Genomic DNA, 72089 nt, shown 5'->3' with positions numbered 1-72089 from the left:
CGCTTAATTGCATTTCTTCATCTTATTGTATTGCACTGAGGACTATAAGGTCATAGTTACACTGCTGCCATCAGTAACAGGCATCGACCCACAGTTTCCACAGTAGAATATGAAGCCTTTGCTAAAAACACTTATTTATGTGACTTGTTGTTAATGTCCCTCGGAAATAAAATAAACATTGAGAACAGTGAAGGTTCTGCTAAAGAAGAACCCAGTAAAGCACTGATACCATATAGAGCCTCTACGCTTACTCAGCTTCAAAGTTTGATGGGGAAACTGTTGACTGATGTTCATGATTAAAGGCTCTGGGAAACCATAATGAACAAATTAAAATGATTACCATCATCTAGCTCAGGTTCTTAGGGAAGTAAAACCATAGATATCATGTACCGGTCAGTCCGAATAACCTCTTATAGTGACTAAGTCTGACCCAGGCCATCTTTAATAATTCTTTTAAAGTTGATGTAATGAATGTAAAGTGCACAAACGAGCCTTCCAGGTCTTTGTTTGTTTGATCATAGTTTACAAGTGCAGAGTGAAGAGTGAGCAGAGTAGTGATCACCTCACTCACTACTAATAAAAGTGACCTGCTCGGTCATTTATTTTAGTCAGAATTCATTCTTTGATGCTTCTTGAGTCAAATATTGCCTACATCCTTTATTTTGTTCAACTGCAAGAATCAGCAGTGTTGGAAGGGTGAAGCTGTCATGTCTACCAGAACATCAGGAAATATCAAGGCAGCAGTGACTCTCATACTACTGACAGGTAAACTTTTACATTTTTATATTCATTTGTCAGAATTGAAAGCAGGACTAGATTGTTTGCACACAATATTTGAAAGAAATGTTACAGCAGCTGCAGAAGCGAGTGATTGATAACTGCATCATTTTATTATTTGTGTGGGCGCGAGTGGCGGCGCTAGTCGCCTAAATGTATTTAAAAAAGCTTACTTATTGAACTTTGGAGTCATCTGAGAACAGGTTTCAAGTCTTTACACCGGGAACAGCATCATCCAAGGCCTTTACTGGCCTCCCACTAGCTCAAATATAAAATTCATTAACAAATGATCAGACAGTACTGTTACTGAACACTTACTACTGTAGCTGTTGTATGTTTATAAAATTGTTTCCAAATGTATTCAGTTCTGGTCCTAAAGGATCAGCGTCCAGCTTCCCTGCTCAAATACACCTACAAAACCTGGCAGTTAACTGCCAAAAACCTCTGGAGTTCAACATTGCAGATCTAGCTGATGCCAGATTCACTTGAAGTTTATAAAATGTTCTGAAACGAAGCCTTTACTTTGTTTTAGAACGTTCTGGTTTTCTAGACTTGCTGAAGGGCTTTTCTAAAAAGATATATAAATGTAATAAGAACGCACACTGACAGAGAAGATCTCTATAAAAAAGCTTTAACAGATGTAACGGGTAGGAGCTAAGAGGACTAGGAGAGTTTAAACTATGGGGCACTAGGACCCAGCAGCCGTAGCTAATACAACGACAGTATTACCTGGCAGCACTATGGCCAACTGAGGGACAGTAGGACCCAGCGGCATGGTAGCTCTTACAAACTAACGCCGTTTCATTGCTTCTTTATTAAGCTCAACTGTGGCTCACTTGAGTCCGTAGCTCGTGGTGTGTGCGTGTGTGTACATGGGAAAACGTGGGGAGTTTGGCGTCCTTGTTTTAAACCAAATTGGTTTGTTGGATAGGACAGATTTATGAATCTCTCTCAAGCTAAAACTGGGTGCTACATTTGTTTAGTTCCCCTGTCCTGTGAGACTGGTGTGCCAGGAAAAGGAAAATATCCTGTCTTGAAGGTTGCAGTTGCCTTCTGCCGTCAAGGTGGTTGAAGCTTGAGTTTGGTAAGCAAGCACTGAACACTGAATGTACTTTTATGATGTATCACTGTTACTTGTCTAGTTTATTTTTAGCATAATGAGACGTTTCGTGCTATTTTTGCTAACTAGAGTTAGAGATCTCTATCAGTGTTCTGAACTGTACAAATCTCCATCTAAACTACTTCAAACTATTTTTAAGCTGAGGTCTGTTTCTTTAAGTTTTGTATATTTAAACTGGAGATACTCATTATCAGTCATTATCAAACTGAGTTCAGTTCCACTGTGGTTTTTAACACCACCACCTTCACACGCCCTTGTGTTGCTCATAGCAACAGCAGCAGTGGTTCACACTGTGGTCACACTGTCAGTTAGAGCACGAGAGTTTCCCCCTCACTTTTGAACTTTTGAACGCGCGCGCGTGTGTGTGTGTGTCATATGAGAGGCCGTTTAGGCCAAAATCCTAACTAACCTCTCACACTGACCATCAAACTCTCTCACACACTATCAAACTCTCTCACTCACTATCAAACTCTCTCACACTATCAAACCTCACACACTATCAAACCCTCTCACACTCACTATTTAACTCTCTCACACTATCACACGTTTTCTGATTGGCCTAGAGAGTTATCATTTAGCAGTTTCTGATTCGCTCATAGTCAAATATGCCCGCCCCCCATGTGCGGTAGTTCACTCTTAAAAACGAGACAGTTCTTCAAAGGTCCTTTAGTAAAGACAGTGGTTCTATATAGAACTAGGAACACAAAAAGAACCATTTGCGTGATTAAAGAGCTCTTTGTATGGTGAAATGGTTCTTCAGATTGATAGACACTGTGCTGTAGATGGTATGACTGAAGTCATTTTGGTGCTATAGCGGTCCGTGTATTCTCGGCTTTTATTCTGTTATTGTCAGTGGAAAATTTACAAAACAGCGTTTAGAGTTTGATGGTGAGTGTGAGAGGGTTTGATGGTGAGTGTCTCCATGGTGTTTTCTCGCTGAAGATGAGTTCTGCCCTCTCTGCCTCGGCAACAACTGCTTAAAGGCTGTCGGGTGCAGTGAGTGTGTCTGTCCAACCATTGTACTCAGCTCCACCTGTAGCAAGCTTATCTGCTCTCCCTTAGCCTCCACCTAAATCAGCTTCCAATCAGCTCTATTCAGTTCCAAGTTCAGTGGGTGAGTTTGAGCAGGGAAATGACCAAATTGCCAGACATTGGCCTCCAGGACTGTAATGAAATACTCTGGACTAGATTATTTGCAAACAAGCTTTAGAAAAAACACACAAGCTACAGTAGCAAGTGAGTAATAACTGCACTGTTTTATGATCTGTTCAAGCTTCTTATTTTTTATGATATTTTCTCCTTTAATGTTTGTGTTATAAACTACACAAATCTTCACAAACTACTTTACACTGTTTTAAAACTGAGTTCTGTTTCTTTAATGGTTTGTATAATTTATCTACAGATCTTTATCAGTGCTTGTTTGTGTGTTTTAAATTGAGCTCTCTTCCTCTGTGGTTTTCACATAACCAGCCAACTTTATACGCTCTTGTGTTTCCTGTAGCAACAGCAGCAGCATTAACACCCCTGCTGAACGGTCCAGTTAAGATCAGTAAGATGATGGTCAATGCGGTTGACAAGCTTAATATCCAGCTGGACTCACCAAAAAAAAAAGGGTTAGGTTTCAGCTTAATAGTCAACCAAACTTGGCACGTTTAAACAGCTTCAGCTGATCAAGCTGTTTTTCAGACATTCTCACACTATGACAACCTAGTAAAACAAATACTTCTACAGTGTCCCAACATTTAAAAACACAGGCTAATGACATTAAAAGAAAAAGAAAAGTTCTTACTGACAGCCATGACTGAAACAAAGGGCTTGATATAGGTTACAAACAATAGTGAACACCTGAGAGAGGGAGGAGACAGGAACTACAAGCATGTAAGAATCCTAATAGGGAAGGAGGGGAAAAGTGTGGAGCAGACAAAACAAAAACAAAAACACATGGCAAAAAGGAACATGGTCACAACACAGGGAAAGAAACAGGCACAACCAGATGGGGAAACTAACAGTGTGTCTTCTTAAATAATGGAAGAGACTTTAATCTGAAACAGGGAGGTGCCACAAACACGTCTTCTGGGTCTCTGCTGCTCATTACAGCTTATAAGTGTGAGGAGAGCAGTGAGTCTCTTACCTCTCAGAGCTAAAACAGTGAGACATTTACTTCAGTCAGGATTCATTCCCTCACACTTTCCTGGTAAAGTTTTGCCTTATTCTTTATTCTGTTATCTTCTAGACCTGCTGCCATGACTTGCTTAACATCAGGAAATACCACAGCAGCAGTGACCCTCATATTACTGACAGGTAAACTTTTACATTCTTATATCCATTTGTGTGAACATAAAGCTGTAGATACAAACTCTTCATAAAATTCATATTATAAACATGAATAGACTGAAGCAGCGGTAGATCAGCGCTGTTCAGTTCCAAGTTCTGGTCCTACAGGACTGTAGTAAAACACTCTGGACTAGATTTTTTGCAAAAACAAGCTTTTGAAAAAACACACAACAATGACAGTAGCAAGTGAGTAATAACTGCACTGGTTTATGATCTGTTACAGCTTGTTATATTCATATTATATATTTTCTCCTGTAATGTTTGTGTTTTAAACTAAACAAATCTCCACATAAACTACTTTAATCTATTTTAAAACTGAGTTCAGAGGTTTGTATATTTATCTACAGATCTTTATCATGAGTGCTTGTTTGTGTGTTTGAAACTGAGGTCACTTCCTGTTCTTTTTTTTTTACATAACCGGTCAACTTGTGTGTATATATACACGCCCTTGTGTTTCCTGTAGCAGCAGCAGCAGAATTAACACCCCTGCTGACCTGTCCAGCTCTGATCTGCTTTTGCTGCTAGCTGGTTTCAGATGGTCTAAGCTGGTCTTTGTTGCTCAGTGTGGCTGACAAGCTGAACATCCAAATGGATATAAATAAAAACAAAGAAAAAGCTTGATGGTTCACAAAGATATCAAAAGGCTCTAAGTATTTACATGACATTCCTTTTTCAGGGAACAAATAATTGGTTAACAACTTACAGCTGTTCAGTAGAAGTAAATTAGGCTTTGAAAGTTCATGCAAACAGTTGCTACAGGTGTCCCAGCCTCTGTTGATTACTTACAAACCTTCTGTCTGGACAACAGCAGTGCTGGAACAGACTGAATTATTACACCCTCTAGGGCAGTATTTGGACACTGTTATAACCCTTTAAGGTGCAGGTCTTTCCTGACAGAGAAAGCCAGAGTGACAGTGAGTACAGTTTCCTGCACCATCAAAAGGCACTTAAAACTGGAGGAAACTCTGACAGGAAGCAGTGTGACAGCTCAAAGCCCCAACAGAGTCAGAAGACAAGTTTCAGTTTAAACTGTGAATCGAAGACTTTAAACTGCAGGTTTGACTGGTTGAGTAACAGCAAAGGCCAGAATAATTAAGCTCTGAAACACAATGAGGCTCATTTACTAATATCTTCTTAAGTTTTATCTTAAATGTGTTCTTGAGAAAAGTCCCAAGAGAAAGTCTACGTCAGATTCATGATATGAACTGTTCACACCTTTGTGCTCTTGAGTGTGTGTAGATTCTGTTCTTACCTAAGAACAAATCCCAATAAAGAAAACACTGGTGAATGTCAGAATCTGACAAACTACATAAGAACGGTTGGTGAATGAGGCCCATTGTTATTGTAACAGACATGCAGTGTTTTAATCTAGAATAGCTGTTCAGACAAACACTATCTAAAATCCATATGAGGATGATGTGGTCAGCATGGTCTTTTTTCAGACACCTCTGGTTGCAAATGTTCTTAATAGATGGAACATAAATTGGGCTTTTTTCAGTACTAACCAAAGTCTGTCGGTGACCACAGCCAAATGGTGCTGCCTACCTAGAGGACAACCCCTCTGGCACAGTGAGCTAGACTATTAGAAAGGTGGACAGTAAAAGGCAAAGTTAAAGACAAAGCATGGAAGTTGGCTGTTCATGATAAATTCAAAGCAAAATCGGGTCAGTTTCCATCACTCACCCAGCCTGTACTGTGTTTAAAGTGAGCAAATAAAAGCAGAGTTTTACTTCAAGAAAAATGGTGCTTCATTTTGACTAATTCAATCTTTATTTTTTCTTTTAGTCCATCCCAGAAAATGGCCGCCTTCAGCCTCAGCAGGTTGCGCTTTCAGAGCTGCTTTATATTATTACTGTCGATAACCTTCATTGTGCCTGTCATGATCTATGTGTTTGGCATCCGCTCTGAGCCGTCCACAGTGTGGTTCCACAATTTCGCCAAGTTAATCAGGTTCCAAAGAGTCAGAAAGCACACACTAATAAATATGACTTGTCTCACAAGACACAACATGACAGACAGGCTCAGTATGGAGTCCATGACAGCTGTTCCAGTCAGAGAAGCATCATCAATCTGTTACCATGAAGCGCATCCACACAACTACCGCTTCATCATAGACGAGCCCCATAAGTATGAACAAGAGAACCTATTTCTGGTCCTCATGGTTCCAGTGGCTCCACACGAACTGGAGGCTCGCAACGCCATCCGGAGCACATGGGGTAATGAGAGCGTGGTCCAAAACAAAACCATCATGGTGATCTTCTCGCTGGGTCTGCCTGGGATCGAGGCTGAGAAACAACAGGAGGAACTAAGGCTGGAAAGCCAGCAGTACCATGACCTCGTCCAGAGCGACTTCATAGACTCGTACCTCAACTTGACAATAAAGACCATGGTAATCATGGACTGGCTGGCCACACACTGCCCACAGGCATCCTACGCTATGAAGATAGACTCTGACATGTTCTTGAATCTGGAGAACTTGATGAGCTTGTTGCTGAGACCTGATACGCCTAAAGAAAACTACATGACGGGAAAGGTTATGTGGAACATACCGGTCATCCGGGACAAGAACTCCAAGTGGTACGTGCCGAAGGAATTATATGCTGAAGACTACTACCCAACATACCTGCTGGGGATGGGTTATGTCTTCTCCAATGACCTTTCAGAGAAGATTGTTGAGGTTTCGAAAGAAATAAAGCCGTTTAACATAGAGGATGCATACGTGGGTGCCTGTCTGAAACGAATAGGAATTTCACCTTCAACTCCTCCCAATCCCTCCCAGTTTAAGGACTATTTTAGCGGTAAGTATAAACGAGAAGAGTTTGCCAGTGTGATCACCACCATCCTTAATTCCCCACAGCAGCTGATCACATTCTGGCAGGACCTGAAAAGGCCTACATGAAGGACTTGAAGGAAAAAGACTTATAATGGATTATTTTTGGGATATATTTGGCTGACATTTTCTTACAATGCTTTTGCATTAATTGTACGGGAAAACTCCTGTATCTTCTTTCAATTTAATCAGAACTGAAAAATGCTGTTAAGTATTTAATAGAGTTTAATAGTGATTATGAGGGGGTTTGATAGCGAGTGTGAGAGGGTTTGGTAGCGAGTGTGAGAGGTTTGATGGTGAGTGTGAGAGTACATTAATAGTACATTAATAACTGCTCATTAATACATTAATAACTGCTCATCTCATGTTTTCCATTTATACGCCCTGATCACACGTTACATTTAAGGACACATGCAGGTTTATTCAGTAACTACAGACGAAGATTCAGATCTGTATAAACAGCATATTAGAGCATTTGGTGATTTAAGGAACATTGTTGAAGTGAAAGAGTCTTCAGATCAACTCTGGATCATTATGTGTATTGATTATTGATCAGAGCTGTTTACTGAGCTTAAGGATGATGAGTTTATCTCATACTCCAACAGGGTCAGTTTTCTGGAGCTGTCCAGAGTGCTGAACTTCTTCACTTCTTCTTCACAACTTCATTATGGTAATATCTTTAAGCTTTCTTCTGGATCACTAACCTCCATCAGATCCTGCTCCTTCCTGTCAGTCTTCTTCAGGTTCTCTCTCTCCCTCTTTTCCTGTGTTGAGTAATACGTTAATTTTAAACTCAGATTTACTAGAATTCAGGGAAATAATGAGAGATCAATCAATTCATGTTTTCTGTTTGTTTTAACTGGTAAAAATCTTCTGATCTGACTGGAGCTACAGCCTCTTAATTTATTAATCATTTCTTAACAATATATCTAAAATCTTTACACTGACTTTACCATACTGTAAACAACAACAGATGACAAATATTGGTGTCACTGATTCTAATTACTGAGAAGAAATATAAAAAACAAAGAATATAAAGAGCTGTCAATAATGTTATATCTGTCTCTGTCGCTCACACTCTCACTATGAAGTGAAGTTATTAGTGTTAACTGCTTTTCTTTGCCTCGCATAAACACAAAGTGAGTTAGCTAGCAAATAAGCCATCGAGTAAAAACCTGATGTCCAGCTTTACTGACCATAGTTTGCCACAAATCCATATTGTAGGTGGATATTCACTCTGTTTAACACTGTTTCACTCTGTATATTACAGATTTAGAATAAAGTCTGTTTATGTTAATGAGCCTTTAGCCATAACTCTGTCACATCGGTTGCCCAGCAGTCAAATCAGAAACCCTCCTCCAGGTCTGATATGACTGGCTTATAGTAAATCTGGTAGCAGAGCTCTGTCATAGCACAGCAGAGGCAGCACTGCATTAGAGCAACAGCAGTGCCTCCCTCAGGTCACTCCCTGCAATCACAGTATATTGTAAACTTGGAGAGGTGATGGCAATGATAGAATAATGAAGAATGAATGAAAATTAACTAAAGATGATTTGAACTACTTATGTAGGTTTTTTTTTAAAAGGGGGGGGGGCAAATAACATTTAGAGCTAAAGGACCCCTAAAACTGGCCAAGCTACGCCTATGAATTTGGTATAGAGCTGCTGTCTGTGTTTTCCATTTCAGACAACCCATTGATTAGGCCCAGAGTCCATTTTTCTTCTCTCAGAATTGATCCCACCCATTGTAAATCAAAATGTGATTGGCTGATTCCACTGGCACTTTGTTATTATGCTTGCTATTAGGGATTTTCTTGAAGTTGTAACCAATAGCTTGCTTAGCTATATCTACGTATATACAGGATTAGGATAGCTACTGAAAAATTAGTAGTTAGCTACTTTTTAGCTACTTTCAAAGCGCGATTGTCAGAATGTTTGTGAATCTCCACCTGACACACCAAACAAGCCCAACTGACAGTGTGAAAAAGACACTGCATTTAATCATGAGCCAGAAAGAAACATACAATTGAAAAACTGCAAATATACAAAAAGATCACCAAAAACTGAGTTTAAGTGTAACCAACAATCAAACTTACACAACCAAGTCAGTCATTCCAGGTTTTCTAACAAAAATCAACAAACATAACTGAATACAAACCAGATAATTCTGTGCAAAGAATTGTCAACTGTTGCAATAAAACTGCTCTAATTTAAACATTTCAGCAGGATCTGTACAGTCATGACATTCAGAGTCTTTATTAAACTTCAGCAACACTTCAGCCTCAAAATCCTCATCAGTGACTCTGACTCTGTTTGGGGTGAGAATCAGGCCTGAATTATCTCTCCACTGCTGCAGAGCTGCTGCGGCTCCACAGCAGAACTAGATATTTAGCTAAAATAACATAACATGATCCTCCTTTACTGTAAAATCATTATAACACACAGTTCTAACAGTTTTCACAATAAATGGTCTTAAACGCTGGAGTTAACGCATAACTGCTAATTCACCCTTTAATGCTGAAGACTGACTCACAGACTGCTGGTCACCACAGCAACACAGACAACGAAAAGGCAAATAGAAAGATTTAAGACGAACATCGATAATTTGGAGATGAATGGACTTATTTGCAGTTATAATCACTCCAGCTGGTTTCCTGATACGTTTAATCTGCAACAACTAGTGAAGCTGAAGTCACTTCTTATTCTGCAGCTTCTCTTTCGAATTCTCCCGTTCCACCTTAAATGACACAGCAGTACATTCTGGCGCCTCAGGCAGCATTTAAGGTGGAACGGAAGAATTCGTAAAAAGTCAAACATTGAGAGACATTTTACACGAAACTTGCGGAAAAGTTTCCTGCCTGAGGTGCGAGAAAAGCGGCTACAGCTGAGCTAAAACTTAAAGCAGAGCAAAGTTGGTCTGCGTTTTTGTTTATATTACATTTTTAGCCTGTACTAGGAAATCAGCACATACTGACACATACTTACAGCCAAGATGGTAAAATGGACATAAAATGTTGTGGCTCCCAATGTGGTTTTATTTTTATTGAAAGGACAAAATGTCTCTTGTTAACATTTCGGCTTTCGACCCCAGAGCTAACATGATTTTATTGAATAACGAACTAAAATTACAGACATATTTTAATTCTGAAAGACTAGAAGGCCCTGAGTGTTCCTCTCTGATATATGGTCCCACTCAACGCCGCAGTGACTGTCTTGATGTACAAAGTGGTATTACACACACAGGATGGGCCTAGCTGGTTAGCATGCTAACTTCAGTAAATATCTCTCCAAACAGGTACATAGATGTCTTTGGTATAACATCATTTCTTCGCATTACGTTGATAATTTTACAAATTGCACTTTTAAGGCAGACTCCACTGTTCACTGCTGCTTATCTTACCACAGACTGCAGGCTATTACCAGCATGGATTATGTTCCACGGTTAAATAAATGGGATGCACCGTTGGCTACCTGCACTTTTATGTACCCCTTTCGTTAATGTTACAACAATAAATCCTTTGGAGCAAGATACAGTCAATGAATTAAAAAAAAGAAAGCCTGTAAAGTTTACAGGGTCCTGTCTGGAAAAGTCACTCAGAAGTTTTGTTTAAACCATTTAGTAGAACGTTTGCTGACAGGATTACCAGGATACCAGGCAGATTTTCTTGAAGCACCATTTTGACAGCCGCCTGTTAACTGTTGTGCTTCCTTCTATACGTTTTCTCAGTTTATTCTTCTGCACCATGAACATTAAATCGTAAACTTAGTAACAACAGAAAAAAATTCTAACTGAGCAAACTCCAACACAAGCAAGGCTAACGTTAATAACCTGTGGCCATGATATACTTTCATGTTAATATGGCTGTTAGTCTGCTGTAGAGGTTGGATCTTCATAGTTGGTTTAGTTTCTTCCTCTCATGTTCTGTTGACTGTGCTGTAGATTGGGGTTTCATCATTCCTGCAAAATGTTTGTTGAACTGTCTGTTACTGAGTTGCTCAGTATTTTAACTGATTTATAATATCCAATAGAATGTTTACATACACTGAATTGCCATTTTATCATGTCTATCTCTGCTTCCATGCACTGATTTTTCAGTCTCACTGGAAACAAACCATTGTTTATGAAGCTGGCTGGCAGCGAGTAATTGCCATATCTGCACACCAACTAGCAATAAGACTTTCAGAGTGAGATATATTCACTGAACTCATTCATTCATTTTGAAGCTGTTTGTAGCAAGTCAACTAGATCCTCTTGCCTGTTTCCCCACTGTTGTTACTTTCTTTATGCAAATAGTTTGTGGTAGGTCACATGGCCCTTATCTGTTAAAGCAGATGCTTCTTCAAATCTACATGGCCTCAGTTACAAGACTGTATTTCAGTCTTATATAGTCTGCAGTGGAACTGGTTTCATCTAATGTAGCATTTCCACACTAAAAAGTACTCTGGATAGCAAATTTTGCTGCCTGTTCACTAGAATGTTTCTGCAGCATGTTACGACCCTCTGTTGTAATAGCCTTTCTTTGTATCATTGTCATTTTGGTGTTTTTTCCATTGTTATATTATGTGCAGGTACACAATTGGCCACTCGAGGGCGCCTGGCTTTATAAAAGGTCACCAAGCTTCCATCTCAAGAGACGTTCAGGGCTCTATCCCCTCTGACCTGACCTGGAAGAACACCTGTCCAGACCAGCCCGGCACTCTTCACGCTACTCTTCGCTCCATTTTGTGTGTAAAGTTTGTGAAAGCTTTGCTAGATTTTGTGAAAGTCTTGTGAACAGTTTGAAAGTAGGGAACGAGTGCCATTTTGTTTTGGTTACCGTTTCCCCTGGTTTTAAAGTGGGGAGATAGGGTAAGTCTTTGTATTTTGCTTTGCTTTCAGGTTCAGTTAGTTTTTGTCATCATTAGTAGTTTTGTTTGTTATTTTGGCGAATGCTCATCCCTGAAGCCATCATTTTCATTCAGTTTAGCCGACTACAAACTTGCATACTTCTAGCAAAGTTTAAATAAAGCTGCAGTTTGCTAATTTAAATGGTGTCCAGTGTCTGGTCTGGCAGCTGGTCTGGGGAGAGAGCCCACTCTCATTTCTCTTACAGCCTGACCCTAGACCGGGTCGTAACAGGCAGCATTTCATTATTAAACTGAGGCACTGTCTTTGACTAGTCAACAGCTACCACAGTGCCAACTAGTGGACATATTAAGTGTCTAGCCTATGCAACCCCTAGTGCCAGGATCATCAAGTACTGGCCTGTGAGCAAGTTTTTCCCATGCCGCAACCCACTCTCCAAAACTGTTTTTTCAGTTCTATTAAAATGATACCACTGGGAAAAGCAAAAGGGATGAACATTCTATTTTTGATATTCGAGCATCTATAAGTGATAATGAAGACATATTTGGTTAACTGAAGGGAAAGAAAAACTCCTATGGCCAAAATGAATGTAGGGCTGCATGCTTATTATTTTAGATTATGGGCCTGGTAGAGCTTTAATCAGGCTTGAAATTTTGGTCCAAACCTGAATACAGCCTGAGAATTTTCTGTTCTGGTCTGATCCAACCTGACATACAGCATCGCATTTTGAGTCCTAACTTGACCTGAGACTGACAAAATTCTGACACAAAACAACGCAGATGTGAGCACTTTGGATGGATATTTCAAGCTCTAAGTACTGGTGTAGGCTAAATTAATCAGTAGCACACAAATTTGGCAGCACACTATGTATTATGTATTATCCATAAGTAGCCAAAGGGAATTTTACTAGCATAATTACTAGCATAATCTAATTACTTACTAGCATAATGACTATATTATTATATAATTACTTACTAATGGTCATTTCATGCTCCACTAAACTCACTGTGTTTATACTTTTTGCAAGTGAAAGTAAACTTTGCGCATGCTGCTACTGCTAGCCACTCACACCTGATAGAAAACAACACAGGAGGGTTCGCATGCAACACTTTGTATTGGCTGCGTTTTAGAGAGGCACTGTATGTTGTGTAAAGAGAAATCAGTAAAGGGGCAGATCTTTGGCAATTTGCAGTAGATCTGGCTCATAAAAATCTATTTTTACATTTTCAAAGATGTAAAATCTAAACTATATCCATTCTTCTACAATATAATGGAAGAACTCAGGGTGAATATGATTAGCAGCAGGTGATTGCAAAGGGAATTAAGGGGTGTTTATGAAAGTTTAATGTTACTTTGGCAAAAGATAAAGATGTGTGATTTTTAGTCTCAAGTCAGGTTTTGCTTAAAGCTCAGAGAAGGCTAAGACCAACACTCACTATATGCTCCCAATATTTTGACAATATATTCCCAATATTTTGATATTTTCTTGATTATATATGCTCTCAATACTATGCAGTGTCAGTACTGAGGTACTCAGGTGTTGATGACATGCTAAGTAATCTTTAACTAATTAATTTCTACCTACCAGTCAGCGCTTGATGTGGAGAGGTTCACTGTGCTGTACTCTACTTCCTCTTCTTGCTTCAAAACACTTGACCATTGGGCAGAAGAGTAGAGAGGACTATCCTGTGCACGAGAGCGTGTGAAATGAACACTGGAGAAGTGAACTGCATCCTGATCATCTGAGGCTGCTGTCCTTGTGGGGTCAGAGATCATGACCACTGCTGAGATGTTATCATACACAGAAGCAGAAGCATGCTGAATCAGAGAGAGAGAGAGAGAGAGAGAGAGAGAGAGATTGATTAACTATAGTAACATAATGTTACGTGTATTAACATTGATTACACAGCCCCATAGAACATTATTTCCATAAAGAAAAATGTTTGTCATTTTAATTTGAATTGAATTCTCACTTCTCTGTTGACTCTCCCATTTAAAACTCACATTTGTGCTGTTCTCTTCACTCCCACTGCTGGCAGCTGCTGCTCGTCTCCTGAGTTTGCACAGAATCTTCACATTAACAACTCCAATCACACACACACACAGAAAACATTCTGCTAGACAGAATTTAACTCTGTTCGCATTACTGCATAGTCCTATATTGACCCTACAAATACCAGAGCAAAGAACCTCAGCAGATACAGAGTTCAGAGTATGTGTGAAATGATAAATATAGTTACTGCTTCTCACCTCATCCACAAAAAGACAGCAATTAATGTCAGAAGCAGAACCGCACCGACTGCTGAAGCTGCATATTTCACTGCTGCGCTGTCTGTATCAGTGAGGAGACATCAACGTTTAACAAAGGTGTGTGGAGGCAAGAAGAGATGCTGATCAAAATGAAAACTAATCCAAAATCTCAACAAACTGACCGAAAACCGGCAGGACTTCAGATAGTCTTTCTGTTTTAATCCACTCCAAACAGCAAGAACGTGATGAATTTGGAGAATGACATACCTACTGTAAATGACCAGTCTGATGAGTTGTATGATCCAAACGGATTCTCTGCTTTACAAAAGAAAAGTCCAACTTCATCAGCTGGTACAGTTAAATTGGTGCCATTTCCAATCAGTATGACATCACTGCCTGTTTTATTGTACCAGGTGTAAGAGCTGGCAGGGTTGGACTCACTGACACACACCAGCGTGACCAAGTCTCCAGATATATGCTTATTTACAGATGGGGGTCTGGGAGGGTCTGAACAAAACAGAGATTCAACTGTTAAATTAAGTAAATTAAGTTCCGACCAAATATGGTCATACAGAACAAATCACACCTACATAACACATCCAGACCGACAGGTGTTGAGTTGTGCTGTCCTAGCTGGTTGTGAGCGGTGCAGTAGTAGAGTCCACTGTGCTGGGAGCTGATGTTGGTGATGGTGTAATTCTGGCCTGTTGTCAGTGGTGCGTCTGCAGCTGATCTCTGCTTAAACCAGGAGTAAATGAGAACAGGAGGGTTTGCATCACTGCTGCAGCTCAGAGTCACTGAATCCCCCTCCACTCTCTCTCCAGAGGAAACTATCACTGCTCTGGTGTTTCTAGGGGCATCTAAAAAAAAAACACACACTGAACTCTCTTCAGGGGTGTGAACAGTGGTATCATATCAGTATCTTTATGATTTTGGTCATTTTGTGCCCTGCGCAACTTTGGACAGCAAGGTCAGGTAACCTGGGCATCAGCACATCCATACATAACTTTTCATGCAATTCTGCAGTTATTTCCAGAACAACCACCCTACTGACACTATACATATCACTGCTGTAGGAACAAAACCTCATGTCTCCAAAATGGTAACTTTACAGGAGAAGAAAAAAAACATACTTTACAGCGATATATACATACTAGTGTAATATACGCTACTGTTTGTTCATACATCTACATGCCTTTTTAAATATACTGCTATATTTATGGTGAGAGTAAAAGTACTCAGACATTTTTGTTTGTGTTATGTAAAATATTTCCCGTACAGTCCACTTCAGACATTTCTGACACACTGTCAGATTCCGCAGTGTTCCCCCTGTGTGTGCCTGATTCTGCCCCTCTGTCATAGCCATGTGCTTTTCTGCCATGTGCATTCGTTTTGTTTTTGTTCTGGCCCTTGCTTCCACCATATTCCCACCTTCCCATAAGTATTCCTACCTGTGTGTAGTTTTGGTCCCCTCCCTCTTCCAGGTGTGCCCCCATTGTGTGTAGTGTATATCCTGCCCTGTGTTTCAGCCTTTTTTTAACTAGTCTTCTGTCTACCTTGCGTTTGGGCTCCCATTCGAGATTCTTGTTCAAAGTCATGTAGTACGGTCTTTTGTATCATTCTGTGTTTGTTTTAGTTCTTTGTCATTAATAAAAACTGGCTTGCACTTACACCTGACCTCAACACTGACCAAATGTGACACACATAATGTCTTTTAATTTTGTACCTATAAATATGAACAAAAAAGTATTAAACAACTAAATTAAAACAACTTTGTTTTAAACATTACATTGATAAGGAAAAAATAACCAGACATCACAAATTACTATTATTAGTACATTGTGAGAAAATGTTTTGATTCACGGTGGAAACTTTACTAGTGGCACAGCGAAAAAATAAACCTATTTTTCATTGTGTTATGACTGATCAAAATCCTGGCATTTCACGTTTTTCCTAAACGTCCACCCTGGTCAGGCTGCCAGTCCATCACAGGGCAGACACACATATACATTCACACCTATGAGGCAATTTAGCATAATTATGGCATAATTAGTCCTGTTAAATTATATAGTGGAGCACAGTATTTAAAATTTTAATATAAATTTTTGTATTTATAGTTTTTGATTTTGAATTTAATTTTAAATATGGCATTGTTTTGTATTTTCCAACTTATCAGATGTCAGGAAAAAAATGGCCCCAAGTTAATACAAAATATATAATAAAAACAGCTATTGTTTGTCATTGTAGTAATTATTTCCAGTAATTCAAGGAAGACTCACCCCCTGGTCATGGTTATAATGGACGATTCCATGTTGTTACATGATGACACAACTGTGTAAAGACAGACAGGGATAAACAAGGCACTTAAGTCCTCAAATAAAGCCACTGAAGTGCATTAGAGAAACGCAAAGAGTTTGAGGCTACACTCTCAAAGCTAACTTTGTTTTTTCAGCCTGAACAGAGAGCTACAGGCTCAGCAGACTTACATAATGATAACTCCAGTGATGGCATAATTACTCAAAAAAGTAATTCCTTCTACTTACTACTCTTAAAATATAACAGCATTATGTTATTTATTATTTCCTAGAAAAAGTAATCTCATTACTCGTAAGCTGCGTTCCAAAGCCTAGGCTGCAGCTGAGGCAGGCTGCATTTCTCGGCCGCTATGTCATAGCATGTTGGCTGCTATGTCGTAGCATGTTATTTCACATGCTGTGCATGCTACTGTTTATGTTAAGCTAACATTGTCTATATTTACTCGTCAATACTATGTTTAGTTTTCACGGTGGATTTGGAGAAAAGCCTTCAAATAAACCAGTAGCAAGAGAACCACTTGTGTCTGCCTGTGCTATGAGGAAATTACAAAATTAGAAAAGCAGATAAATGAAAGATACAGGTAGAAAATTTCACCATAAAATCTTTTGTCATAGTTAAAAGGAAACATTATCCAAAACACAGGTTTTTGTTTACTTTTAGTTTGCTTTATAGCACAGAGTCATCATGCTTGATGTAATTAAATAACTATTCTAGTAATAGTTCTATTATTAGTTAAATTCAGGTGTACAGCAGATCATACACTTGCAGTTAACCACAGAGCCACCAAGATCACTTGCATGTGACAATGAAAGTAACCACTCATGGTGTATTTTCATTGGACGTGACCACTTTATAGTGAATAAACATCACTCTGGAATGACAAGATAATCAAAATTACATTGAAAAGATAAAGAGTCAGCCCCCAGTAGACTCCATAGATGATTCTTTTTTGACAGATGTTGGAAAGCAAAGCTGAAAAATGAAGCTCTAGTGCTCCATAAAGTTATCATAGTTTAAGTATATTTGTTTTCTCTGTAGATCAGTTAATATGTAACAAGGTAATGATTAAAATGAAAAATAAGAAAAATTTGCTTAACACAACACATTTTGTAACATGCATAGTTGCCTTCTAGCTTTCACAACTTCTGAATGGTTTAAGCTACAGACATGGTGCACATATCAGAACACTCAGCAGACCCTCACTCGCCAGCATGAGATCACTGAGCTATGACGTCAGCATCAGTGAGTAATCTGGCCGAAAAACCAACCGAAATCCTGATATTAGCGCACTAATTTTAGCTTTCATATTACAACAAAGGGTTAAAACGACGACATGATTCACACATCAAAGCACTCAGCAGACTCTGCCCTCACTGTCCAGCATAATTGCATCCAGCCGTGACCATCTATCAGCCAGAAATCCAGCTCCAAAATCACCCAAAACCCACCCACTACCGTTATATTACATCTCTGCTTTTAGCCTTTTTATTACAAACAAAAGGTTAGTGATTCACACATCAGAGCACCCATGACAGTAACCATGCAACTCAATCTGAAATTAAAATATAAAGCCTGTCCTGCTGTGTATCAGAGTTTTAGCACTCAGCATGAATCCCAGAGGACAGAAAATCAATAAAACATGGCTGCCTTCTGCTATTTAATTATATTCTCAAGTAATAAGCAATAAAACTGAACCACCATCAAAATTAACAAAAAAGTAACATTTTCAGCTCAAAGACACTCTAGTCAAACTATTTCAGAAAAAGTAACTGAGATAACATTTGTTTTTCAAGATCTGTATAAGCAAAATTTTACAATATTCAGAAAGTGCTGAGTATCTTTTGGTCAAAAATTAGTCAAGAGTCAAGAGGCTTTTATTGTTATTCCATATATGTAGAAGTACACAGTGGAGTGAAATAACATTCCTCCAGGAACAACACGGTGCAACAAGGAACAAAAGTACAACATTACAAAATTACAGAGTGCGAACTTGCAGACAGTGTGCAAACAAAAATGAAGCTAGAAAACAATACAATAAATACAATAAATCAAACAGACATTAGACACAGTAAACAGACCGGACAGTGTAGCACCGACACAACACAGGTTTCTGGATATGAGGTAGTGGAATAAGGTGCAGACATATTTAACGTGATGTGATCTGTAAGTTAAGTCATATAACATACATAAACACAGCAGTTACTGAGGTAGTAAAACAATTATAATTACTGAGATAGTAAAACAGTTACTGAGGTTGTAAACAGTGTAAACACAGTATTGGCAGCAATGTTCCAGATAGATAGTGCAAGTAGAGCATCAAAAGGGGTGTGTATGAGGGGGGGGGTTAGTTCAGTCCTTTAAAACCTGATCGCTTGAGGGACAAAGCTGTTGCAGAGTCTGGCAGTGATGGCACGGATGCTCCGGTAGTGAAAAAAGTCTGTGTGAGGGATGGATGGGGTCATTCACGATGTTGGTGGCTTTCCGGATGCAGTGTGTGGTGTAGATGTCCATGATGGAGGGGAGAGAGACCCCGATGATCTTCTCAGCTGTCCTCACTATGCGCTATAGGGTCTTGCGGTCGGAGGCGGTGCAATTCCCAAACCAGGCGATGATGCAGCTGCTCAAGATGCTCTCCACAGTCCCCCTGTAGAACATGGTGAGGATGGGAGGGGGGAGATGAGCTTTCTTCAGTCTTCGTAGGAAGTAGAGGCGCTGCTGGGCTCTCTTGGCTATGGAGTTGGTGTTGAGGGACCAGGTGAGGTTCTCTGTGATGTGGACGCCAAGGAACTTGGTGCTCTGGACGATTTCCACAGCAGAGCTAGTGATGGTCAGTGGGGCATGGTCACCCCGCACTCTTCGGAAGTCAACAACCATCTCCTTAGTTTTGTCTACATTCAGAGACAGGTTGTTGGTTCCGCACCAATCTGTTAGCCGCTGCACCTCCTCTCTGTACACTGACTCATCATTCTTGATGATCAGACCCACCACAGTCGTGTCATCAGCAAACTTGATGATGTGATTTGAGCTGTACTTTGCAGTACAGTCATGAGTCAGCAGGGTATACAGACTAAGCACACAGCCCTGAGGAGTGATAGTGCTCAGTATGGTGGTGCTGGAGATGTTGTTACCTATCCTGACTAACTGAGGTCTCTCTCTCCAGTTACAGAGGGAGGTGTACAGGCCCAGCAGGCTCAGTTTTCCAATCAGCTGCTGAGGGATGATGGTGTTGAATGCTGAACTGAAGTCTATGAACAGCATTCTGACATAGGTGTCTTTATTGTCCAGGTGGGTGAGAGCCAGGTAGAGTGTGGTGGAGATGGCGTCCTCTGTTGAGCAGTTGGGGTGATATGCAAATTGCAGTGGGTCCAGTGAAGGAGGAAGCTGGTCTTTAATGTGCCTCATGACAAGCCTCTCAAAGCACTTCATGATGCTTGGAGTGAGTGCAATGGGACGGTAGTCATTGAGGCAGGACACTGGAGACTTCTTCGGCACAGGGATGATGATGGTGGACTTTGGAACGACTGCAGTGTTCAGAGAGATGTTGAAAATGTCCGTGAGGACATCAGCCAGCTGTTCAGCGCATTCTCTGAGCACTCTGCCCGGTATGCTGTCAGATCCTGGGGCTTTTCGTGGGTTGACTCTGTGTAGAGTTCTCCGCACATCAGCTGTGGACAGACACAGTACTTGTTCACTTGGAGGAGGAGTGGTTTTCCTCGCCGTTGTGCCATTCTGTGCTTCATACCGAGCACAGAATTTGTTTAGCGTGTCTGGAAGGGAGGCATCACTGTCACAAGCAGGTGGAGGTGACTTGTAATTGGTGATGGCCTGGATGCCCTGCCACATGCGCTATGTGTCAGCAGTGTTTTGAAAATGTTCATGGATTTTCTTTGAGTAGGCACGCTTAGCCTCTTTGATGGCCCGGGAAAGCTTGGCTCTTGCTATCCTGAGGCTTGCTCTGTCCCTTGACTTGAAAGCCTTGTCACGGGTTCTCAGTAGCATCCGCACCTCTGCAGTCATCCAAGGTTTCTGGTTGGGGTGAGTTGTGATGAGTTTGGAGACAGTAACATCATCAATACACTTGCTGATGTAGCCAGTCACTGATTCTGTGTACTCCTCCAGATTAATGGAGTCACCAGAGGTTGCTGCTTCTCTGAACATCTCCCAGTCAGTGTGCTCAAAACAGTCCTGAAGAGCGGAGATAGCTCCTGGTGGCCAGGTTCTCACTTGCTTCTGGTCTGGTTTGGCACGTCTGATGAGCGGTCTGTATGTTGGAATGAGCATCACAGAGATGTGGTCTGAGTAGCCGTAGTGGGGGTCGGGCTCAGCCCTGTACGTGCCAGGGATGTTTATGTAAACAAGATCCAGCACGTTAGCCCCCCGGGTTGCAAAGTCCACATACTGGTGAAATTTGGGGAGTACTGACTTTTGCAGATCGCTGATAGTGCTGTACAGCTCGTTGAGTGCGGCGTTAGCATTAGCACTGGGAGCTATGTACACCGCTACTATGAACAGCATATTTAGCTCTCTTGGCAAGTAAAATGGCCTCTGACAATCACAAACTCCACCAGTGGTGAGCAGTGACTAGAGACTAGCGCCGCGTTTCTACACCATTCAGTGTTGATGTAAACACACAGTCCCCCACCTCGAGTCTTACCGTACAGCTCAGCGTCTCTGTCCGCACGGAAGCACAACAGGTCGTCGAGCTGAACGGCTAAATCCGGAGTTGAGCTCGTCATCCATGTCTACGTAAAAACAAAAACACAGCAGTCTCTGAACTCATGCTGGGTAGCCCGCTGAATCCGGAGGTAGTCCAGTTTATTCTCCAAGGAACAAATGTTCGATAGAAGAAGCGATGGAACGGCTGGTTGTCTGGGGTTAGCCATTAGCCTAGCACACACCCCGCCTTGCTTGCCTTGCTTCTGCCTTCTCATGCATCGCTTTCATCCAGCAGGCTCACGCAGCGCTGTGGATCTTAGCAGGCCTAGCTCGCGCAGCTCTTCCCGCAGTTCGATTGGAAGTAGAGATTGAGATTGTGGCTGATTTCTCAGCTGTAGCAGACTCTGGCGATGGTAGACGCTGGTGCTGGTTGACGCAGTCATGATATATAGTTTGGTCGGGTTACACGACAGATAGTAGACAAAAAACAGCAAAAAAAGCACCGTTTTGCTGTTCCCGAAGTGGCCGCTGCAGCTACCCGCCATGCCGCTGGAACAAAAGCAGTTCCATTTGCTTATGATGTTGTGTCTCTAGCTAGCTTGTTTTGCTTGTGTTATTGATTTTACTGAAGATGTTAAAAGAGCATGCGCTAGAGGAATTTGGGGTGGATTTCTGAGGCGGCGTACCCTTCTTAGCAACATATTTCACAGCAATAATCCCTTTTCTCAGGAAATGGAATATGTAAACAGTGGGTAAAACAAATTCCAGTATTGCCTTTCAGATGATTATTAATCTCAGAAACACTGGCATTAGTATCACTTCAGCTCAGCATGGAAAAGTGTGTCACTTTATTTTTATCATAGTTGTCAAGACTCAAATTTGAGGATGTGTCCAGAATTGTTGAAGCCCACCAAAAACACAACAGTGTGGGAGTCCAAGCTGAATAAAATTCATTAGTTCTTTGTTGAAGAATTCCTTCACAGCTATCAGAGTACAATAATGTCTGCTAACGTGTACAGAGCGATAAATCGATGAATAGGTGAAAACAACTATAGCCAAAAGCTAGATTAGCCATGTCAGCTGGAGATGTTGAAACAGTTTGCTAACAATAAACTAGTTGTCAAAAAAGTAAACACGCAAAAAACAAGGTGGCATGAGGTCATATCCAAGCAGGTGGACAGTGAAAAATGTTGACCTTAACTTACTTAGCTAGCAATCGTTTGTAGCTTGTTGACTGTCATGATTATGTCACACTGAAGATAAAAAGCTTTCACCACTTTTTATTTCATCATTATCTGGCCTCTTTGTTTATCTCAGTGTAGCATATAAATAATCCATAAGAATAAGAAATGAAGAAGATCAAAACGCATAGATTTTAGAAAAAGTTATTTAGCATGAAGGCAGTGCTGTCTGCATATTAGAGTTTGGTGTGGACTGGTCTGCGTCATGTGACTTGCAGTCTGAATGTCCTGCTCACAAATAATACATTATACCTCTATAGGAAGCTGTGTGCCTGCAACACTCTGACTGGAACACAAATGACTCTAGTTTGTAGTTTGTATTTGCAGTGTCAAATTCACCTGATGATGAAAAGCTAAGTCGCCTGATCCTTTTGTGAACTAAACATTCACTCACTCACCCTTCAGTGAGACGAGAGACCATAATTATGACTTATGTGTGCAATACAACACATAGCTTCCTGCACCTTGTTGTCTCACTGTCAGCACTTTTTTTCGCCCCTGATGTGTGATGGTGCTTCAGAGTCATCCAGTCAGGTCTGCCACAGCTACTACAGACATTTGGATAACAGAAAAATGATCTAGCACTTTGTTAGGCTTGACATGACCAGTCACACATTCATGTGAATGTCACAGATTGTTTAGGCCTATTGGGACATCTTGTGATTTTATGGAATGTATAACAAGTTTTTCTGATAAATAACTATAAAATGTATGCTGACATGCTTACCATGGAGCTATAGTTTGCATATAGGAATAACCAGCACTGACCTGGGAGTGGAAATAGTTTTTAAAATGTTTTTATTATCTACTGTGGAAGGTTGTTTGGAAATGCTATTTACTATAAATATCTGAAATGTTTGGTGTTTTTATGTTTTTTCCTTAAAACCTATTTTTAATTACAACGTCAAATTACCCAACACCAACAACACAATGAAAAAAGAAGAGTCCAATGTTTGGTGACAGAGTAATTTTGGATTGAGTAATTGTGTGGGTTTACGTGTGCGATGTCACAACTACAGGAAGCCACACTATAGGAGAAATGCTGCTTGACACACTCAGAGGACTAAAAGTACAGACTGCGCACAACAGCACATTAATAAGATCCTATATAAGAACATTTATAGTGACTGTTAATGTGAACTGTGAGTGCACAGAAAAAGGGAAGGAAAAAACACTGCATGAAACACTGAACACTCATTCCATCCTCACACACTCTGCACTGTCCACTCAGTTACACAGCTCTGAGAAGACTCTACAGAAGAAAGTAAGTAGTAAAGATTTTCATCTTAAATGTTTGACTGTTAAGTTTTACCATCAGACTGTAAAAGTTGAGATGATGTATCTATAAACCTATAATGAGTGTTTCAGTTTCCTCAGTAAGAAACATCACATTCATGTACTGAACTACACAAAGACATTATTCTGTGTCTATTTTACAGTAAAGGTGGAATCATGAGCTCTGAATGTGGGATGTTATCACTCATCATCCTGCTGTGTGTTTCAGGTAGGATTATTCTGTCTCTACTGAATTTCTGTGCTTACACTAAAGCACTGATTCACCATCTTTAATAGCTCATGGTGGATTTTGAAGTATGTTTTTGATCACTGCCCTGTTGTAGTCAGCATCTTTTCTGCTTCAATTTCTGTCTGTAAAAGTTGGACTGGTGCCTCAATACTATCATACTGTGCCAAATGATATCAACTGTAAGACTGCAAAACTCCAACATCCAAAGTGCTACTTGATTGTCTGTTATGAGCTTCAACAGTGCATGTTTAAGCTAGACAATGCTAAAATGTGAATACACTTAAAACCAGGTGCAGTCTAAAGTAGAGCTCTACTACTTCAGAATGCTGTCCAGCACACTCTCAGTTGCATAACCTTAGAGAATAAATGACTACGCGCTGACTAGCAGGCTATCTGTAACTGTAATTCATAAATGAATTTAGACAGCATTAAGCAAATTTAAACAGTGTTTAAACACTGTATTTATTACAGCTGTTGTTTCTCCTTACAGTGAAAATAAAGTAAGCAGTTAAGTTCATTTATGAAAACTGTGTTCAAAATGAATGAAGTTTTTTTAAGGAGATACAATGGTTTCTAGCCTTAGTGGGCTTGTTAGGAACAACAATGGTGAATTGACCACTGTAATTTATTATAAAGTTAATATAAACATGTAAAAACTTCATAGTAATTCATTTTATAATGCTTATCAATATTTACCAAGTTTGGTTACCAGATGTCTTCTTTCGTGGACCCTTCATAGAAGTTTAGTGGTGACTTCTAAAATGGCTGCTGCACAGTGACACCACAGGGTCATGTATAACTCCAAAACAAAACACTTGATTGGCTCCAAAAATAAATAATAGGAGAGTAACAATGTGTTACATCTGCATCTTGTCTTTAATACTTCCTGCCTGTTTGTATTTCACAAATTGGTTAAATTGGATCAATTCCCCTGTTATTCCTCCCCCAAATCCCACTGATCCTCAGTCTCATATCTGACACAACTGGAGTTTAAGGAGGGTTACAGAAATACCACTCATTACACATAATGTAGCAGAACCTGAAACCCATCTCCATCTAACGTAGATAGGAAAGTGAATAATTAATACTAATATCACAATAATGTAATTCATAATGTAATACAAAAAAAGCTTTCTCCAATAATGCTCTGTTTCAGGTTGTCTGAGTGAGAGTTTCAGTCTGCCCTGCAGTCCTCAGGCTATCTGTGCTCTACGGGGGTCAGAGGTCGAGCTGATATGCTCTTACTCAAAAAACATGAAAACTGTCTTCTGGTTCAGCTTCAAACAGAAAGATAAATGGAGGAATGAAGAACATCCAGAGGATTTAGCTTCAGACTCAGACTACACAGGACGAGTGAACACTGAGAGCACAGACTCCAAATCAACTCTTACAATCAGAGAGCTGAGAGAGAGAGACTCAGGAGAATATCAGCTCATGATCATCACAGAACAAGGCCAGCGATACTCCAGTCCTGCAGTTACAGTAACAGTAGGAGGTATTAAAACAGTTAAATTATAACACCAAAATTAGACTTTAAATATTTAGATAATCTTGTAATGAATTGTCTTGATTATCTTGATTCAGATCTGCAGCTAAAGATGAGCCAGAGTGGACAGGAAGTGACTCTCACCTGTAGCACTTCCTGCAGTCTGACCTTTGAACCTGATTTCTACTACTGGTACAAAAATTCAGAATATATAAACAGATTCACACCTTACAATAATCCTCCACCTCTCGTTTTATCCAGCAGAGCTGATGCTGGCAGTTACTCCTGCTCTGTTAGCAGCCATGAGCAACTCAGATCCTCTGCAGTCGGTGAGTGAAGTGCAGCTCAATACAAAGATTTTCTCTCCTGATTATTCATAAACTGATCACATATAACAGCAGTGATTTGTGTTTCTTACAGATGTTTTTAAAGAGGACTCTGAGATGAATGTGAGTTACTCAGAAAGACAGATCGATGCTGTGGAGGGTTTATCAGTGGATTTTCTCTGCACTTACTCACATTCCAAAGCTGAGAGAGTTAATAAAGCTTTCTGGTTTTACTTTCGGCCTGAAGTGGAGTCAGAGGAGCTGAGTGAGGAAGAGCAGTTTGCTGGTCGAGTGGAGTTTATTGGAGATAAGGAGAGAAACTGCACTCTGAGAATGAGACGTGTGAGAGAGAGAGACTCTGGAGAATATCGCTTTCAGTTCAGCACTCAGTCTGGAGAGACATTTACTGGATCACCTGGAGTCACTCTGAAAGTTACAGGTAACTGTGCACACTTCAGTTTTTTTTTTTTTCTTGTATTCTTTGTTTCTACTGTATATGTTTACACCTAACTGGGCTAGTTATAAGAGAAAATGGGAGAAATGATTGAGTTCTAGTGTTTTAGCCACACTCATTACTAACAGGTGTATAAAATCAAGCACATATCCATGCAATCCCTATAGACAGCATTGGCAGTAGAAAGGGCCGTACTAGAGCTCAGCGACTTTTAATGTGGTACAGTCAAAGGATGCCAACTTTGCCAAAAGTCAATTCATAATATTTCTGCCCTGTTAAATCGATCACGCAAACTTGCAGAGTGGTGCCACTGAGTGCTAAAGCACATAGTGCATAGAAATTCCTCTATTGCATAATTCACCACAGAGTTCTAAAGTCCAACATCAGCAGAAGACCTGTGCATCAGGAGCTCCATGAAATGGATTTCTGTGGTCAGGCAGCTGCTCACAAGTCTAAGATCACCAGTGGACTCTTGAGCGGTGGAAACATGTTCTCTTGAGTGATGAATCACCCTTCAGTATCTGGCAGTCTGATAGATGAATCAGGGTGTGGTAGATGCCAGGAGAACGTTACCTATCAAGAAAGCTTAGTGCCAGCAGTAAAGTTTGGTGAAGGAGGGATGGTCTGGGGCTGTTAGGGCCCCTTAACTCCAGTGAAGGGTGATGTTAATGCTACAGCATACAAAGGCATTTTAGACAATAATATGCTTCTAACTTTGTGGCAACAGTTTTGGGAAGACCCTTTTCTGGTCCAGCATGACCGTGCACCTGTACACAGAGCCCTGACCTCAATCCCACTGGACACCTTTGGGATGAATTGGAACATCAGTTGCAAGCCAGGCCTTCTCGTCCAACATTAGTGCCTGAACTCACAAATGCTCTTTTGACTGAATGGGCACAAATTCTGACAGACACACTCCAAAATCTTGTGGAAAACCTTTCTGTTTTAACCACAAAAATGGGGCCCACTCCATTTTGATGCCCATGGTTTTGGAATGGGATCAAAACAAGCCCATAAGGATGTTATGATCAGGTGTCAGGTGATCACATAGTTTTGGCCATAAAGTGTATTTATGTTAAAAATGTCATTGCAGCATTTATTTTGTAATATTTATTTTCACAATTAAGTAACAATGAAGACTTCTGTATATTTGAGACTGATTTATTTGACTTAAGCTGTGTTAGAAACATCTCTCACATTCACGTCCTTCATTCCTGAAGCACTTATGGCATAAATCATGGTTATTTCCTCCACTGTCAGACAGAGTGAGAGAGAATCATTTTCACATTTCTCATCTTTCCTGCAGTAATTTAACTCATGATTTATTTCTGAAGGTCTTCTGGTTCCAGAGGAGAGTTCAGTGTTAAAGCTGGTCACAGTGGGAGTGGTGGTCTTTCTGGCTCTAATACTCATCACAGCAGCTCTGTGGAGGTTCTATGTGATCAGAAGGAAGAGAGGAGCAGAGAGAGACACAGATATTCAGGTACTGAGAGAGGATTTCACTCTTTCTCTGTCTACATACTCCTATAAAGCTGCTACTGAATAAAGACTGAAGTTGTTCTCCTCATCTCTCTAAAAGACTCCAGATCCTGCAGACCACACATACACAGCTCTGAATCCCACCACCATGACCTCAGATTATGACACTCTACATGTAAGTCTAGTGTGTGTGTGTGTGTGTGTGTGTTTGTTCTCCTGGTTAGTGTTTTTAGTTCTAGAAGCTTTTTTAATGTTTTTTTTCTCTTCCACCATCTTACAGACTCTCCCAGTGACACAGCCTTAAACCCTGAAACCATGAGCTCTGATTACGACACTCTGACAGTAAGTCTTCAGTACCTACACTGAGTGTGTGTTTATGTGTGTGAGTTGAGTGTGTTTAAATGTTGTTCTCCGCTGTGTGTTTTTCAGGGTGTGAAGGCTTCACAGTGAGCATCAGAGACGAGCTCCAGCCACAGATTATGAAAATTTACAGAGACCCTCACCATAGAAACCCCCTCAATTACACTCAGATTAGCCTCCATTATAACTGAAATCAGTCCTTACATACATAAAAACCCTGTTAGGCTTAGATTAGTTTATCAGGGGGACGTCTGTAATACTATTTCTATACGTCTCCTCAGTGATGAAACTCTTGCATCTGGACAGCAAAAAAATAAATAAATAAATAAAAATACAGCAGGAGTTTATAGTGAGTTGTATTTTCTACTAACCTGGATGTTTGTGTCACACATGATCAAATGATCACAGAAAACTGAAAGATCATTCATCTTATCATTTTCTCAGTGGAGTAGTAGAGAAAACCATACATTGCCAGTCTGGATAGAAATAAAATCAGACAGTAGCTGTAAGAGAGGAAATTACTCCAAAACCTCATGTACATTTAATCCCATCTGAATCAGGCTAAAGATCAGATTTTATACACACTGCTCTGAGTTCATTTAAATGTTTGGAATGGTTTGTTTTTGTCTTATATCATTTCGCTGTTTTATGTCTGAAGCAATATGAATATGATATGATATTTTGTTTCTAAGTTTTAAATCTGTTTATGGTTATTATAATGTTTATTCATCCCCATCATACTTGATTGTATTTAGAATAACTTTAAATGTAATTTTACAAATGACTAAAATGTTCATTCTCATTAACTGTTTAGTGTATATTTACATGTTTTTATATAACCTGTTTTCCTTTGCTTTTGGATCCTGAACAGAATTTTGTGAATAAAAGTTTGTCTCACTGAATTTGTTTTTAAGCCTCTTGTAACGTAGGAGGCATTGAGGCAGGATGCAAGTGTGAGTTGCTTTTATTTAAAGGAGATTCAAAGTCCAAAAACACAGAGCCAGAGATGAGTGGAACAGATAAATCCTTAAACAAAGTAAACCAGAACTACACAAGAGACCACAACAGGGTATATAGACACAGAGGGGAAACGAGAAACACCTGGGACTAATGAGGGGCAGAGCACAGACAGGTGGAACAGATAACAAGGGGGCAGGACCAGGGAGGAGATAGAGAACAACAACAAAAGCACATGGCACAAGAAAACAAAAAGGCACCTGGCTACAACAGAGGGGAAGAAAGACACTCGCAGAGGGACAAAAGGAATCTGTGACACCTCTTTGTTCAGTTTTGGTCCACAGAAGAGTTTCTGCACTTTTATCATTTGTTGATAGCACTGAGGTGAAGGATAACTTTACTGCCCCACTTACCTCAAATGTAATTGACCAGCCAAGAAATGTTTGCTGCAGTGGTGGTTCTTGGACCGTATAAATGGGGTTGCCAGGTGACCATTTTAGGGAGTCCAATGTCCAGAACCTAGAAGATTTTTTGACCCAGACCCAGAAAAGAGGCCTGTTATATTTATTGTTTTTTGAGTGAAGAAAATGATAACGTTGACATGAGATACACAGGGAACTCTAGAAGCAAACACATCTTAAACAACATGTTTAAACAACGCTCAACCCATCATTAATACACACCTCTACACACATAAAGCGCACACAACACACGACCTCATAGAGCTGAAGTTAACTTCCTCTTCACCAGCTTCTCATTCATATTTTCCATTCCTCTTTAAATGGCACAGCAGTCACATACGAAAGCCTTGTGGGCAACAGAACATAACTGTGGTGCCATTTAAGGTGGGATGGAAAATTAAAAAAAAAAGCTTACATCATCTAAATTAAAACGTTTGTGTTGTGACAGGATTTATTTACATGAATTATTTACTCATTTATTTAACATCACTTAAGCACACTATTGATGTAACTAGGATCTTGTGGGCCCCACTGCAAAAAAACAATTAATGGGCCACCAACATTTCAGTTAATAAAAAACATGTAATTTGCATGTTTATTAATTCATAAGTTAAATGAAGACCATCAGAGGAACACAGGTTTGTTTCCTGACTTCTCTCTGCAGCACCTCTTTAATTTATTGAAGGACTGATTAGATAAACTATGTATTGGATGGTGACTGTAAATACTAGACTTCATCCAGCAGAGATTTAGAAAGGGGATTAGTGAACACACATCAAGTCACAGTGGATTTTCTCTTTGTTCATTTGTGTTGATTGTAATGTTAGTGTTTCTGGAACAAATAAACATTTACTGCCTAGATAAACAACTTGACATATCATTTGGATAAGATGCTTATTACTGTTTGCTTACAATAAAAAGTGAGTCCAGACTTGAAGTGTATATCATGTGATAGTAAATAACCTATTTAGTATGACACTCATGAAGTATGATATGAAATTAGTAGAATAATCAGCTCATTCACTTAAACATTTGAGGGTAAATAATGATCCATTCCATATGATATTTTAAACACTTGGACACAAAGTTCAAGCTCAGTGATACCTTTAATTCTTTGAAATGTTTGGTGCAGTGTCTGTGTTCCTAAGTGCTCTGTGATGTCTCTTAAAATATTAATGTAAAAATAAAAGTTGAATGGTCCTGGACAGAGACTACAAATGTAAGAAAAGAGTTCTACATGACTGAAGACGGATCTGTTAGTTTCTGTTTGTGTCAAATCAGTTATATAATTATAACTATAGCAGTGATATAATTATGCTATTAAATCGATCAGACGGACAATAGAAGTCTCAGTCGGTGAATTGATGTGATATTTGCTGACAGAGGGAATCAATCTACAGCAGTAACAGTGCTGAGGTGAGTAGAGGAGGCTAAAGACTGACCGACCTTCTCCTCTCAGCTCCACCTTTCTGTCCTCCTCTTATCCACTTTGTGAAGTCATGAACACAAACTGTGATGCTGTTAACTAACGAAGCTAGATAGTCAGCTAGTTCTACTGCAGGTCTCTGAGTTAGTACCGTTTATTGTACATAGACCATGTATGTGCTTTAAATAGACCAATCATGTGAGAGATTGGGGGGCAGTGGGGTGTGTGTGTGTGTGGGGCGGGGATTAAATTTACCAATATCACATTTAACCTCTCCCTCCCAAAACCCCACCTATCACAGGAACAGATGTAAAAGAGACATTAATTACAGACTGTCTACTGACTCTTTACACTGATAGGTTTGGCCCATTTTTCAGCTTATATACTGAGGATTTTATTGAATTATATTGTATATTCTTAAGTATTAGTACAGTAGTATAAATTAATAATATTGTTGATCAGAGACCCTCCCTGACATGGTGTTTCACTCAGAAATATGTCATGTTACAGGAGGACAATGTGTGTGATTTACGATTCACACCAACTTTAAGATCAGAGACAAAAACACTTCTAATTTTAGCTGATACAGTGTTTGCATATTTTTTGTCATCAACTTTGTGATGAAAGTATAGCAAAGTTGACAAGAATTGTGTCTGTTGTGTGTCTGGTCACATGTGTAAATGATTGTGTAATTGTGTGGGTTTACGTGTCTGATGTCACAGCTAAATGAAGTAACACTATAGGAGAAATGTGTGTGTGTGTGTGTCAGCAATTTTTATGTCAGTTCTCCCATTGCGGCAACTCGCTGGCCACTTTATAAGCTACTCCTACCTTGTTTCTACACTCATTGTTATTTTTATCAGCTCCACTGACCATATAGGAGCACTTTGTAGTTCTACAGTTACAGACTGTAGTCCATCTGTTTCTCTGTATACTTTGTTAGCCCCCTTTACCCTGTTTATTAATGGTCATGACCTTACTCTGTATGTGGTAGACAGGTCATTTCTGAATAGCACATTTCATTCCAGACTGTGCTGGTGATAAAGTGTGCTGCAGCTCTGGCTAAGAAAATCAGAGATAGTAGCCTAAAGCTAACAAAACTGGCTCTGGGCTCAGAGAAACAAGGCTGATGTTAGCCAGCTTCTGTGATAGCTGGTGCTGTATAGCTAACAGGCTGTGTCGATATCCATTCATGTGATTTTAATTGTGAGAATTGTTTAGCTAGCACTAGCGTTCAGGTGTTCATACCTAATCAGCCCGTGTTGTTTATGTGTTTTGAGGGCAAGGCTTTGAAGGGGTGTACACTTGTGGTTTGTGGTTTTAGTGTACACCAATGCAGTGTATTTCTGAATTTACCAAAATGTGCGTCATCCGGGGGGCCTGCATGGTTTCATGCATTCCTGTTATCCACTGCACAAGAAGCCGATGAGGAAGTGAAAGAATTGATCTGCTGCCCTTTGAAAACAACAGGATGACAGAGTCCGGTTTGTACTTACTGTCAAACGTACTGGTAGTAGATGTAACATTAAGCTCTTCACTTTACAGAAGAACGTAAGTAATGAAGATTTTCTCTCTCTCATCTATAATTACATCATTGTGACTGAGTTTTAGCACAGCTGAAATGATGAATATGATTAAAGCCATAAAGGAATGTATCAGTTTTGTCAGTAAAAAAAGCAAACAGAGTGTCTGATAGTTGGATTTATACATTCATGTGTTAAACTACACAAATATATTATTCTGTGTGTTTATTTTACAGTAAAAGTGGAATCATGAGCTCTGAATGTGGGATATTATCACTCATCATCCTGCTGTGTGTTTCAGGTAGGATTATTCTGTCTTTAATGAGTTTCTGTGTTTAGACTAAAACACTGATTCACCATCTTTAATAACCACTTAAACACTGATCATTAAAGGCACAATCAGGGATTTCAGTCCAGCAAAATAGAAGCAGCAGAATTGAATTAAATTAGGATTTCATCTGTAAAGAGTGGAGTAATTAACCGCTATTTCAGCTCACACAGAAGTAGAACGTTTCGGAAATTTATATAGACAATACTTTACTGTTAATTAGTATTTTTTCAAGGAATTTAAGGTTATTCAGTGATGGACAAAGTACTCCTGCATTTGGCTGTAAATACAGATACCTTTTGTAAAATATTACACAAGCAAAAATAAAAGTGGGTGCTATGGCCAAAAATTGATATCATAGCATAAATAAAATTTCTGCTGGTGCTTTAAGTAAACTTATTTTTGTAGGTATATAGTGGCTTATTATTCTAGGATGTCCTCTCACTTTTTAATTACAAACATTTTTAACAACCAATGTGAACCTGAAATATTTTATTGTGTGAAAAGTTAAAAACTTAACTGATCATTATGTAGATGAACCTCATACCCAGCAAAAACAATGCTGTTTTTTTCCATCTGAAGAATGTGGTCTCTTATTTATATATATTTGGCAGCTTTTTGTTAAATTTTCCAATCCACCTTAAATGGAAAGGCTGGTACATTCTAACACCTTCACAGGTGCCTAAATGTAACTGCTGCACCATTTGAATGGAATGGAAATTCTGAAAAAGAAGCCAACTTAAGCTTTGTTGAATTTCTCAAGTATTTTTTCTTGTGTGCCACTCAGCTAAACTGGAAAACACTGTGTGGTTTGCACTGTTTCTGTGTCATGTTATCTACACTTATTTGTGGTATACTGTATAATGGTTATGACTAAACTCATATTTAAGGAAGAGTTTCTACCAGAACACCACCCTACTACTACCTCCGGCTACTACTAATATCTATATCTATATTTATATAATATAATATAATATAATATAATATAATATAATATAATATATACATTTATATACAAAAGTTTTTGCTTAAACTTACTGAAGTATCAGAGATAAAAGCACTATGAGTTATTGAAGCTATAATAGATTAACCTTAGTATTATGCAAAGGCAACACAGTGTCACAGACATGTTTCTGACACAAAGTGGTTGCTGTATGTGAGGCGACAGCTAACCATCTCAGTTGCTGTTGCTGTGTCTAACAACTACATGGTGTCTAACTAGCACCATGTCAACTACAGGCCTCAGGCTGCAACTGAAGCACACAAAACATCAGTTCTTTATACACATCTGGGCAGAGGAGGGGCTCACCTGTCTCCTCCTTTGCCCTTCCCATTTTATTCATCTCTACATAATTTGGGAACACTTTATTCTCAAATTACATGATTTTACTGGCTACCAAAATAACCTATTCAACATATTAGTTCTGGGCCATGTGCAGCTTTGTCTAAAAAAGCTCTGTATCATTTTTCTTGGCCATGTTCCACACCACTGGCTCATCTAAAACTCCACTTGACAAAACTGTTCATTGAAGGTCACACTTGTAGAAAGCTTACATGGCTTTGGCTTTTTTCTCATAGACTGAAAACACAGGACACACAGAGTTCATTCTAATATGAATACAGATGTTAAAAAATCCTCCACAACAGTATAAGAAATGTTTATATAAACAGAAAACAGTGTTTCATAAATTCTGTTTGACCTGTAATAAATTGAAAACCTCACAAAAACGTGGCTTTTATTTTTTCCCTTTTTGAAACGGGTTCTATATAGCACCAAAAGGTTCTATTATTGTTACAAGCTTCAAAATAGTAGAAGAACTGGTAACTCTTTACATTAAGGGTACATGATCTGCCAGTAATTAAGGTATTTACTAATGAATAACTAATCAGAAAGTAATGAGTCATTAATCAGGAACAAATGAATAAATCATATATTAACAACCACAAGACAAAATTACTAACGCATGGACTAATGAATGAAGATGAAGGTAATAAAGTCTTTATTCAGTGCCTGAATTTATTAGGAATTCATGTGTTAATTAATGTTGTCACAAGATCCCCGAGACACAGTGCTCTGGAATATTATGCCTGTGTTTTTTTCTGTAGCTCCATCCTCTCATCATCTTGTCCTTCTTCTTCATCATGCTGTGTAAGCAGCCCTTGTATTTGCCTGTTTCTATCTGTCAGGTCTTCAGTTTATTGTTTTTGATTTCTTATGTTACCTCGTCTGTTCCTACCCACCTAGTGACTGTTTAGTAAAATTAAAAGCTTACACTGACATTGTTTTGCAACTAGTCCTCATTTGTGACAGTTGCCATAGTTTTAATTCATCTTTCATGATAATAATATGACATGTTTTAACTCCTGTATTGATACACGGAGCCTCATGAAGGAATAGTTTAGCCTACAGTTACCACTGAACTCAGAAATGAGTTAATTATTGGAGTGTCTTTCTCCTGGGGTCATAAGAATCCTTAATTGTATGCACATTTTTGTGCTTTCCCAGATCTAGTACACCTGATTGAACTCAACTGCTAATTTACAAGCTCCTGTTGTGCTGGTTGAGGTGTGTCAGAGTGAGAAAAATACAAAACTATGCAGTGTCAATTCTCAATTCACTATAAAGAAAGCAGTGATTACTGATGACTCATGATGAATTCATAATGTTTGTGCCCCCTAAAGTAAAGTGATGAACCAGTCACGCTTTATTACTCATTAAATACTGATTCTTCATAATGAATTCATGTTTGTGCCCCAGAAAGTGATGAGCGAATCACACTTTATTACTGATTATATACTAATTCTTCATGATGAGTTCATAATGTTTGTGCTCCCTAAAGTAAATCAGTGAACCAGTCACACTTTATTACTGATTAAAAGCTAATAAAATAGCAGGGGTTAATCATTTTACTTACCAAAATGACAGTCATTCTTTTGCCCTCTCAAGAACAGTGATGAAGGATAGGTACAATATGGCTCATATAAAAACATGACATTGACGAAATTCACAGGAATAAAAAAGCATATTTTATTATCATCTTATGACTTCTACACAATACACAGAACCAGAGTAGGTGAATCTGTCACTGTAACACGGAAAATGAAGAGAACCCAATACATACAGGTTCTGTAGTTCCACAAACATCTGTAAAACGGACAGAACTGCTGGCTGACTAAAGTCACACAGATATTCATACTGCAGCGGTGTTTCCACATAACTCACACAAGCTGAAGGTCGAGTCTGTGACTTTACTAAAAACTCAGAACGGAGCACAAAGAAAGGGGAGAATATGGCGCCATGTCAGCGCTCGGCTCAGCGCAGTTAGCGCCCTCTCGCTGTCTCGGCTCAGTCTGTTTACTACTAGGCCCTGTGAAGCACTGCCACCGCACACATAGCCCTTCACAATAAGAGTCCCTGTCAAAGGAGGAATAACAAATGAACCAAGCAGCATAAAATTAACATGTGATTTTAACCAGACAGAATAGACGCGCCTGACGCCACGTATTACTACTAGAATAACACGACGCTCGTGAGAAACACAAACACCTTACTGTTAAAACCGAAAAGGTTTATTGCAAATAACTAAGCACCAAACCAAATATTTAAGCTACTTTACAACGAATTTAGAAATAATAGTTCCTGCAAATCTGTCCTGTTTCACCACAGATAACAGCTGCATGTTTTACACATTAGTCTAAAAAGAGGTGAGGCACGAACATACATACCAGCACTCACAACACTCAGACAACAATACCACATGTAAATATTATATATGCGATGTAAATTACGTATATAATACAGTGTGCATATGCATAACTTTCATTATTTCAATTATTTTCATTCGCTTCTCTTAAACGGTTTACTAGAGATATTCACTCAAGACTCTATGGCTGCTTGACATATAGCATTTAAACAGTTACTGCCATTTACTGGCGAAGAGAAATAGCAGTAATTTCCGGCTGCGGAAACAGTTGAAGTGTTACATTGCAAAATGATGTGTTTCCATTAGTAAAACATTTAGATATAGCAAATTTTTGAAAAGAATAATAGACGTATAACGGGAAACACATTTTCATTTTCGGAAGGTGGTATTTCTCTGTAACGGTTGATGAAAGTTCAGACAAGCGCAGAGCAGGCTATAGAACAAGGTTTTTAGTGTAGGGAAAATCCGTAATCAAAGTACAAGCAGTCGAGGGTCGATACACACACAATCAAAACAGAGTCCAAAAGGATAAGGCTAAGGTCGTAAACGTAAACAGGCAGAATCTCAAAAACCAGGAAGTCAATACACATAAACAAGGCTTGGTAATGCACAGAGATGTAACAATACTTCGCAAAGACAAAGCATAGTAGACAAACATTTATAGTCCTTGAAACAGGTGTAATCAATCAATACTCAGGTGAGTGCGAACGTTGATAGGTGGATGGCTGAGAGTTCCTGGTCATGTGACCTCTCAGTGAATTCTGGGAGTTGGAGTGCTGGATGGAGTGAGAGATGTTGGTCTCCGCTACAGAAGGCATGACATTCTCAGAATAACTGTGGCATATATTAAGATAATTCACAGTTTTACTTAAATGAAATGCCTATTTTCAGTAAATAAACTAGTTTACAGTTTATTAAACATACAACAGTTTATGTTTCTGTTGTGACAGTATGACATTGCAGTATGACATAGGTAATCATAAATTGCATGAATAGAATGAAACTAACAGAGTTTCTAGCAGTTTGCCAAAAACATTCTTTTTGTACACTTAATTAACACATGAATTCCTAACTAATTCAAGCACTGAATAAAGCCTTTATTACCTTCATCTTCATTCATTAGTACATGTGTTAGTAATTTAGTCTTGTGGTTGTTAATATATGACTTATTCATTTGTTCCTGATTAATGACTCATTACTTTCTGATTAGTTATTCATTAGTAAATGCCTTAATTACTGACAGAGTGTTACTGAAGAACCTTTCTGTTGCTATACAGAACCATTTTCAAAAAGATTTAATGTAAAACCATCTACAGCACAAAGTGCATTTATATCATAACCTACTGTTTCTTTCAATTTTAGGATTTTTTTTCCTCAGTGCTCCAAAAATGTGTTCTCTTTTTCAGGTTGTCTGGGTGAGAGTATCAGTGTGTCCTGCAGTTCTCAGACTGTCTGTGCTCTGCGGGAGTCAGTGGTGAAGCTAAAATGCATTTACTCAAACATCACCATCAAAACTGTCTTCTGGTTCAGCTTCAAACAGAAAAACAAATGGAGGAATGAGACACATCCAGAGGATTTAGCTTTAGACTCAGACTACACAGGACGAGTGAACACTGAGAGCACAAACTCCAGCTCAACTCTTACAATCAAAGAACTGAGAGAGAGAGACTCAGGAGAATATCACCTCATGATCATCACAGAACAAGGAGAGAAACATCTCAGCTCAACTGCAGTCAGTCTAACAGTTACAGGTAATAAAGCAGCCTGTCTATAGAGCATGTTCAGTCATACTCGTCTGCTATGTGATCAAACACTAATAACTATAACTCCATTCAGACCTGCAGGTGAAGAGAAACAGACCAAACAGTCTGACCTGCAGCACTTCCTGCTCTCTGACCTTTGCCCGTCAGCGTTACTTCTGGTACAAGAATGGACAATTTACTGGAAAAAACACAGACTACAGTGATCCTTTTGTTTTATCTAGCGGTGATGAAGGCAGTTACTCCTGCTCTGTTTATGGCTATAACAGCATATTTTCCTCTCCACTGTGTAAGTTTGAATTTTACCTCAGTACTTAATTCAGTGACACATTCACTTTGAAATACCAAGCTAGTGTAAAGCAATATGAGAAAGCTTGGAGTGGTGAAGCTGTCCTCAGACTCATTAATGGAAGTTTTTATTCAAACTCCAAAAATTGTAAGTTTATTGCTTTATTTTTATTTACTGCTTTATTTACACAATCCATGTAAACAAAAGATTCCTTTGTAAACAAAGAAAAAAATCATGATTAAATAAAAAGGTCTGTAGGCCAGTAGTTCTCAAAAATGGTCTGGGATTTTTGCCCTGTCCTTATATGTTGAAAGTTATGTTTAAGCCAAAACTGTACCATCTGGGCATCCCTGAGGATGATTTGAAACAAATTAATTTTGATTCAATTTTGCCATTTTAGGCATTTCTGGTAAGAGCTGTTGGAGTGTGACCTACAAAGACAGAAGAGTGTGTGTATTAGAGGGTTCATCAGTGGACTTTCCCTGCACTTATTCATATCCCAGTGATATTAAAGTCAGTGATGCATTCTGGCATTACTCCTGGTCTAAGGAGGAGCCAAAGGACCTGCGTAAGGAAAAACAGTTTGCTGGTCGAGTGGCATACATTTGGGATAAAGAGAAAAACTGCACTCTGAGAATGAGCGATGTGAGAAAAAGAGACAATGGAGAATATCACTTTCAAATCATCACTTATAGTCAAAAAGGGCAATTCTCTGGTAAACCTGGAGTCATTCTGAGTGTTACAGGTAACTGCTCAATATGAGTCATTTACTGTTTTTATTTGTGTTTGATGCACTTCTCTGATCAATGTAATATTTTTCTGCGTGTTCAGATCTGCAGGTACGAGTAATTTTCAGCACAGAATCACATGGACAGACAGTAATACTGATGTGTAGCAGCACCTGCACTCTGCCTAACAACCCCACTTACATCTGGTACAAGAACGGACAGCCTGTATCTAACAAACTCACCAGAGACAATAAGCTGTACCTGAAGTGCAGTGAAAATGCAGGAAACTACTCCTGTGCAGTGGGAGGACATGAGAAGCTCCGCTCTCCTGATCAAACACTCAGTGACTGTGAGTCCTGTAAAACACATCTCATTAATGATCCTTAACTAGAGCTCTTCAGCTTTGAAGGTCAACTGCAGTATTACACAGGTCCTTGCTGATAGGTCATCAAACTTTTGGATAAATGTTTTGTATATTTCAGCACCTTGTTGTTGCCACACTTTTCAAACACACCGCAAGATATACCCCAGTGAAAGAAATTACTCGGAATAATAATAGCAAAACCAATTAATCCGCCATAACAGTCAAAGATTATTCTATGAACAGCACAGTGGCTATAAAATTAGCAATTTGTAAGATTTTTAGTTTAAAACACTCCAAAATTAACTAACTTTATCAACAGATTGTCGAGAAATAACAGTTTTGATGTTATATTTTTTTTATCTTAGCATGCCAGTTTACAGAATTTGCTGCTCCAAATTACCATCTTCACATTAATACTGTGAACTAACATTAGATATTTAAGCAGTTTATTTCCATTACCAGAATGGCTGACCTAGTTAGCCCTAAAGTAGGCTAACCCTGAAGGTGATACAGCTTTGTTCATTCCTAAACAACTAAGTATAGGTTCTTTGCCCAAAATAATGCTTATATTATTTTACACATGTTGGAACATGACACACATTGCTAATAATGTCGGATATGCCGGTACAAAGCTGCACCCAAGGCAGCACTGCTGGGGGCAGTTCATGCAGAAGTCAGAAGCAGAAGAAAGATTTTGGAAGCAAAATAATGATTTTTTTCACTGCTGCCATCTGGCAGAAGGTACCGGAGCATCTGTGCCATCACTGTCAGACTCTGCAACAGCTTTGTTCCACAAGCAATCAGATTTTTAAACTCACAAGGACTGAACTGAAAACCCCCTCACACATACTTTACACCCCCATACACACACCTCTATTTTGATGCTTTACTTGCACTGGAACGTTGCTGCTAACACTGTATTCTACTCAAGTACTGTATATTTCTACCTCAGTAGCTGCTGTGCTCATGTATGTTATAATCTGACTGTATCTATCTACATATCATAGCATGCTAAATACCTCTGCACCTTATCCTCACTACTTCATGCTCAGAAATGAGTGCTGTGTCGGTGCTGCACTGTCCTGTCTGTTTACTGTGTCTAATGTCTGTTTTATTTACTGTATTTATTGTAATGCACTTTGTCTGTACTGAATTATTTTGTTCCATGTTGCACCACGGTCCTGGAGGAATGTAATTTCGCTCCACTGTGTACTTGTACACACATGGAATGACAACAAAAGCCTCTTGACTTGACTCTTGACTTGATTCCAGAAACAAAAACCATATATCAGCAAAAGCAGAAAATAGAAAAAAATAAAGCAAAAACTGCCGAAATGAGGAATATATTTCTATTAAAATTAGTGAAAATAAGTATTTTTGAAAAAACTGTCATCATTTGTACAACACATTTTGGAGATTTGAAACATAATATTTTGCTTCCAACGTGAGAGGATTAAGAAGTAGCGCACTCACTCCCAGCATGAAACCATGTTCTGCAGCAAAAAAAAAAAAAAGTGACATAAATGGAAGCAAAACAAGAGTTAACTTTGGTGTTGCTTTCCACCGCTGGAGAATGGTCTTGGCGAGTAAAGGGTTTTGCTGCTGAACTTGCAATGTTTCTTCAGACTGGTAAGGAAACAGAGGAGGAGTGAAGAGGGAGGAGGAGGGACTGTGTAGAGCATGAATTTGACTGGTTATGTCAGCTTACATATTGCTTATTTAACAACTTGGCACATTTTTTGCAGTTGTCATAATTTAAAAGATGAATTAAAGTCATCAGCTCAACTCACAGTTTTTTGTCAGGCATAGGAACTCTATATGTGAATGCTTTCTTTCTTTCTTTCTTTTTCGTTTCTTTCTTTCTTTTTCGCTTTCTTTCTCTTTTTTCTTTTACTTTTTGTTGTCTTGCTGCCATTTTGACAGTAGATAAAAGTGTGGTACGTTCTGCAACTGTTTACAATTTTTTTTTTGTATATAAGATTTGTTTTTTTTTCTTTGACACAGCATTTTTACTTTGATACTTTCACATAGCACTGGTCAGTACTATGTATTAGGTCAATATCATGTTGATTCAGATTGGCCTTATCCATGATACATGTAAGGTTGTATTGTTGTGTTAAAAATATCTCTTACATTTACATCCTTCCTGAAGCACTGATGACATGAATCCTTTCCCTCACTGCCAGACAGAATGACAGAAAATTATTTGAACATTTCTCATCTTTCCTGCTGTAATTTAACCTGCAGCTCATTGTTTATTTGTGAAGGTGCTGAAGGTCCAGAGGAGCGCTTAGTGTTAAGGCTGGTCACAGTGGGAGTGGTGGTCTTTCTGGCTCTAATACTCATCACAGCAGCTCTGTGGAGGTGCAGTGTAATCAGGAGGAAGAGAGGAGCAGAGAGAGACACAGATATTCAGGTACTCAGAGAGGATTTCACTCTTTCTCTATCTACATACTCCTATAAAGCTGCTACTGAATAAAGACTGAAGTTGTTCTCCTCATCTCTCTAAAAGACTCCAGATCCTGCAGACCACACATACACAGCTCTGAATCCCACCACCATGACCTCAGATTATGACACTCTACAAGTAAGTCTAGTGTGTTTGTGTGTGTCTAAGTGTTCTTCTAGTTCTAGAGTATTTAGTCATCTAGTTCTATTTTATTTAGTTCTAGAAGCTTTTTTAATGTTCTTTTATTTTCCAGCTTCTTACAGACTCTCCCAGTCACACATACACAGCCTTAAACACTGAAACCATGTGCTTTGATTACGACACTCTGACAGTAAGTCTTCAGTACCTACACTGAGTGTGTGTTTACGTGTGTGTTGAGTGTGTTTAAATGTTTTTCTCTGCTGTGTGTTTTTCAGGGTGTGAAGGCTTCACACAGTGAGCATCAGAGAAGAGCTCCAGCCGCAGATTATGAAAACTTACAGAGACCCTCACCATAGAAACCCCCTCAATTACACTCAAATTAGCTTCTATTATATTCTGTCAAACTCAAATCAGTCCTCACATACATAAAAGCCCTGTTAGGGTTATATTAGTTTACAGACCTGGATGTTTATATTTCATGTCATCATTGAAAACTGTAAGTTTATGTCAGTAATGCTTTATACTTGTAGCTGCAGGCGCTCTATAGTGCGCTAAATGTTAAAGGTTCTACACTCGATATTTTAAACATTAACAGCAAACAATTTGACTGAATATTCTTTGAAGCTGACGAGGCTTTCAAATATTCTTCCACTGAATATTTCTCAGAGTTGATGAGACTTTTAAAAACTCCTCCACTGAATCATCCTCAAAGTTGACGAGGCTGAAGTTTGGCTTCCTATTCGCATTTTCCTGTTCCACCTTAAATCGTGCAGCAGTTCCATTCTGCGCCTGAGGTGCCTGAATATAACTGGCACATCATTTAAGATGGAGCGGGAAAATTCTAACAAGAAGCTGGTGAGTAAGAAGCTGACCTCAGCTTCATGGAGAGAGTTGACCGGCATGAAAAGGAATAAGAAGGTTGCCCTGTTTCTGCTTGACAGGTGGACAACATTACCTTATTTTTGCTGTTTCACAGAACCAGTAGGTCAGTATGTTTTGTCCAGTTTGCTAACGTTAGCTACGTTACTTGCTGTGTGGTTGTTTATTTTAATGTTGCATTGTGGTATTTGTCTGTACAATGTTTGCAAAGAGTTTTATGGCCACAAAAAAACTAAAAAAACGGGTTTGCTAGCCCAGTGTCATTCACCTTGGCAATGTGCTTTGAGGGGCGGAGCTTCTGATGGAACACTGAAGGGAGTTGTGTATTTATTTTGCTCTTGAGTGGAAACATCAACAGTTGTTCTCCACAATCGTATAGTGCACCTTTAAATATGAAGTTGTGCAACCTGTGTCTGAATATAAATAGGATTCATTTAGACATATAATGCACTGTTTGGGTGTGGAAGCTGTTATTTCATGACTTTCATGGTGCACTACAAAGGCAGTAGTTAATGGTTGAGAGAATCTTCCAAAGCTCCCATCATTTCATGAATTTTCTTGTGTTAATGGATCCTTGCACCAGTAGACAAAGTAACTGCCATATTTTTTAAATGTGAGATGACATCTACCTGGACAATCATGGAGATGTGGATCTCAACAGGACTAAAATGCTCAGACCACCAATGAGTTCAATGAAAAACAGCAGATAGGAGGGAGAAAAACATCGACAGAGCTGACAGAAATAAAATCACAGAGCAGAAGCTGTAAAAGAGGAAATTACTCCAGAACACCATGTACATTTAATCCCATCTGAATCAGACTGAAGATCAGATTTCATACACAACTCTGAGTGTATCAGTTCAAATCACTCCTAAACACACTGTCATGTAAGAGCTGGACAGAATTCCAAAACGTGTAGAAAACAGTAAAGCCCCCCACTATGAACTTAAGCCCCTTAGTGCAGTAATAGGGCTTAGTCACATGCAGTGACGTTCTGAGTGGACACTCTTATGAGCTTTTATAATGTCCTTATCATGTGATCTCAAACAACCTTAGAGACCTGAACCAACATCACACTTTAAATGTTTAGAATATTAATTTGTTCCGACATCATTTATTTCTGTGTTTGATGTTTAAAGCAATACGACTGTGAATATGATTGTATTTTGTATGTTAGTTTTGAAGCAGTTTGTTTTTTCTAATGTTAGTTTATTCATCCTTATTAGGCTTAATTGTAACTAGAATAACTTTAAATATTTTTGTTTATGAATAATAACACATTTTAATTGACAATAAGTGTTCAGTGTAAATGTAAATGTTTTTATATATTTCTGTGATGTAAGACCTGTTTTTTTTTTCTTTGCTTTGCTTTTGGATCTTAATGAGAAGTTTAAACGCTGTGAATTTATGTTTAAACCTGTTTATTCAGTTTTGGTCCACAGAGGGATTTCTGCACTTTCATCTTCTGTTGATGGCAGTGAGGTAAAGGGGAACATTACACAGAATGTTTTTCATTCTGCTGCTAACCTGGCATTTTCTCTGATAGATGACTGGCCAGATCATCAGACCAGCAGATTCTTATAAATAAATAACTTTTAGTAATATAGTGGACAACATTAAATTCACACTGACTAAAAAAGCAAAAGCTGAGAGTGAGAAATTTAACATCACAGAAGTGCATATTAAATAACACATTTACACAATTATTTATTAAACAACATTCAAACCTTAAAAATAACAGCAGTTGGATATAGCAGTTGGACTGGACACACACACACACACACACACACATATATATATATATATATATATATATATATATATATATATATATATATATATATTTATATCTATATATCTATATATATATCTATATATATATATATATATATATATATATATATATAAATCTGATTCTAATTTATCTCAATTTACTCAGATGGTTTGAGGAAATTGACAGTTGTCATTTGAAATCCTTTTTTCTGAAACATTATTACTAAATATACTAAACTACATAAAGGTAAAAGTATCAAAATCAAAGTAAAATTAAAGTAATGAAGTTTGTTTCAACATGTGTGTGAACTGAACTTCTCATGTGTTTACAGATACAGTCTAACAGAGACTCTCAGCTTTTCTCCAGCATCCACAGCTCCTGCTCCTCTGAGCTCACAGTGAGTGAGCTGTGTTGATCATGTTTTGTGGATGTGGATCTGGCTGTAAGTCTGAGACGGCTCAGCTGACTAAGCTGTCAGAGGCCTGTAGAACATTAAGAGATGATTCAGCAGAAGCTACAGTAATGACTTAGTGCTTTATGAGTGATGAATCTGATCAATAGTCCAGCAGTAATATGAACTAAAGCTCTTTAGAATCAGTGCAGAGAGGATCTGCTCACTGGGGGGCAGCAGTGTGTGTACTGAAGTTCACAGCTGCGTACTGAACACTGTCTCCCTCTGTGGTGTGTAGAGGAAGTTTGGTGTTTGTGTGGTGGTGTGTGAAGTGGATGATGCTGTACTGAAGTTTGTCTTCATCAGCTGATGCTGCTTTCTGTGCAGGGTCAAAGGTCATGGTCAGAACTGAGACATTATTATGTACAGTAGCAGAATTACACTGAGAGAGAGAGAGAGAGAGAGAGAGAGAGAGAGAGAGAGAGTGAGTAAGAGTTCTTCCTCTCTAATATGCTGACCTGTCCACTCTCCTCAGAGCTACTGTGGTCTTTAGACGAGCTGCGTTTTCTCCTCCTGAGAAACAAACACAGTGAGTGAATCCCCTTCAAATCACCAGACCTTTGAAAAGGTTAGTACTTTAAGGAAATAGTGCCTTTGTGTCTAATAGTGAGAGTGCAAAGTTTTTAGGCTTCTATCCTCATTAATGTTTCAATCACAGAGGCCAAAATGAGTGCTACAGGAAAAAGTGCACACTTTGATTATAATTTATTATTTATTTAACTGCTGATCTTAGATAAATAAATAATCAGGAATAATTCTTAATTTTTTCTTTAATTCCAAATTTTGCTATAATTAACTTACCTATTAATCTTAGTTAAATCTGCTTTTAAAGATTCAGTCATGATACAGCAGCAGACACAGTGTGTCAGAAACAAGAAATGGGTGGAATTATCAAACTAATCCACTTAACCCACACTTCAATAAGAACTTAACTCACGTTTAGTAGGAACACTAATTCTATCACAATAAGAGTCCCATAAAATTCTAACATTGAATACAGCTGTACTTGATTTAACAGAATATTTAAATATTTGTAAAATGCTATACATTATACCAGATCAGATCTGTCATCTTTTGGTTTATTGTATTCATGGTACAGTACATATTTGCCAACTCTGTATTTGTCTTACAGTAATAAAGGTTTCTGATTTATGCGTCAATAAAATAAACGTCCAATCTATGGGAAAACTTGTTACTTACTTTAAGGCTAACAGCTATTTAACAAAACATTACTGTAATATGAGTAATAAATATCAGTTATTTAAAATATCTGACATATTAGGGGAAACAAATTTGCTCTCATTTTCCCAAACGTTTTTGCAAGAAAATGTTAAACATGCTATTCTATATTTTGGATTTGAACTGTTCAACCCACCTTAAATGCATCAATAGTTCAAAAATAAACTTTTCAAGGTTTGCATGATTTACCACAGCACTCATTTCAAGGTGTAAACTAAGGCTGTTATCACTTCCAAGCTTCTATATCTCACAAACCAATGAAGATCTAAAAATCTAAAATTTTAGACACACTCTATTTAGACATCATAACCTGAAAGTAGTTCAAAATCTGAGATAGTAAAAAAAACTCTGTGATTTCACATAAACTGACTTCAGTGTTAAAACAGAATAAAAATCTAGCCTCAGAATTCATGTTTAGTGGATATTAAACATATTCAGTGTTCACAAACCACATCCACAGAGCTGCTGTGATGAATATTAGAGCCAGAAAGACCACCACTCCCACTGTGACCAGCTTTAACACTGAGCTTGCTGATGAACCTCAACAAACAAACCACAAAATAAATTACAGCAGGAAAACAATAATTATGTTTAATAATTATGCACAACTATTATAATAATATATTATAATATTATTAATAACTAATATTAGGTCTAACTAAATCTGCTAGTCTAACTAAGCCATGATCGTTTATACAACACAGTTTGACTGCCATGGTCCAACTAAGATCTTAGTCGAACTAAACTTAACCTGATTAATACAGGTGGTTCAGGCCGATACAGGCTGGACTATTCAAGATAGATGTGCACATGTAAATGTGATGACAGCTTTATGGTACCGTAACAAAGTGACAAAAGGTCAAAGGCTTTTATTTGTGAGGAGAGGAAGAGACGTCCTTCGTGTTTAACATTTGTCCGAAATAGACATCATTTGATATTTAGATAGAAGGAGAAAAAAGAAATGCAGATATTTTTCAGTGGTGCGACACTCATACTTGGATAACTGTAGGTGGATCATGAAAACTATGTTGTCATGCATGTAAACATGACTATAAATAGACAAGTATTTTATGCAGCTCTTCTAAACGCCTTGATTTAGTCCAGTTTCTTAGGCTACGTTTACACAGCAGGCAAAAGTGGCCCAAATCCAATCTTTTTCCTCAAATGTGACACAGATGTGTCTGTGTGGCTGTGTGAACAGCAAAAAACGCATTGAATCTGACATTTTCAATTCCGATTTGAGACGCTTTCATATGTGGTACTGAAATCCGAAACGTATCCGATCTGCTGCGATGCGACTCAGTCTGAACAGCCAGATCGGAATTCATGCGACTTTTACGTCAATCCAACTCGACATTCGTTATAATTTCCAAAGAAGAGGCCGTGGCCGAATAACGTGCCCTTTTTCGGCGAACTCGAACACACTGTGGGTGATGAGTCCAGCTGTCAACCACTGGAACTTTATACTCGCTCCTGTGATGCTGGTGAAGACGATACTGAAAGCTCCAGGAGCGACTGGCGTTTGCTGGCCATCATGACTGTTTACCTCTGGACGAGCCGCCGCGTGAAGCACTGTTCTTAGTTCTTGTTCACTGTTTAGGAGCTGATCTGTTCAGACTGATGTCGCATACAGATCACATTTAAAAGATAATGTGAACAGCCAAACAAAAAAATCAGATTTGGTGAGAAAATCAGATTTGGGCCACTTTTACCTGCTATGCAAACGTAGCCTGAGGCTAACTAAAACCTTTTTTGTGTGCATGTAAACATGTGCATGAGTTACATGGATAATCTGAGGAACTCCAATTGTTTGTCTTTTCATCATGTAAGTATTCGGTACGTTGTATCGAACGCATGTGCAGTTACCTGTAACTTTCAGAGTGACTCCAGGTGATCCAGTAAAGGTCTCTCCAGACTGAGTGCTGAACTGAAAGCGATATTCTCCAGAGTCTCTCTCTCTCACATCTCTCATTCTCAGAGTGCAGTTTCTCTCTTTATCTCCAATAAACTCCACTCGACCAGCAAACTGCTCTTCCTCACTCAGCTCCTCTGACTTCACTTCAGGCCGAAAGTAAAACCAGAAAGCTTTATTAACTCTCTCAGCTTTGGGATGTGAGTAAGTGCAGAGAAAATCCACTGATAAACCCTCTACAGCATTGATCTGTCTTTCTGTGTAACTCACATTCATCTCAGAGTCCTGAATAAAAACATCTGTAAGAAACACAAATCACTGCTGTTATATGTGATCAGTTTATGAATAATCAGGAGAGAAAATCTCTGTATTGAGCTGCACTTCACTCACTGACTGCAGAGGACCAGACTGTAACTTTGCTGCTGACAGAGCAGGAGTAACTGCCAGCATCAGCTCTGCTGGATAAAACAAGAGGCTGTTTGTTGTAAGGTGTGTATCTGTGTATATATTGTGTATTCTTGTACCAGTAGTAGAAATCAGGTATAGAGGTCAGACTGCAGGAAGTGCTACAGGTAAGAGTCACTTCCTGTCCACTCTGGGTCATATTCAGCTGCAGATCTGAATCAAGATACAGTTCATTATAAGATCATGGAAATATTCAAAAATACAGAATGTTATAATTTTACTGTTTTATTACCTGCAGCTGTCACTGTAACTGCAGGACTGGAGTATCTCTGTCCTTGTTCTGTGATGATCATGAGGTGATATTCTCCTGAGTCTCTCTCTCTCAGCTCTCTGATTGTAAGAGTTGATTTGGAGTCTGTGCTCTCAGTGTTCACTCGTCCTGTGTAGTCTGAGTCTGAAGCTAAATCCTCTGGATGTTTCTCATTTCTCCATTTAGCTTTCTGTTTAAAGCTGAACCAGAAGACAGTTTTGGTGTTTTTTGGGTAAGAACATGTCAGCTCGACCTCTGACCCCTGCAGAGCACAGATAGTCTCAGGACTGCAGGACACACTGAAACTCTCACCCAGACAGCCTGGAATAGAGAACATGAATGGAGAAGACTCGCTTGAAAACAGACTGTAGCAGTGTTTTTCAGATCATTCTCAAAGTATGCTAACATAACATGCATAACAGGCAGACAGACAGTCTAAAATAGTACTCAACCCAGTTAGCTAGATATTTTTGAGCTTGAATAGCACTCTAGGCTGTCTGTCTACAACCATTAGCTTATCTGACTGCATATAGCTTCACTATGTTACCTAGCAAACACATTTATCCCTCAAAGAAATAGCATTTCAGCAAAGATCATGGCCACATCCAGTCATGAATCTAACTAGCCTAGGTCAAGGGTTACAGACTACCAGGGCAGTGCAGAGCCAAAAAGGATATGGGCTAATAAATAATAAACTTATTCACAAATCTGATCTTGGATCATAATATGAAGGGGATCTCCATAAGATGTGTTCTTTGCTGTGATGTACATGCTTCAGTTATATTGGCTCACGTAACATGTTTTAGACAGCCTACTGAGCTACTGGGGCTAGCACAAACTTAGCTAGATAATATTAGTCCAAGTATTCATGAGCAACTTTGTCCAGTAGTTTCCAAGACTGCCTGCGACACTGAAGTTAATCAGCCCGAAGACAGCAGCTCCCAAAGACTCCTGGATAGAGTAACCATCCATGGCTAAAAGCTGCTGATTTTGCTCCTGGTCAATCAACATTGTAATAAAACATAGAGAGGAAGGTCAATGGACACTAAGATTGTGTGTTAACACTGTTTTCTCTGCTGCTTCATCTGCGTCTGCATTGTTGCTGTCTTTTACACTCTAATAGCCACAAAAGTAACCCCTAGATTTTCCATCTCTGCCTACTAATTTTCTTACTAGGGTTTCCTGTATTCTCTGTCTGAGTGGTGTTGTCTGATGTTCACTGCCCCACTCACACTTGTTTTGCTCTCATCACACTGTTGCTCTCATCTTGTTCTGCTCTTTGGCCTCATCTAGTCCTGATCCTGAGATGCCACTGACCTGCAGGTTTTGGTTTTCCTGATGCAACTAGTCAGTTCATTAACAAACTCAGATCAAACTGTATAATTTAGAGCAGGAAAAGCACTAAAATGCTCAGGTCAGGGCTCCTCGAGACCCAGTGTTGTCAACCACTGCTTTACTCAAAGTAACAATGTTACCACATGGAAAGAGTTGTGTAAAACCAAACAGGAGTTCCTAACACTGGTTGGAACAAACACCCAGTAGTGGTGATGAACAATTACTTTCCTGTACTAGGTTTAATATCACTTATGGAAGCTCCAGAGTAGAACCCTCAGAGCCTTCCAGGCCTCCAGAGACAGTCTAATGATTTCTAGGAACTAAAAATTCTGAAATTTGTAGTTCATTATTTTTAATATAATCATCATGCTTGTTGTTTGTAAACTCTGTATCATTCTCATGTTTGGGTGGGAATAAAAATTCAATTTTTCTTTTTATCTGTGACATCTGTAGTTAGATACATCTAAGCAAACTGTCCCACTTGTTAGGAATTCAGGAGCTGGACAGAAGGCCTAAACATAGGTTTGGGGATGTCCAGCCCAGTTTGCTGATTTTTCTGTGCTGACCCAATAAATACAGCTTGTAATTAACTGCTGAGTTAACACGGGTATGTTGGAGCAAGAAAATCAACAGACTGTTCAGGAATCCGGCCCTCCAGGACCAGAGTTCCCTAATCGACCAGATAAACCACCAACATAAATACAATGTCACTGTGAAATTAACCAATCACATTTTGATTTCTTCATGAAAAATGCTTTAGCTTTTCTGGCTGCAAAAACAAGTAGCAGCCTCACAACTAGTTTTTAGTTTTAGTTAGTTGTTAGGAAGGTGTGAAATACAGGGGGTCCCGAGGTGTCTGGGAACCCTAATTACCCTCCTGAATACTACCCCCTGAATGTTTCAATATCAAAATTCTGGGGGGTCCCTGAAAATAAAGTTATGATGTCATTTTGTCATTGTTTATCTGCTTCACCCACAGCTTCTGTCTTTGGTATCCTTAACTAGCTAGAGATGCAGCGCTGCTCTGCCCCAGAGTGCAAATTGGTCAAAATCATCAAAGACAGAATAATCCTACCTGAAATACACAGCAGGATGATGAGTAACGTCCCACATTCAGAGCTCATGATTCCACTTTCACTGTAAAAAAATAATAAATAAATAAAAGTATAAATGTAGTTTTGGTGTGTAATTTAATCTATAATAATATAATCTATCATATTCTAATGTATGATAAATAATCTAAATGATCTAAACCAACACATGTTGTAACAGTCTTACCGTACAATACACCATTTCCTTTCACTGCTGAGAGAACTGACGTCGTCTTTATTTTAAAAAAGTATTTTTGTATATTTACTACTTCACCTGTTATAGTTACTCAGCTACAGCAGTTAATGATCACACAGAGAACAATTAAGATGAAATTCTTTCCTACTTACATTCTTCTGTAAAGTCTTCTCACAGCTGTGTACCTGAGTGGACAGTGCAGAGTGTGTGAGCAGAGTGTGTGTGAGGGATGGATGAGTGTTCAGTGTTTTTAACTGATTCTCACACACTGGTTTCCTTCCCTTTTTCTGTGCAGTCAAAGTTACGCCCACCAAGAAATTACACCCACTTCATATGCGCTGCCATTTATTTACTGTTTAACCGTTAACCTCATTTAATTAACACCAATTAAACTACACTGACTGATCATGCAGATTTCAGGGTTATTACAGTTTTGAAATCTGAATGTAGTCGTGCTCTTTCTTTAAAAACAGCCAAACAGAGAAGAGTTCCACTTCTAAACTCTCATTCAGACTCAGTAATTCTATTTTTTTTGTCAGCTTTGCAGTAGACATCACAGTTTGGATTTCATTTCTGTGTTCTTGAAATTTGGTGTTTCTATTTTTATTGCTCTTTTATTACTGATTGTTTTTTCATGCTTGTTAGTGATAGTTTTAGTTAATTGTAATCACCCTGATAGATACAAAGCAAATATACTTACACATGTGATACAGAACCTTTGTGTAGTTTCAAAAACTTCCACAGAACTACACAGACCATAATGCTTTGCTGAAACAGGAACACTATGCTCACAATAGTCAGAGAAGCTTTATGTCACATCATTGTGGCCCAGGTCTGATTTCATAACTGTATGATGATCTAATACAAGAAAAAAATAAAATAACTGTATAATCTAAACAGGAAATAACTGTATGATCTAATACAGGAAAGAGTAAAATAACTGTATGATCTACAACAGGAAAGAGTAAAATAACTGTATGATCTAATACAGGAAATAATAAAGTAACTGTATGACATAAAACAGGAAATAATAAAATAAGTATGATGCAAAACAGCAAAGAATAAAATAACTGTGATCTATGACAGGAAAGAATAAAATAACTGTGTATAATAAACTGTTTATAACAACAAACTGTATATGTTCAAACACTAAGATTGAATTGATGCATCATTGTGGATATTTCCACACATACTGACTCTGATCGATTTCAGTAAAGTGAGGTGAAATATGAATGGACTGTCGTCCTGTTTGTTTCTTTACTTCAACAGATTAAACACATTTTTTAAAGGTGTAGGAGCTCATATCTGCCTGAGGATCATGAAAACACTTTGAAAACAATCCTTTGGTTTGGTGTGTTCAGGATGTGGGTTAAGTAAAAAACAGAACTTTTTTTTATGCACTAATTTTAGTTCATGCTTATTGTTTCTTGTTATGATGTGATTTTATCTTGTTAGAAACAGAGCACAAATTCAGCTCAACTCTTACAGTAAGAGAGTAAACTAAGCTTAAAGTTAGCTGGATAAGCAATAAATACTGCATGTTGAGACAGACCCCTGGATCAAGAATGCTGAGAAGATTAACTGTAATTTAATCTGGAACTTATTAAACCCAAAAGAGCAGCGATTCACAGAACAGCCATTTATAAAATTATATAATTTAGACAGTTTGTGAGAGTCATTGTTATTAATTAGCCTAAACCAGTAAATCAGCTAGCAAGATGTGGGCCCAAAAAATCTTCCCTAGGACCTCCAAAAGGCCAGAGCCGGCCCTGGTTAAAACAAAAGGCTGACTTGAGGCTGATTCTCTGTACAATCTTCTCAAAAGGGGATTCTGCCCACCTGCACCTCTTCTCTGTACTTGATGTACATACATTTCTATTGAATTTTCTCTTCTCTCAGCTTGAAATTTTAAAGTTTACTAATTCTGCAATACACACAACTGTTGGGCCTAATTAACCACTATGATTGATTATAATTGCTGTACTTTCATTACATTTTGTATGATACAAATAAAAAAAGACAACTTTTCTATCCTCAAGTGATGAACAATCATATAGCCTGTTGTTCACTGCAGCTTATTCACTGTAAACTCTACCATGTTTGTTATTCTGACCTTCTGGAATTCTGTTGTTATGGTCCAAATGTTGAGATTATACATTATCCTTTCCTAGTGTGATGATATCAGATCTGTTTTTCAGTATAAATCATGATTTTAAAACTGTCCCAAAATAGCTGAAACCATGCTATGTTTGCAATTAAAAGCAGCTTAAAAGGGACTGAATTGCTAGAAATAAAGCATTGTAGCTGGTATTCTTAGATGTATTTGATGTCATTACTTTGTGGTTGAATGGATCACCTTCCTGTGAGATCATCACCACTAACAACTTCACAACATTACGGCAATGAAGTCATTTGATTTGGATAAGACGATCTCTAAGAAACATTAGTGGCACTGTAAATGACACAGATCAGATCAGGATATAAACATACTTAGATTGTCCCGAGTGACCTGAACTCACCCTGTGTTTTGTTCATCTGTGGAGGGTCCAAACTAAGGATGGATCCAATTCTCTGTTAATTCAAATAGTCATGAAAGGGTAAAAACTAAATAGTGAACCAGTTTTTTATGCAAATTAGCTTCTCTCAAACATTGCACATTCTCGTAGTGAAGAACTATGAGATGTATAAGCTGTATGCCCCACCAGAGAGCAGTGCAGAACCTTATGTTATGGTGAGAGTCTCCTGTTCTTTTTAGTCCAAAGAAGGAAGAACCAGTTTTGTATTTATTTACTGATTTGTTGATAGATTATTTATTTGTTTAGGGGAAAGGGGGTATTATTTAAATATTTTTGCCAAATATCAGATCTGACTGTGATGCCCATCCCTAGTCAACACCTGAACAAACTGACCCTTTTTTTCAATCCCATCTGTTGTTGTTTCCTCTATAACAGGTTCTCTCACACCAACCGGTAACCAAACATTAATGTGAAGTGATAATTTGAGGAAAGGATCACTGAAAAGTCTAATTTAATCTTCTGGCTGAATAGTAGACTGAAATGAGAGAAGACCCTCAAAATTATCAGCTTATAGTGAGACCCCACTGCACATTTGAGTGTTTTCCTGCTCTTTCACACCTCGTTCATCTCAGCAAATCATGATTAAAGTCAATAGTCAATTGGACTAAACCTTCAGAGAGTGCAATGATATAATGATGACAAATCAAATCACAGAAAACAAATCAAAATTCATTATCTTAAAAATTTGATTGGGTAGGCTTTTGATCAGTCTGGGTAGACCCCTGTGGCTGTGCCCCTGCTGCTCGATGTTCTTTGTCAGATCTTAAACTGCATTTCTGTTTCTCTGTAGTTTAAGAATAATAAGAATGGACATGGACGTTTATGGAAGCATATCAGTAGTAAAATTAAAATGAAAATGTAATATGTAAAACGGTACTGTGTTTATATTTTTTTTGTTTGCACTAAAATGTTCCACTCATACAGAAAATATAGGTTTTAAAATGAAAATATTCACTTCAATACCATTTTAACTTTATTTGCACAAAGATTTAGATGCTTTAAAGTAGCTTTATTTAAATGAAAACATATTTCCAGAACTGCATGGTTCTGCTTCCTGTGATTTGCACTCTCTAATAAAGAATTTGAAACTGCAAAATAGAAAGAGAAACACTGTCTTTCCTCTTTGCAACTACAGACTCCCCTATTGTTTTTACAAGCTGGCCAATGTGAACCAGCTCACTGTGTCACTCATAGGCCAGTGATTTTTTGTAATATAAATGTTTGTATTTGTAACTTTTGTACTGTGTGAATTTGACAATAGTTCCTTTATGCTTAGCTAACTGGTGGCTATGCAGTTGGAAAGCTGGTTTAAGGTGCTAAATTAGCAGTAACTTGGTATATCTGTCACACGGCGTGACTCACTCATGGCACACAGCATCCTCTTTTTAATTTCACAAGAATATGAAGCAGCATGTCAGTATTACCTCTGTGTAAGACAGATCCATGATGTGACATTTATTTACAGACCCCAGTTAAATTCCAATGAAATATGTCGCAGAATGTGTTGCCAACTCAGCTACTATGACTGGGTGATTATGTAATGTACATATTTATATTTGTAACAGTACAATTACAACTAAATACTGTAATCAGTACTGTCATCTTTTGGTGACAGGTAAGATTAAACACAGCAATATATCCACATCAGACACTGACTATGTATATTAGAAAAAGTCCTCTATGCTGGATTAAACTAATCTCTATCTGCCGCATCTGTAGACTACAGTAGATTAACATGGACTCGCTTATTAAAGCAGACAAATTGGGCATGTGTTTGATTAAAGATTCTTTGTGGGTCGTGTATAAGGACATAGTAAGCATCCACTGCTCTTTCACTCCATCTTCTAACTTAAGATCACTTGACATGTTTCAGATACATCCTTTAAATTTGGTAAGATTCTACTTTTCACTCAAATTGTTATGCTAATTATATTATTTGTAATGAAAAATATTGTTTTAAATTAGAAAAGAATACAAAACAGAACCATTTTCACTTGTAGTCTCAGACTTTTGGACCCCATTGAAGAGGAATTTCAACTCACACATAGGAACACACTGCAATTTTTCATATTACATTTTCATTTTCATTTTGCTATTGATTTGCTTCCATAACTTTCACTGTCTGGTCACAGTGTAAAGGAAATGATGGTGTGACTGGGTTTACATGTGTGATGTGTTTATGTGGAAAACAGAAACTTACACATATGTTCTGTATCACTTCAGAGAGACTGCATGTTTAATCAGCATCACTTTATTTCTACTAAAATCAAAAGTTTGGGTCTGTTAATGCACAATATTAAATATATGACATCACATATAAAGCAACTTATTGATGGCTGTTAATGTGAACTGTGAGTTCCCAAAAAAGGGAAGGAAATGATTTGTAAGAATCAGCAAAAAACACTGCTTGAAACACTGAACACTACCACCCTCACACACACACACACACACACACACACACACACACCTTCTGTTTCCACACAGACAGCTGTCAAAGGCCTTTACAGAAGAAGGTAAGTAATAAATACTTTCATCTTAATTGCTCGCTATGTGTTTTAGAATTGCATTATTTTAATTGTGAGTTTTACTATCAAGGTATAATAGTAGATATGACGAACATGTGAAGCCATGAAGAAACATTTCAATTTTCCTCAGTAAGAAAAGTAATCAGAGCGTCTGATTGTTATACTGTTACAAAGACATTATTCTGTGTCTTTATTTTACAGTGAAAGTGGAATCATGAGCTCCAGATGTGGACTATTATCACTCATCATCCTGCTGTGTGTTTCAGGTAGGATTATTCTGTCTTTACTGAATTTCTTTGTATAGCGTGAAGCAGGAATTCACCACCTTAACTTAGATACTGACCATTAAAATTACAATAAGCAAAAAAGCAGCACTAGAATTCAATTCAATGTGTATTTATTGTGTAAATAGTGGAGTAAAAGGCTGGTATTTTAGCAGAATCCAGGAGTTTGAAACATAACCTACAGCTCATTATTCAATCATCATTTTCTTTAGTGGACAAACCATCTGTATTGAGCTTTTGTGTGCTAAAGTTCTCTGTGTGTGTGTGTGTGTGTGTATGTGTGTGTGTGTGTGTGTGTGTACTTATTGATCTCATGGTGGAATTTGGGTGTACATTCATGTAGAGTTTCAACACTGGGTGAGAAATGTCTATATTGGATACATACTAGCAACCAAATTTCACTCTGCAAACGTAATAATCCAAAATTCAACTCGAATCAGCTACAACTGATCCAACTAGATTTACTGCACAGGAATTAATGCTGTAACAGCTGAACTAGAGGGTCTCATTATTCCATTCATTTTCATATATCATTCATAAATGACCAACTGGCAGCGAATATCATCATAATTTAATGTAAGCTAAATAAAATAAAAAAAACATTTTTATGCCCATTTGATGATGATCATTGGCAATCTGGCAATCTAGTTTTCACGATATGCGATATGTATCACAATATTATGCAAAAGACACAATACAATAGTAGTTCCACCTTTAAAAACAGGCAGCAAAAACAATATACATTCTACATTTCACGTACTGGACTGCACTTAATCCAGTTTAACAGAACTAATTATGTGGTCTTTTTAATGAAACATACAGTTTAAGCATTCTTTAAGTACTAATGTCATTCAAATATGTGCACATTGTGTCATGATAATAAACGTATCACAGTAATGTTATAATATTGTTATATTTCTCACCGCTACTGCACAATAACAGACTATTCATAGTAGTAAGATCTCTATAGCCCTGCTTATGCTTGGTATTAACATGTAATCACCATGAGCACAACATTTACACTTGACCTTTTCAGATGAAACTTTTGCATTCTTGAGCAGAGTTTCTAGATCAGAGTACACATGGTCTCTACAGGCTGTGCACTGTCTAATGCTTTATAAAGCATTTTGTAATTGTGGTGCAGAGCAGCAACAACTGAAGCACAGTCAAAAGAAAATTACAGGTTAAAATCACAGCAATAGATGGATCTCATATCTTTAATTGTATGTGCTTGTTTTCTTTCTGTGTATTCTTTGCATCCATCCATCTTAACTCTATAGTAAAGAAATGTATCTAAAGCCAGAGTGGGTAATCGGGAGAGTCGGGAGAATTCCCGGTGGGCTGGTAGCGTTTTGGGATGGTTACTGTGAGTTAATGTGTAAACTCATGCATATAAACACAAGAATGCCCAGACAAAATATAAATGTCACATCTAAGTTTATATCTGTAGTAATTTAGGGTTAGTTAAGCCAGTGACCCTCACCTCAAGTGGTGCAGCCGAGTGCTGATTGTAAATGACCCTCATGCTGTGAATTGAGATTAGATGAAGCTGAAGTTAGCTTCTTAGTCTCATTTCCTGTTCCACCCTAAATGATGTAGCAGTTACATATAGATGCCTGTATGGGTGCTAACAAGTAACTGCTGCATTATTTAAGGTGGAACAGAAGTTTGAATAAGAAGCTAACATCAGCCTCGAGAGATTAGTGTATCAACACAGTTGTGAATCTGTTACTGGCTAACGCAACAGGCAGCAATGTAGCAGTTTTTGTGAGTCGTTTGAAGATGAACAGCAGAACTATAAAAACCTTACCTTAACTTATTGTGCTAACAGTAGTATGTAGCATATTGACCGTCATGATTAGGAGACATTTAGGATAAAAGCTTTTGCAAGTTTTCATTTCATTTCACTAACTAGCCACCTTGGTTATCTCAGTGGAACATGAATAATAAATGAAATGAATAAGAAATGAAACTAATAATATGCACAGATTTTAGAAAAATTAATTTTGCATGAAAGCAATGCTCTCTCTGTGTGTGTGTGTGTGTGTGTGTGTGTCTGAGTAGAGTTTGAAGTGGGCTGGCCTGCTTCATGTAACTCCCAGTCTGAAAACAAACACATATTGGGGCAATTTCCAAATCCAGGGAGCGTTTTATACTGTTTGTGTGTGTCTGTGTGTTCCTCTGAGTGTGCTAAAGTGTATTGCTTATATTGCACATATTAGTGATAAGACCAAACAGATGAAAAATACTTCATTGAGAAGGGAAGTGGTTGCTCAGTGGGTCTATACAGACCACATGTCCTACCAGCTACCATGATCAAAAAGTAAGAAATAACCATACTGACATGTACTTTTACAATATACTGTTTTTCCACAAAATACTTAAATGATTGTTTTAATGTATGCCTGTAAAATTAGCTGGAGGATGACAAAATTAATATTAAAATCCATTTAAATCCAGCATGCTTCTGTGACGGATATCTCCACATGGACTCAGGAATACTTTGACAAACTGTTGTCAGTAAACACAGTCGATTGCTCAATCTACAAATGCAAGTTAAGATCCTACTATGCAAAACAAAAGATATGTAGCAAGAACATTAAGAAATGCCACTGACTGGGCTTTCTTGGCTGTTTATGTAGAAGCCAGCTTTTATCAGGTCTGACAGCATTGCAGTAGGAGAACAAGCAATACACATTTGTGTGATTAGAAGCTTCTAGATGTGGGTCATTACCAAACCTTTCATTTCCCTGGGAGCCACTGTGCTCTCGCGTTTTCATCTCATACATAACTCAACTGGAGATTAAATTGGAGCTGGAGTTAAATACTGGAGTTTTCATCATGATAATAAATAAAAAAATGAATGAAAGAATAAAAGAATAAATGAATTATATTTGGTCTAATTGATTTGTTTGATAAAGATACTAGTTATTTTATCAATGTTTTGGAAAACATCAGTAGCAACTGTTCTGCAGAATGATTTTTGCAATTAAGTATTTTTGTTAATAAATCTCTGTTTCAGATTGTTTGACTGAGACCCTCGGGGTGTCCTGCGGTCCTCGGACTCAGTTCTGTGCTCTGCAGGAGTCAAAGGTGGAGTTCACATGTTCTTACTCAAAGATCAACATCAAAACTGTCTTCTGGTTCAGCTTTAAACAGAAAGCCAAATGGAGGAATGAGACACATCCAGAGGATTTAGCTTTAGACTCAGACTACACAGGACGAGTGAACACTCAGATTACAAGCTTCAGCTCAACTCTTACAATCAGAGACCTGAGAGAGAGAGACTCAGGAGAATATCACCTCATGATCATCACAGAACAAGGAGAGAAACATCTCAGCTCAACTGCAGTCAATCTAACAGTTACAGGTAATGAAGCAGCCAGTCTGTAGAGCATGTTCAGTCATACTCGTCTGTTATGTGATCAAACACTAATAACTATAACTCCATTCAGGCCTGCAGGTGACACAAAAAAGACCAAACACTCTGAACTGTGGCACGTCCTGCACTCTGACCTCTGTTTATCCACTTTACTTCTGGTTCAAGAATGGCCAGAATACAAGAAAATCCACAAACTTCAGTGGTCCCCTTATTTTATCCAGTGATGATGAAGGCAGTTTCTCCTGCTCTGTTTTTGGCTATAACAGCATACCTTCCCCTTCACTATGTGAGTATGAATTTCACATCAGGGACACCTTGAACCTGATCACATGCTATAAAGCACTGTGAGAATAATTAGAGTCATGACTCTGTCCTCAGATGTATAGATAGAAACGTAAGTCATTAATCAATAATATATGACTCCTGATGGTGTAAGCAAGTGTGAATGAGCTACAGGCATTTAAAAGCTGCAAGAATAAAAGATATTTGCAAAGAGTTTGTGTTTAATTGGACTTTTACCATTTCAGGTGTTTCTGGTGAGAACTGTTGGAGTGTTACGTACACTGATAGAAGAGTGTGTGTTTTGAAGGGTTCATCAGTGGATTTCCACTGCACTTACTCATATCCCAGTAATCAGTCAATTACTGAGGCATTCTGGCATTACTGTTCACCTGAGGAGGGGCTAAAGGACCTGAGACAGGAAGAGCAGTTTGCTGGTCGAGTGGAGTTTATTGGAGATCAACTGAGAAACTGCACTCTGAGAATGAGAGATGTGAGAAAGAATGACTCTGGAGAATATCGCTTTCGATTCATCACTAAAACTAAAGAAGGGAAATTCTCTGGTAAACCTGGAATCACCTTGAATGTTACAGGTAAATGCTGAATATGAGTTATTTACTGTTTTTATCCATGATTGATGTGTTTATTTGATTATTTAATATTTATTTTCTGCATATTCAGCTCTGCAGGTGAGAGTGATTTCCAGCACAGCATCAGATGGTCAGACAGTAACACTGATGTGTAGTAGCACATGCACTCTGCCTAACAACCCCACTTACATCTGGTACAAGAACGGACAGCTTGTATCTAACAAACTCACTAGAGACAACAAGCTGTACCTAAAGTGCAGTGAAGATGCAGGAAACTACTCCTGTGCTGTGAGAGGACACGAGGAGCTCCGCTCTCCTGATCAAACACTCGGTGACTGTAAGTCCTGTAAAACACTCATCTCACTAATTATCCCAAACTTTGAGATTACTGACCTCTTGAGGTCCATTGCAGTGTTACAAAGAACCCTGTAAATGTCATTAAAATCACAGGCAAATGATGCAAATTTGATCATATTTCAGCACCTTGACATTTATTCTTTATATATTTCAGTGTATTCTTTAAAAGATACAGTAAAAATGAACAAATGAATAGTACTGTAGCAGGTCCTATGAAAGTCACATATCTGCAGCTTAAAATTTCACTGCCCAGTGTTACACTCAGAAATAACTTTGCTGAAACACAGGAAATGTTAAGTTTTTTGTTTGTGTTTGTTATCCCAATGATTATAAATATGTTCATTTTTCAAAATGTCACTAGCCTAAGTCCAGTGTCCAGCATACTGGACAGTGAAATCCACTGAAATCACTAAAAAACAATATTATCCCTAAATTCAAATATCATCATCTACTGTCACTCCTAACCACACATTCGAATATACTTAGAGTATAACAAAATAAACTAACATCTTGAATAAGTGCACTTTGTAATGCATAAGTTTATTATACTAATCAAAGCATAATTTACAACACTAAGTCAAAATGTCCAGATCACTAGACATTAAACTTTATCTTGCAGTCTGTGTATGCAGAAATGAATATCTACTATTTCTTTTAATATCTTTCACAAGAGGAACCTTCTAGAAACACAAAAATAATACTGAAATAAATACAGAATAATTCAGAAACAACATTTCATTTGGTTTCAGAGGCGGTGAGTGTCCATCTCACCAGCTGCAGTGTTTGTTTTTGTTTATAACAAGATAAAAAAAGAAAATATTTTATTAAATGATCAACTTAAAGAAATACTGCGATCTATAGAAACACATAAAAGTGTGTTGGTGACATAACTAGAAAATTGATCACTGTCAAAGTGAATTAGAATCATTTTCACATTTCTTATCTTTCCTGCAGTAATTTAACTCATGATTTATTTCTGAAGGTCTTCTGGTTCCAGAGGAGAGCTCAGTGTTGGTCACAGTGGGAGTGGTGGTCTTTCTGGCTCTGATACTCATCACAGCAGCTCTGTGGAGGTTCTATATGAGCAGGAGGAGGAGAGGAGCGGAGAGAGACTCAGATATTCAGGTACTGAGAGAGGATTTCACTCTTTCTCTGTCTACATACTCCTGTAAAGCTGCTACTGAATAAAGACTGAAGTTGTTCTCATTTCTCTAAAAGACTCCAGATCCTGCAGACCACACATACACAGCTCTGAATCCCACCACCATGACCTCAGATTATGACACTCTCATAGTAAGTCTAATGTGTGAGTGTGATTGTTCTCCTGTTTAGTGTATTTAGTTCTAGAAGCTTTTTTAATGTTAATCTTTTATTTTCCAGCATCTTACAGACTCTCCCAGTGACACATACACAGCCCTAAACCCTGAAACCATGTGCTCTGATTACGACACTCTGACAGTAAGTCTGTACCACCTACACTGAGTGTGTGTGTGTGTCAGGTTTTATGTGTGTGTGTGTGTGTGTGTGTGTGTGTGTGTGTGTGTGTGTGTGTGTTTGAATGTTTTCTCTGCTGTGTTTTTCAGGGTGTAAAGGCTTCACACCGTGAGCTGCAGAGAAGAGCTCCAGCAAATGAAAAATCACCCAGACTCTCAACACAGAAACTCCCTCAGTTACACTCAGATTATCCTTAATTATATTCTATCACAGACCCCCTTTGCACCTGGTCACTTCATGTTACCAGTATCTGAACTGTATCCTGATAAGATTTTAGCCACATGATTTAGTCAAATGCGTCTCTGGTTATTCAGACTGAAATCCGATTGCTGTTTGGGACGGAATATGCAAATCTGCTCATTACACAGCAACCAGTTACCTACTGCTTATCCATTCAGCCTCTTCGTCTACAGTTTGTTTTGCACAGTAGAGTCTGTCAATATTGTTATTAAGCATTTTGTTTTGTCCGGTCCCCAACCCTGTGCGTCCTCCATGATTATCTTCCTTGTAGACACAGATCCAACGCCCAGTGACATCCTGCATGGGGAGGAGTTTTGAGTCAGCTTTGAATTTGTGTTTAAGCTTAAGAAATTAACTAAGAAATGGTCAAAAATGCCCCAGTAGAGAGGCCTGTTCTGTTTCTTCTTTTTTATGTGAACAAAAACTGACATCATTGATGAAAGATCTCAGAAGCATATTTTACACACTGTGTATAGAAAGAGAGACTAGTGAAAACAATGGAGGACATTACTTTAACTACTACTCTTTACTGACAGAGCGGCTAACCATTACTAGCAGCTACATCTGTCAGCTATGGCTAGTTAACTAAAAAGTTATATATCATGATATTGTGGCGAAGACTGTATGTTAACAGAGCTGTCAAAACAGTGGGAGAAATCAGAACAATGTTATTCAGTAATAAATGGGTAACTGAACACCACCTGGGTGAGTCGAAGTCTAGGACCTCCTGACAACCTCAAAACTTAATAGCTTTGGCTCTGAAAAGTCTGAGCTTTTCGATGGCCCGGGAAAGCTTGGCTCTTGCTATCCTGAGGCTTGCTCTGTCCCTTGACTTGAAAGCCTTGTCACGGGTTCTCAGTAGCATGCGCACCTCTGCAGTCATCCAAGGTTTCTGGTTGGGGTGAGTTGTGACGAGTTTGGAGACAGTAACATCACCAATGCACTTGCTGATGTAGCCAGTCACTGATTCTGTATACTCCTCCAGGTTGATGGAATATTAATATTTAATTATATATATATATATATATATATATATATATATATATATATATATATATATATATGTAATAATGTCTACATTATATTTTGAAATGTAATGATTAATTAACTACTACTAATAATAATAATATATAGTAATAACTTGATATAATGCTCATTAAATAATTAAATATTTACAATAAATTTTCTATTCTAACATGTTTTACTAAGACTACAATTTAATAGAATAATATTAAATATTAGTATTTAATAATTTAATATATGAAATTTTTATTAAAAGGTATAATAATAATTGCCATTGTATGATTAAAAAATAATAACAAAAACAATAATAAAATGCTGTACTTATGTTTCCTCTTCTGGTCTGAAGAGAGTAGCTGAAGATCCAGGTGGATATCAGCACCATGGAGAGCACAGACAGCGCAGCCCTGCACACAAAGAGAGCTTCACTCGACATCACTGTACTCACAGCGAATGAGCGAGCCCTGTGTTTGCATACTTACATATACATGCACCACTTTTTAAACATTTTTTTATGATATGCCATGTTGGAAGTGGGTTTACACATACAATAAATGTCAATGCCATATTATGATTAATACCACCTTTATTAGAGAAATAATAACGTTATTCTTTAAAAAAACTGTTATATCCACAATTTTAATAAACAGATATACAGCATTTTGGAAGTAACCTCTTCATGTGTTCTCTTATGTACTATACAGCCTACATGTTCAGTATTTACATATATTTATGTATATTTGGAAAATGATATTAAACTTAAAGATACTGATTCTGAGTCTGGATGTCTGTGCTGGTCAGCTCTAGTCTACATTTTGGGCCAGTCTGAGTGGACAGTCAGGAGAGTTAATCGAGTTGTGTTTGAGGGGCGCAGAGTCAGTTTTTCTGCCTAAACTAGCAGTAAATATGAATATATATATATATATATAACTGGTTCGCTTCTATTGAATCTTTGTGCTTTTTAATACAGCAAAGAAAAAGCTACGAGGAAGCACCTGAACGGAGTGAAGTCGAGTGAACAGATTTTCCTATAAGGACTTTGGTGTAACTCCAGTCTCAGCAGCTATCAGGACTTTGGTGTTTTGATGAGATCTTTGGGAAGCAAATAGCATAGTATCCATGGATTTTTGGCTGAAGGAAAACTGTGGTTACTATGGTGTCTCTACCATGGTTTTACTGTAGTATGGTATCATGTTTGTTTATCTCATAAATAGACATACTGCCATTTTGGGGCAGTCAACACCGCTGATGGACTGCATTAAGTATCATTACGGAGCAGCAGTTTAAGAAAGATACTGTCTAAAATCACACTGCACAATTCTCTAGCCATTATTCAATAAATGTCAACCATCCACCTAACAATTGATGAATTGGGGAGAGGAGCTGGTTAGTATTAGCTTTGCTAGTTCTTCCAGCTCTGCCCACCACAGAACAAGTTTGTTTTTGGCTAACTATCTAAATCTAAACTATAAATGGATGGAATGTGTTTATTTATCTGTTCAAATGTGGAATAGAAATTTAACACATCATAATTCTGAAAAATCATTTTTACATACCGTGTCATATTACCATCATACCGCCAAACCCTAATAGATAAATAGATACAGAACTAAAAGATAGATAGATAGATAGATAGATAGATAGATAGACAGATAGATAGATAGATAGACAACTGCAAAGTAAAAAGAAAACCTGTCAAACATTCTTCAAATTTCTTAGTTTTTCTTCTAAGTTTTATTCTAAGTTTATCTTTTTGCTTCCACCTCACTCAACTTCTGTACTACTTGTAAAGTCACAGTTGTCACATTCTTTGAAGTCATCTGTAAATCAAAAATTGAAACAGACGGTGGCAAAGCAAAAAGACTGTCAGTATATAACACAGGTATGTCAGGTTAATTATCTAAGAAAAAGTGCACATAATAGATGTAACATGTATCTGTACCTACCAGATCTCATCTTCTCTTTCAGAAGAGGAAACTTTCTCCAACCATCAGTTGGTTTGTGACGTTCATTCAAATGTCTTGTTGCATTTGCAACATTTGGCCAGAACACTAACATGTTTTCTGTGTCTACCCAGCTGTCTGGCATCGTCCCTTCTTCTGGCCTTTTATTCTCCTGCCACACTGCCCTCACCGAGGCCAACCTGAAACAAAAAACATGAAATTAAAAATAAATAAATAAAAATAAATTTATGTAAAACTCCAAGTTAACTTCATGTTTCATCAGATGATAATTGGTCCATGCCGCGAATTCATCAAATTCATTAAAAGACTCTGCACCCCCTGTTACTGATGAAGAAATATTGTCATTATAGTTTTCCATGAAAAGGCTCATCTGTTGCCTATCATCATAACATCAAAACAGCTGCCATAAAATAAAAATCAAAACAGCTTGGAGATACATACACTGGCCAGCACTCAAAGTCTGTGTGAGCACCATGGAAACACTGGCAAAAAAACAATAACAACAATGGTCTGTGAGAATAGGTAACAAAATATGGCAACAAAATCACATTTTGATGTATGTACTAAAAGGATTTTTTACTGATGCAGATGCTCCACTGAGTCAATTGTGGCACTGGAGTAAAGGTCATGGGGTCACTAAAATTGACCAACCAGTGATATATAGGGTCCTGCTTCCCTGTGAGGCAAAAATACTAGTAATTTTCATTTATATCATTTTCACTCTGTATGTGTACCTTTCTCCCTACAATAACATACCCTGAACAAGGAGGGAACAAGGAGAAAAACTAAAACTTTCACTCCAAACACCACAGTGTAAATGTTGTTAAATACTCTAATACGCCTAAATTACATGTCCCTGTGCCCCTACATGTTTGAGTGTGGCCCAGTGCTACATATGGTTCCTCTACAGCAATGAATCAAAACCAATAAGTTGCATATACACTTTTGTTAATCACAGTAGAGACAAAAATAAATATTTCATAAAGACGTTCTTCAATGAGAAAAACAAAATGCAGTTTAGACTGTAGCATTATTACTACAGACTAATTAGTAAATACTCCTTTAGTCTTTTCACTCCATGCTGTGCAATAAAGGCATTAGCACATATCCTGTTTGACAGGGTAGACATGGTTTATTTCTTCAACCTCAAGAAGCCTGTGATGTTTCCAGACTCTCTCCAAGTTTCTGACATACACAACGTAAATAAGCTTGGAGTCACACCGCACAGTAAAAAAACAGGCTTTTTTTGTGATATGATGTCACATAACAAGCTGCCATCATCTTGTTTTTCTTTTACAAAGGCAAAGTCTTCATTCTGCAAGAGGAAACATCCATTTCTCTTCTTCACTGAAACAAAATGCCAACTTTTGTTTGCCGTCTTCTTCATGCGGCTTTCTGCCTCTCATGTTCAGAAAGTCTCTTAGCAACTTGACTGATGGGATTCTTGGCATTTTTTTCAGAATTTGCAGATTTCTTTTAAAGGGAATGCAGATATTTCACTAAGAGAACACTGGAAATGTCCTTATGTCGTCTGACAGATGTTTCAAGCTATGACCATCATACACGAAAAACATATATATGTTTTATGTATATATGTTTACATTTGTCTACACAATAGTTTAAAAGTTGTTGAGCAAAGTCCATGTAAGCAGCATGTTCCTCTCACAGCAGTCCAGAAGGATTGAAACAGCCACTGTTAGGCAGGGAAAGTGTTTATATACGTTCCTGTGCAGCACTTTTTCAAAACTACAGGTCCAGTGTGTAGAAGGAATTGCCTAAACTCACTAGGCAGCTTCCCAGACAAAGACATGAAAAGACCTGAAATCTTCCCTACTTTTTGTATGTGACAGTTGACAATCAGGTGGTCCTTGTTTTAAAAAGCACAGCAGTTTTTTTTACTCCAAGACACACCAGATACATATAGTCCAGAGGAAAACCTGTGACGCATCTTATTCCTACATTAAGTAAAGGGGAGACTCCAACCTGATGATCAACATACAGTCCATTAGAGAAATCTCTATCAGTTTTAATGGATAGTCTCCCAGGAAAACAGCTCTTTGTCCTCATACTCTCATTTTTCTAAATATGCTACATTGAAGTTCATCTTTTCTCCAGTGTTTCCCAGCTCCAGTTCTGCACTGAACAGTTTCTTTTTCTGCACCTGAGCCACATCATCAGCCAATCATGAAGTCTATCTGGACCTGAACCAGCAGGGTAAGAGCAGGAAAACACCGCACTGTGTAGGGCAGCAGGACTACTGGACTGGAGGTGGAGGCTTGGAAATGCATGATTAAGGTTCAGATCTTTGACTCTGCTTTCACACCTCGTTTGCTGCAGACCTATCAAACTTTTTCTTTAGTTCAACTCGTTTTAACAGGTGTGAACACTCCACCTGTACTACACTCCCAAATAAACTGTTTCAGTTCACTGCTGGTGGGAATGCATTTTTGGGGTGGTCCTCATCAAACAAGAGGATTGAGCAGAGAGGTGTCCAAAGTCCATCCCAAAGGCCAAATGCAGCCTGTGGACACATTTTAATCGGCCCTTGGCTTCTGTTTTAGAGTGTGTTATGAATGGCCTGTCTGCCAGTTCGTTGCAGTTTTTCCTTTCACCTGATGGTGGCAGCAGTGCTGTAAAATCACAGTGTAATGCACCACACTGTAGAAACGAAGTTAGCTAAAGTTTAAGAGCCTTCAACTCTGACTAGGCAGGCGGGTTGATTTACTGAATGACGTTTAGTCAAGACTTCAGCCATAAAGCAGAAACTAACACTGAGAACACTGAGATTGTAATTTGAATACTTTTTCATCAAGAGCCACAGCAAATGTGTCTATTATTTCAAAAGTATACATAATTTAATATTAATGGAATCGAAACACAGCATAGACATTACAATAAATATTCAGGAGAGGACAGAGAAACTGAACCAGATGTATATATTAACCCTTTAAATTTGAACAAAAGCTTATGCTGTTTAATCTGCTCTTCACTGATGTTCATATCATTTATGACACTCCTATCATCTGCCTGAGCTGCTACTATTAAAGGTACAGCAATAGAATAATAGAGAAGTAATACATTTCATTTTGGCACATCGGGGAACTCCTACTGCAGACATATTTGAAAGTCTTTACATCAGTCTTAACTACACTTTCCAGTCTAAGCCTATATGGCCGTATGCAAAAGTTTAAGTGCCCCCAGTCAAATTACATGTTCTGTTGTTCTGGTTTCTAAGTGGTTTAAAGGTGTGTTTTTTTCCAAAATGTTAAATTCAACAACTAAATACAAAGTGTGCTCTAAAATGTGCAGGAAACTGCAGTATCTAGGTTTATAAAGCAGGGGTTTGGTTCTCAGATTTTGTGTCAGCTGTACCCCTTTTGACCTTAGTTATTTGCCTTAAGTACCCCTCAAGATTTTAAGCAGGCTGATGTTAAATTATACACTCTTTAAAAAGGTGCTACAAAGGGGTTTTATTCACAGTGCCACAGAAATATTGTGGTTTCCTAAAGAACTATGTTTGCAAGATGTGTGATAATCATAGGTAATCGTAGCTAGATAATTTATTCTCTTCATTTACCTGTGTTTTATTTCACAATTTCTTCATATTGTTTGTGTTTAATGAAAAACTCCATGTTCAAAAAATGATTAAATCATAATGCAGTCACAGCACCAGAAAATATAGGATAAAAATAGGATAAAAAAATGTAATCCATTTACAAAAAGTGTATTAGCATGAAGTATTTATTTATGGTTTAGTTATTTATGGTGTTTTAAAACCTGGTTAATTTTTCAGCTCAGTTAAATCTTAATATTTAAGAAGAGATTTAGAACCTAATGGTGCAAACTAAAGCTAAACCAACTAAACTAACTTTAAATAAACTTACTAACTTGAAACTGAGATAAATAAAGGTTTTTGTTTGATTTTTCCAGGCTCCAGTTGCCGTTAAATGACCCTAAAATGCAACACTGCTTTGATTTATAAAATAAATGTCATTTTCATTAAATACTGTAATTCATTAAATATTTATTAAATAATTATTATTTTCAATATTTATATTTGTTTATCTGAACAATTTTTACATTTATTCATGTACAGTTGTTTGCAAACATTTTAACACTTGTTTTGTTGATTTCGTAAGAAAAAATAACTCATCCTTCACAGAACAAACTTAAATAACATTTTTAGAGCACAATTTCTATTTCTTTGCTGAATTTAACCTACTGGAAAAAATAAAACATACTAAATGTAACTACTGTCCATGTCACATTTAATGTTTTATTTATTGTAGAGGATGTGAAAATCAACAAAACATTTCTGTAATTTGACCAGGGGTGACCAGACTTTTGCATACAACTGTAGAAAGAACATTTATACATATACGTTTAATATTAGTGTTGAACGTTTTTTTATGAAATATTGTGTTTACAACAAATGGTCAGAAAGGCCCTGGACTTAATACAGCTCCTCACAAGAGAGAAGTACCACACAAGAAAAAAGCGCTTAAGTTCAAAGTTTTAATGGAGGAGAACTGAGACGCCTCTGTTTCGCACAAAACGTAGCTTGGTAAATAAGTCTGAAGTCTGAATGATGACGTGTGCAATTTCAGTATTAACTCTTCATTCAGCTTAACTCAACTCTGAATATGACAGGGTGATATAGGTGGATTCTAAATGTTTACAGGTTCAGTGTCTCCATCTGTGAAACAGTAAGAAAAAGTAAGTAACATTTCTTGATTAGTGAACAGACGCCTGCCTTCACATATCAAACATACACACACTGTTCAAGTAAATGTATTTTATAGAAACAGCTTACCTCGTCTCTAATGTTGACCGTAGAAAAAGACCCTCTATTTACTGACCATGGGAAGATTCCTTTACTTCGGAGGCTAAAAAAAACAGTGATGTAAAGAAACTGAATTCAGAACTGACCATGGAAGAGTGCAGAGTTGCTTATGACCATATAAACAACCAACATGCAGAGGTGCAGGCAATTACAGCAAATCAGAAAAAGAGACATACTGTTCTGTTGTTACCTCATCACTCGAGGCTGCTGTCAAGGTTTCCTGTTGCCCGGCTCAACATGAACAGCGAGGTTGAGGCTCCACCATGCGGACATAAACAGAGAAAGAGAAACTGAGGGATCAGACAGGCTGTATGTGTCATTCTACACATCCACATCTACATCTACACATGAAGAAGTTAAAAGGAGCCGAACATGAAAAATCTGATTTACTGAATCATTTACTTACAGTAGGTTGTGGTGGAGGCCAGTCAGTCCAGCAGAGTCGATGCACTACTGGACTGACTGGCATTCGCTAAAAAAGTAGTGCGATACAGATGGAAATGGTTTCCTAAAATGAGAAAGAGAAAAGTCATCAAACTACATGTATAAACATTTATTGTAATGTATAAAGTCTTAAAACAGATGGTTTTAGTATTTCTTCTTAATTCGATCACTGATTTGTAAAGATGTGAAGTCATTCAGAGTGGTTTGATGTGAAACGGCATGCTGTACAGAAACTTACTCGGACTTCATGTCATGATGTGTACTAATCAAACATAGTCACTTCAGTTACAACTCAAAATGACCAGTGAATGTGAAAGTGAATGTTAATAATGGTACAATAGTTGTAAATCATTGGGTACTATTTTGACTC

At 38.1% G+C, this 72089-nt stretch overlaps 4 protein-coding genes and 3 long non-coding RNA genes across 8 annotated transcripts; 6 read left to right on the top strand and 1 right to left on the bottom strand.

Moving 5' to 3' along the window:
• Positions 1-1625: 1625 nt before the first annotated feature.
• LOC118802175 (beta-1,3-galactosyltransferase 2-like) lies at positions 1626-7452 on the top strand. The gene is made up of 3 exons (XM_036562654.1): positions 1626-1861; positions 4131-4198; positions 6017-7452. Exon 3 carries the CDS (start codon positions 6030-6032, stop codon positions 7128-7130), a length of 1101 nt encoding a protein of 366 aa, XP_036418547.1. The 5' UTR covers positions 1626-1861; positions 4131-4198; positions 6017-6029; the 3' UTR covers positions 7131-7452.
• Positions 7453-25817: 18365 nt separating this feature from the next.
• LOC118802174 lies at positions 25818-28192 on the top strand. Of its 2 annotated transcripts, XM_036562652.1 has the most exons (3): positions 25818-26145; positions 27495-27643; positions 27740-28192. In XM_036562652.1, exons 1-3 carry the CDS (start codon positions 25824-25826, stop codon positions 27941-27943), a joined length of 675 nt encoding a protein of 224 aa, XP_036418545.1. In that variant the 5' UTR covers positions 25818-25823; the 3' UTR covers positions 27944-28192. The 2 variants fall into 2 exon arrangements, with proteins under 2 accessions (XP_036418545.1, XP_036418546.1); XM_036562653.1 differs by having other exon boundaries at positions 27495-27792.
• A 3956-nt stretch (positions 28193-32148) lies between these two features.
• LOC118802173 lies at positions 32149-37906 on the top strand. The gene is made up of 3 exons (XR_005006630.1): positions 32149-32394; positions 32603-32667; positions 37805-37906. It is a non-coding gene; the product is annotated as an uncharacterized LOC118802173 (long non-coding RNA).
• A 51-nt stretch (positions 37907-37957) lies between these two features.
• On the top strand, positions 37958-39562 carry LOC118802172 (sialoadhesin-like). Its single transcript, XM_036562650.1, has 4 exons — positions 37958-38149; positions 38235-38447; positions 38848-39192; positions 39279-39562. Exons 1-4 carry the CDS (start codon positions 38086-38088, stop codon positions 39560-39562), a joined length of 906 nt encoding a protein of 301 aa, XP_036418543.1. The 5' UTR covers positions 37958-38085.
• Positions 39563-41840: 2278 nt separating this feature from the next.
• On the top strand, positions 41841-44031 carry LOC118802176. Its single transcript, XR_005006631.1, has 4 exons — positions 41841-41955; positions 42052-42126; positions 42242-42319; positions 42405-44031. It is a non-coding gene; the product is annotated as an uncharacterized LOC118802176 (long non-coding RNA).
• A 5250-nt stretch (positions 44032-49281) lies between these two features.
• On the bottom strand, positions 49282-52613 carry LOC118802177. Its single transcript, XR_005006632.1, has 3 exons — positions 51874-52613; positions 51510-51571; positions 49282-49420 (listed from the first exon to the last, which is right to left on the bottom strand). It is a non-coding gene; the product is annotated as an uncharacterized LOC118802177 (long non-coding RNA).
• A 5780-nt stretch (positions 52614-58393) lies between these two features.
• Positions 58394-64925, top strand: LOC118802171. Its single transcript, XM_036562649.1, has 9 exons — positions 58394-58472; positions 60129-60476; positions 60562-60774; positions 61016-61360; positions 61449-61694; positions 62697-62839; positions 62933-63007; positions 63095-63172; positions 64818-64925. Exons 1-9 carry the CDS (start codon positions 58394-58396, stop codon positions 64923-64925), a joined length of 1635 nt encoding a protein of 544 aa, XP_036418542.1.
• The last annotated feature ends 7164 nt before the right edge of the window (positions 64926-72089 follow it).

This window comes from Colossoma macropomum, unplaced genomic scaffold (assembly GCF_904425465.1).
Source record: "Colossoma macropomum unplaced genomic scaffold, Colossoma_macropomum, whole genome shotgun sequence".
Taxonomy (NCBI): Eukaryota; Metazoa; Chordata; class Actinopteri; order Characiformes; family Serrasalmidae; genus Colossoma; species Colossoma macropomum.
This window is presented reverse-complemented; position numbering and strand designations above follow the sequence as displayed.

Bases quoted from the DNA above. Each gene is read 5' to 3' on its own strand.
- LOC118802175 (XM_036562654.1), top strand. From the start codon at position 6,030: ATGGCCGCCTTCAGCCTCAGCAGGTTGCGCTTTCAGAGCTGCTTTATA.
- LOC118802174 (XM_036562652.1), top strand. From the start codon at position 25,824: ATGAATGTGAGTTACTCAGAAAGACAGATCGATGCTGTGGAGGGTTTA. The intron at 26,146-27,494 runs GTAACTGTGCAC...TTATTTCTGAAG, and splicing joins AGTCACTCTGAAAGTTACAG to GTCTTCTGGTTCCAGAGGAG. The intron at 27,644-27,739 runs GTACTGAGAGAG...TCTCTCTAAAAG, and splicing joins AGAGAGACACAGATATTCAG to ACTCCAGATCCTGCAGACCA.
- LOC118802172 (XM_036562650.1), top strand. From the start codon at position 38,086: ATGATCATCACAGAACAAGGAGAGAAACATCTCAGCTCAACTGCAGTC. The intron at 38,150-38,234 runs GTAATAAAGCAG...AACTCCATTCAG, and splicing joins AGTCAGTCTAACAGTTACAG to ACCTGCAGGTGAAGAGAAAC. The intron at 39,193-39,278 runs GTAACTGCTCAA...CTGCGTGTTCAG, and splicing joins AGTCATTCTGAGTGTTACAG to ATCTGCAGGTACGAGTAATT.
- LOC118802171 (XM_036562649.1), top strand. From the start codon at position 58,394: ATGTATCTAAAGCCAGAGTGGGTAATCGGGAGAGTCGGGAGAATTCCC. The intron at 61,361-61,448 runs GTAAATGCTGAA...CTGCATATTCAG, and splicing joins AATCACCTTGAATGTTACAG to CTCTGCAGGTGAGAGTGATT. The intron at 62,840-62,932 runs GTACTGAGAGAG...TTTCTCTAAAAG, and splicing joins AGAGAGACTCAGATATTCAG to ACTCCAGATCCTGCAGACCA.